This window comes from Medicago truncatula, chromosome 7 (genome assembly GCF_003473485.1).
Source record: "Medicago truncatula cultivar Jemalong A17 chromosome 7, MtrunA17r5.0-ANR, whole genome shotgun sequence".
In the NCBI taxonomy this organism is placed as follows: domain Eukaryota; kingdom Viridiplantae; phylum Streptophyta; class Magnoliopsida; order Fabales; family Fabaceae; genus Medicago; species Medicago truncatula.
In genome coordinates, this window is record NC_053048.1 from 48,927,910 (window position 1) to 48,999,998 (window position 72,089).

Consider the following 72,089-nt stretch of genomic DNA (forward strand, 5'->3'; position numbering starts at 1 on the left):
CAACTGGAACCGATGCAACTGATCAGAACTCGTCAGTCGTCATCAATCAATTGCCCTTGTCTCTCTCTGAAAACAAAAACCAAACAGAAGAACTTCAACAAACAGTAGCGATCAGGCAACTTGAAATGAATTCTGAAATCAATAACTGCCAACCCATTATTGAAGAGCCAACGACTCCAGAGCCAGAGTGCTCCCATGTATCTGAAAATGATATAGAGGATTTTTTCTATGAGGAATCAAATGAAATTCCAACCATCAATCTAGACATAGAAGAGTTCACTTTGAATTTACAAAATTATATGCAAGAAAACATGGAACTTCAAGAAGGTGAAATGTCAAAGGCCTTGGTTGCTCTAAATCAAGAAGCTGCTTACATTCCTACAACGAAGCTGAAGAACGTGAGTCGGTTGCGCACAGAGCATTCTGTGTAAGTGAAAAAACCAACTCATATATGAATACTACAAAGGCAGGAAAAACAAGTAATATATGATTTGCAACACATTAAACTTGAATCGTGTTAAGGTGGAAATTATACCCCGAAGAAATAGATAATAATCTCATCCAACATAAGATCTAGTATTTGACGTAGAGCTCTTGATATCCATTATCATAAAATAGATAAAAGCTCTGACAATTTATGTTGATATTTGTTTACCTTCTTGCAGTTATGAACTCCCAGATTCTCATCCTCTTCTGGAAGGGGTTAGTGATTGTTGGATCTGTTACTTAAAATTGTGTTTATGCTATATGCCCAAATTATACCCAAATTTTATTATTTTTTTATGCAATACAGTGGGAAAAGCGAGAACCTGATGATCCAGGAAAATACCTTCTAGCTATATGGACGCCAGGTGGGACAAAAAGAAATTGATTTTTTTTTATCAATAAATAAATTGACTACAATGCCCCCTCTAAATATGAATTTAGTTAGATTGGGTTGTAAAGTTAGTGTCAATATTATATGACATAATAAGTTGGGAAGCTTTACAATATGATTTAGTTCTCTAGTGTTTTCTAATTATTTTCAAAATACATTGATATGTACATCAGGTGAGACTGCAAATTCTATACAGCCACCAGACAGAAGATGCAGCGCTCAAGATTGTGGCCAACTCTGTAATGAGGAGGAATGTTTTTCGTGCAACAGCTTCCGTGAAGCAAATTCACAGATAGTTCGAGGGACAATCCTGGTCTGAATGCTTAACCATGCAATGTTTATTAATTGTTACACATTATAGTATAAAAATAGAGGGTTGGGTGGGTGACTAATTTTCATATAAATAATTCTTACCCTGACTTGAAATAAATTATGAATAGATACCATGTCGAACAGCTATGAGAGGGAGCTTTCCGCTAAACGGAACCTATTTTCAAGTCAATGAGGTAAAGTGGTCTGAAATCTCTTATAATCACATTTCTCCCCCTTTAATATATGTATATCTCTCGAAGTCAAGAAATTAAAAAAAAATATGTCATTTTGAGGCAGGTTTTTGCAGACCATGAATCAAGTCTTAATCCGATTAGCGTTCCCAGAAGTTTGATATGGAACCTTGATAGGAGGACAGTGCATTTTGGAACCTCCGTAACAAGCATATTCAAAGGTAAACACTTGAAAGTTAAAGCATATCTCGGACAACTAAGTTGAATATGAGTTTTTTGTTAAATGCAGGTTTAGCAACACCAGAAATTCAACAGTGCTTCTGGAGAGGTAAGATATAGTTCCCATATTATCTTGTGTGATTGAATATCCTTATTTAAACTTACTTTTACAAGTATAATAACCATAAATAGTTTGCAGACGCGCTAAGTGACCAAAGAACTAAAACTGATAAACTAGTTCAACTACTGGTCATCGCATGCTAACAGCTATATGTTGCTCTTCGGTTAAACCATCTAATAATCTACAGAATAGTAGGGGAGTATAGAAGCATTTCACAATATGTGCTATACTGCCACATACTTATGTAAATGCTACTTAATTTGAATCTGCACCATAATTAAGTAACCTTGTACAAACAAGGTCAAAAACATCATCCAAGCCATATAGACTGCATTAACAAACAGACATTAACGTAACATGAACGTCGACATATAACCGTACCTGTCTTGACAAATTAGTAAAAATGTTTTGCAGGGTTTGTCTGTGTGCGGGGCTTTGAAAGGTCAACGAGAGCACCCCGTCCTTTAATGGCAAGACTGCATTTCCCAGCAAGCAGGCTGGCCAAGAACAAAAAAGACTCCGCTGCGGCTGCGGCCAACTCGCAGGGATCAAATTCAAACCCAAATGCAGAACAGCAACAGCCAGATTTTCTTGCCAGCATTCCCAACCTTCGACAGAATGGTGGAACCTGAAAGCACGTCATATTCATTCATCCTGTAATATGTGTATAACAACAACGGGGTCATTGCTGACAAAATTTCAGCCCGCCATGTCATGTTAAGAGACTGGGCAAATTTTTAAGACCAGGAACAAGAATGTATCATGGTAACAGGTAGGTAGGGTTTTAGCTTTCATGAAGAGGGAATGCGATACATAAGTACTCTTGTAATATTAATTTTATGCTCCTCAATTTACCGGTTCTGTTCGCACAATTCGTCCAAATTTTACTTATCCCCGTTTCTATGAAGATACATAAATTTTTTGGTTCCAACCTGTTTCATAATTTCTTTGAGTTGTGTGTTTGACAGTAATGATTTTGAATAAACTTGGTTTTGTAAAACTAACCTATCTTTTAACCTAACTATTTTTGTTACTGATTTCCATCAAATTTAAGTTCGGAACTAAAATCAATTTGATTAGAGAGTAAAAAAAAGTTGATAAAACTGCATTTGGAGCAAAGTAAAGTGAATTTGAGAAACGTACCTTTAAAGTTTTGGGTTTCGAAAACAAAATGCGAAAACCCGTGTTGTACAGAAACACGAAGTGGATAGGAGTATAACTGCAGTATAGAAATGGTGAAGTCGTTGTTCTTAGCCAACTTGGTAGCTAGGAAGTGAATTTCGCTATTTTGCCGCCACGGTGCCATTTTCATACTCTTTTTCCCTCTCTTTCTCTTCTTTTTGTCATCTACTAATTTGTTCACCGTGTTTGTTGTCCTTCACCGATTGGGGCATTTTCTTTTTTGACTTTTCAATGCATTAGTTTTGTGATAACTTCTTTTTTCTCTCCTTTCATTAGTCAAAAACAATTGAGATAAAAAGAAAGAGAAAATAAGAGAATAATGTGAGTATGAGAGAGAAAGTTGTCACAAATTGATTGTACAAATATCATTTCTCTTAGTTTTATGCCCCTTGCATGATAGCATTGTTGTTTTATGGTTTGGGTATAGTGGTAGGGCCACCCCGAGTAAGATGGGGAAAATTACTAGGATTTCCTACTGAAAATATTGCATGTTGTAGCTGTTCTGCACCGTTTGATCTGAAGTGAGCGGTCAAGATCTGACATTGTATGAAATTGTTGAAATCCGTGTTGTGAATTGGAACCGTCGGATCATGGATTGATGGCTGAGATTTGCTACTGCGACAAATTGTGTGAATTTGCTACGGCAGCAAATCCAGATCCTAGTATCATGTATGTACTCCAACACTTGGGATTTGGATTTGATACGGTTACTGCATGGACGCAATAATTACGGTTGATCGTCGGATAAAAAATGATGGGTAAGGATGATATACTTTGTAAACTGTCAAATCAGCGTTAGATAGATTTAAACCATCGGATCATAAATCTACGGTCGAGATTAACTACTGTAGAACTGCATAGAACCATTACAAGAGTCAAACCTAGTCCACTTCTATCTTCCCCTCTGCAAACCATAAAAACTTTCAATTTTATAATTTTGTCCTTTTAATTTAACCCACACAACGAAAATTTGCTCCTCGTCAAAGTCTAAGGTTTGATTCTCCCTAATATCAATTTTGGTAGACTAATTTAACTTTAAAAATAAAATAAAAAACTCAAAACTTTGAGTTTATTTTCCTATAGTCAAATTTGTAAATATGGATACACAAAGTTTTTTGGAAAAGGCTTATTCAATCACCCAGTCCCTTAACTTAATTGATTGTCTCAATTTGATCCCCTAACTATAATTTGTTTCAATTTGGTCCCATATGTTTTGCTTTGTTACTAATTTTAGTCCTTTCCGTTAGTTTCTCTCAAAAAAACGTTAGCATAAAGGACTAAAATTAGCAACGGAGCAAAACATAGGGGACCAAATTGGTACATAAGTTAACCTTTTTTTTTTTTATAGAAACTAACATAAAGGACTAAGACTAGTAACAAAGCAAAACATATAAGACCAAATTGGTACAAATTATAGTTAGGGGATCAAATTGAGACAAACAATTAAGTTAAGGAACCGGGTGATTGAATAAGCCTTTGGAAAACATATCAAAAAACTTATCTAGAGTTTTTTTTCAAACTTTTGCTATTGTTGGTTACTTGGAGATTTAGTGTATTATACAGAGTCTTGGTTCTGGATTTAGTGAAATGGTAGTGTCAGCATATGATGATAATATTAATTTGATGAAACCAAACAATTTTTTTTTTATTGAAATCAACAAATTGAAAAGGATCTTTGATGAATAGAGAGGGATCATAGATAAAAAAAATAGGGATATTTATTTTGTTAGTGCTAATAATGTATGGGTGTAATGTTAAAACGTTTATAAAAATTTAGGGATTTAATAAGAAATATTATAAGATGTGGTGGTGAAATCAGAGAATCGATTAAAGGAGAGTCGAAAAGATTTAAATGGGATGGAATTAGGTGTTGTGTTGCTAATGACTTGGAAAAAGTGCGGTGAATCTCCGGTTAAGAGAAGAAAAAAATTAGGGGTGTAAGTGGGTCGATTTGGGTTGGGTTTGACTAAACCCAAAACTCGAACCATATAGGATACTCTAGTTTGGGTTAGGTAAAATATCCGCCCGTTAAATTAATGGGTGGGTTTGGGCAAACCCACTAATTTTCGGTTTGGTTTGAGTTGGGTAGTGGGTTACCCAATTTTTTTTTTTGTTAATATGAAATGACTAAACGACGAGTCCTTGTATTTTTTCATAAAAATTTCTCAACTTTTTATTTTCTTAAAATAATTATGTAACCTATTTTCACTATATTTTAGCATCATAAAATAATAAATTTTAATATTAAATAAAAAATTTAATCATCGAATACTTGAAATAAATTAAAGTTGAATGACGTAAAATTGCTTTAGCATCAAAATAACTATAAATTGCAACATCATAATTTGTAACTCTAATTTTTTTTTTTCTTTCAATATAGAGGATGTGTTGTGTCAATTTTAGAAATTAAACTAAATTTATGATCAAAACATTTGTTATTCTTCTTCTTCCCTATGAAAATGAAATTAAAATTTGAAAATTATTGGGTAAGTTGGTTTATTGGGTATGGGTCCAGTTTTACCCAAAATCCATTATTTTTTATGGGTTTTTTATTTTTTAAAACCATATCCACCCAACCAACCCACTTTTTTTGGTTTTTTTTGTGGGTTTTTTGGGTTTACCCAACCCATGTACACCCCTAAAAAAAAATGCACACAGAAGTACAGTCTCTTTACGAAAACAAAACTTAGATGTGCATTTTTTACGTGATTTCCGTATGTTCTTCACGTAAAATTCACTTTTTATAATTATAACAAACTTTTGAGAAAACAATGGATTAAAAAAAATGGGTGGTTGTAAGTATTTTATGTGAATAACCATACATAAATCACGTAAGGAAATACACCTAGGCTTTTTCCTTCCAAAAAACTCGACCAAAGTTTTCTAGTGTGTTTTTAGGAAACATTTTTATGTGTTTTTGGGTTTACAAATTTAACTACCGAAAAATTCAAGGTTAAGTTAACTGAAAAATTTATTCAATTCCTATTTTTTTGGTACCCTAAACATTTTGTGGGGGTTGAGTCAAATGATAAAGTGGTACTGTTGAAAATTATTATGGTTTATAGGGATGAAGGTAAGGTATACATTATGATTTTCGTAAGACAGACTTGATCGGATTGATCAAAGGATTCACTCGTCTTTGGGGTGTGTTTGGTTGTGAGAAGAAAGTGAAAAGAGAGAAATAGGTGAGAGAGAGTATGAGAAGAGAGAAATAGATAAAAAATAGAGTAGATTTCACGGGTCGTTTGGTATAAGAGAAAAATGAGAGAAATAAAAGAGAAAGAGATATTATTGTTTTTTGAAAAAACAAAAATATCCATAAATAAAACAACATATAATTTATGATTAATTAATTTATTTTGGTACAAACTAACTTAATTTATTAGTTTGATAAAATTGAATTGTTATATATTTTAATTCAATTTAACAAACTTAATTAATTTATTTCCTACGAAAAACTTAGTTAATTTAATTGAATTTAATTTATTATATATTTTCCAAATCCAATTTTTGAGTTTACACTCGTTGTTGCTTAGCAGCTATCCAACCCATGTTTTTTTTAATAAAAGAATAGTATGTGTTGTAACTTGTAAATTGTATATAGCATAAGTACCATGTGAATCCCACTACCCCCAATGTGAAATTGCGGTGGGCATAACCATAAATTTGCTCTCTCCAGACACTTTCTCTCATGTTTCTTCGTATGATTGAGAAGATGTAAAAAGATGGTGGGGTCCATCTATTTTTATTCTCTCTTCACGAACTCTTTGTCATCCAAACAAGAGAAGTATAATACTCCTCTTCTATTTCTCTCTTCATTAACTCTTTCTTCTCTAATTCTCTCCAACCAAACAGAGTGTTACCCTATCTTCGATTTGAAAGGATGAATGTTTTATGAACCTCTTCATTTGCTTACAGAATACTCAAAATTTTCAAAGTATCTCTTTAGTTTCTTACTTGGTTCCCTCCACACGTCTCTAACAAACGCACAAATATTCTTTCCTGCAATATCTCATGATCGTTGAAAGAAACCCGCTGCAAATCTTCTTCTTAAGAAAAATATTGTTGCAAATCTATCAAGGTCGGCGCCTTCCAAGGGATCGTACTAAAAAGTGTTCTTTTGACTTCCTCGTTACTAATTGACAGCCCAAGTTTTTCTATTGCATATTTAAGAATAAGAGGCATTTGCTTGAAACCATTTACCTCATGTTCCATTATAAAAAAATAATAATAATAATGTCTTGCAGTATCCATTTACCAATCCTTGCAGGATAATTGGATCGTACATCCATTGTCTTGCACTATTACGGAGCATAACGACATTATTTCTTTTTCTTCTGTTCACAACCTTCAGGCGATAGTATTGTATATTACGATTTCGTCCTTGAACATTAAAACCACGTCAACTCTTTCCTTTTTCAAAATATTTTCTAATTCATTCAGCAACTTTTTCTCGAGTCGAATTAAACCACTAGAGCAGGACCATGACACCAAACTTTTTTTAATACCATCAATCCGCAACATAATATTCCTTTTGTGATATAAAAGGGTATCCAACGTGTTACATTTCCACCTCTCAACTTCTCTTTGAAAAATCACTAGATTTTGAGAAATATCACTTTGGAGTCCCAACAACCAGATATCATATATTTGCAGAAATTTTCCAATGACCAAACACTTTTAAGCTTAAATTGTTTGGGAGCAGCGTGTTGTATACCACCCTTCACACAAATAACAAGTGGGTGATGATATGGAAAATTCAATCTATCGGGAACACGTACATAAGCGTCAGCAAATCGAAGCCTATAATAATCATTACAGAGCGCTATACCCAAACATTAAAAAATGAGTTGTGTTATTTGAACATCCATATATGTGATAACTTTTGTGACAACCAAAATTTTACAAAAAAAAAATGAGGTAGTGGCACAAAAACCAAAGCAATAAAGAGAGAAAGTAAAAATATAATGTGAGTATGAGAGAGAAAGTTGTAAAAAATGGTTGTTAAAATATCATTTCTCTTAAAAAAATACGACAACCTTCATAACCGCAGATCAACCACACCCATATCTATCAATCGACACGCGCTAATTCTTTCAACAAATTTATTACATCTTCTATTACACGCAACTACACCTCCATTCTTTTTCACGAGAACCTGCAATATCATTGAAATCCCCTACCAACAACCAATCATGTTACTAATAAAACTTAGGACTTTATAATCACAATGTTTTATTGATAATCTTGAAAATCGAACCGAGACCGCCACTTGTTGAAATAACATTAATTTTCATATTAAAATTAAGACTCCACATTTCTTCTAATATTGCACGATCTTGATATTCTTTGTTGGAGAAAGTAACAAAATAATAATCATTGCTCAGATCAACAATGTTGATTTCTCCATTTCTCACCCACATTTGCTTCAATCTTGTCTTCAAGCTTTGCACGAATATTTTGCCTAACATCTTCATGATCACTCCTTTCTTCCAGGGCCGAAAAATTCTCTTATTTTCTTTATTCGATAACAAAAAATCAGGACATTTGTACTTGCCATTCATAGATTATTCAATATTGATATCTGCACCTTTCTCCTTCCTCCTTTCAACAATGACACCTCCTCCTCGTTAGACCAATCAAAATCATCCACAAAATTAATTTCAATTGTCGAAAACCGTCTCCTTAAAAAACCCACCCCCATATCTTATTTCCATCCATCTCCATGCTCTCATCCCCACCACCCGTCTTTGTCGATAGTGATACATGTTCAACAAATGGGTGTTCTCCATGCTACACTCTTTCAAATCTTCTTCATCTTTGTTGTTTCCACGTGCCTCACTTGTTTGTATAAATGTTAAAATATTTTTACTATCTTGGTATGCATATGAAGTAAAATTTTACTACAATTTCAATACTTAAACAAAACAATTATTGGACATAATTTGTTTACTTTTAGATCAAATATCGATCTTACCACAAAGTCAATTTACTCGTAAACAATTTTTGGATAAACTTTATTTACTTTCCGATCAACATTTTTCAAAAACAAAATGCAAACACAAAATAAAAATAAAAGGTGATAATTAGGTACCCATGGAAGAATGGTGAGTAATTTATCCAAACCAATACACATTAGCCACATAAGCACATTTTTAAGTGGTATCTATGAACTATCTTGACCCCACCAACAAATTGCTCATTTTCATTGGTTGGTGTGTAAATTATCCACCATTCTTCAAAGGTAATCTAAAAAAAATCTAAATAAAGATTACCCTTTGCATCTCTGTTCTTCTTTTTTGGTCAAGCCCTTTGCATCTCTTTTATTCACCCCTTATTACAAGCACACCAAATTTTAATTTTCAACTGAATATTACTGAGAAACAATGATTGTGTTTTTAATCCGGTGAAGTGATAAAATCTAATCTCGATCCCCAATAGTAATCCAGTGAGGAGAGTTTCACTCTACACTCGTGTGATTATAACACACACACTAATCGCCCATCGCAGCCTTTCTTCTACTCTCTCTCGATCCCTCTTTTCTCTTTCTCTCTCTTTTCTTTTTTTTCTTTCTTTTATTATTAATTTTTCCCCATTCATTCCTCAATATGAATTGGGGATTAGGGTTTATCTCAATCCTCATTGTACAATTTTGAATCAAATCTTAATTTTCAATTCATTCATTCACTCTCTCCACACTCTCAATAAAATCCGCACAACAATCAATAAGCGGAATGCAATTTTCAATTTTCAATTTCATGTTGTAAATCTAGTCTCCAAATTTTAGGGTTAGAATTAGGGTTTTAGATTCAATTTTTCATGAACATGGAAAACTCTCGTAGATCTTTAGATAGATCGAGAGAACCAGGTGCAAAGAAACCTCGATTGATCGATGAGCTACAACAAGGTTCCAATCAAACTTCACGAACGTTTCCTCAACGACAACAACCTACCTCTGGGGTTGCTACGATGTTGTCGTCTGGTAGGTTTCGAATGAACGATAGAGACTCTGAAAGTAGTGATGGTGGCGGTGGTTACCACCCGCAACCACCGCCGCATCAAGAGCTGGTGACTCAGTATAAGGCTGCTCTTGCCGAGCTTACTTTTAACTCGAAACCGATAATTACTAATTTGACTATAATTGCTGGAGAGAATCTTTCTGCGGCGAAATCGATTGCTGGTGCTGTTTGTGGTAACATTCTTGAGGTGAATTATGCCGAGAAATTGTTTTGTTTTGTCTGTATCATTTATGTTGATTAAATTGAATTGTATTGTAATTGATTTTGAATTTGGAATGAGAAAGTGTATTTTGATTTGATTTTCTGATGTGATTATATTATATGCTTGTGTTATTGATAAATTGGGTTAGTGTTGTTTTCGGGTAGAGGTTTTATCATGGAAAAATGGTGAATGTTAGTTAGAAAAGAAGGCGTTTGTGATTCATCCATTTTATAGTTGTTGGTATGATGTTGGCGTGGGACCTTGGATTGTGCTCCTCCTCCTCAAGGTCTCTGGTTTGATTCTCCCCGGTGCCAACTTGGGTAGGCTAGTTTAGTTTTTTCAAAAAGAACAAATGTCTAGGTTTTATGCGGTCCATGCACACGAGAAAAAAGAAAAACATATCTAGGTTTTCTGTGTCTTTATTATGAAAAGGGAAAAAAAGGACTTTGACGATGAATTAATATTAGATAGGTCAGTGTTAATTATGATGCAATGTAATGATTCTGTTAGGTACCAGGTTTGGGTACTGGTCCGGTATCCTAATGGTGTCCATATGCAATTTACAAGTGGCATTATTGAAACGTGGTGCTCTATCATTCTCCTGGTCTTTTGTAGAATTTGTACGCAATAGGGACTACGAATCTTTGGAAATGTGTGCGTGGGTGTTCGTGTGTATGATGTGGGGAAATAACTGTCAGTTTACTTTCTCAAATAGGGCTGATGTCAACTTTTGGTGAAATTTGATGCCAAGTTATAACATAGGGATATGCTATTATTGATTTAAATTGTTTTCCTTAATCCTTGTTTACATTTGTTGGGGTTTTCCTTAATCCTTGTTTACATTTGTTGGGGCAATTTTACTTTTAGCCCATTGCTTGTTTGTCGATTTTTTATAAGAAAGGGCGCGCTTAATTGAATTATGTTATGTTAACGACTTTCCAGGTTCCAAGTGACCAAAAGCTGCCATCGCTTTATCTCTTAGACAGTATTGTTAAGAATATTGGGCGTGATTACATAAAATACTTCGCTGTCAGACTACCCGAGGTCAGATATCTATCTATTATCTTTCCTTCCATTGGCATTACTTCCTTTATTTAATTATAATAATATACTTATAATCATTTATGATGAAGCATTCGGATTGTGAAATGAAATCGTAGAAATTTACACTAAACTGTTTAGATTTGATTTGGTTACATGTATGATAATGCAATAGTTCCGGCATTGCCACAAAAAATGAATTATCTAACCGTCAATAAATGGAATTTTTCACTTAGCATTCTCCTTCGAGTATTTTCTAATTTTATACACGCATTTTTAACTAGGTACTTGCCAATTACTCCTTTACATTTTAGGTATTCTGCAATACATACAGACAGGTTGATACTCCTGTCCATTCAAGTATGAGGCATCTTTTTGGAACTTGGAGAGGAGTCTTTCCTCCTCAGACTCTTCAGATAATTGAGAAGGAACTCAACTTCAATCCCGCGGTCAATGGTTCAGCTTCTGCATCTGCTACCCTTAGAAGTGATTCTCAGTCTCAACGCCCATCTCATAGCATCCATGTGAATCCCAAATATTTAGAAAGGCAACGTCTTCAGCAGTCCAGCAGGGTAGGTGAAATGATTTCAAATAAACCAATCCTTTAATGCAATAGATTAGATAGTACTAGTATTGCAAAATATTTATTTGATGAAATTGGAATTGCAGTCATGTGTGTTCCTTGAATAATGAAACGGTTCTGGAAAATACATCACTGCCATCAACTTTTGAGCTTGGTTATCACTTATTGAAACAAAATAAAGTTCTCTTGCAATTATTGTATTTAAGTATTTTGAAACTTACAAACAAAATGCGTGAACTGTTCTAATTTTTGGCCTGCTATATCGTGGGTTTTGGGGCTTTTGTTCATAGTATGACATATGGTACACACACCTAACAATCTTTACAGACTTAACTTAAAATTAGTATTTTGAAATTTGAATACTTCACAATATTTTTATTTACACATTTTAGATATCAAAAAAGGCCTTCCGGTTCACGGTAATTATCACGAATCGACAGCTATTTCATACCCTCTATGCGTTTAAAATTTGACAAGTTATAGCACTAGATATCTTATCTTACATTCCTTTTCTACACCCTATCTCTGGTACTTAATTCTTTTGCTATGTATATTTTTTTTTGTTTCATGCAGACTAAAGGAGTATTTGATGATATGGCTGGAGTTATTTCAAATGCAAATGAAGGCGCAGAGAGGCCAGATCGAGCTTTGGGTGCTGCACGTCCATGGCTGGATCCTAGGCTTAACATGCATGTATGTGAAGTGTTTTTTCTTTTCCTCTTCATACTATTCAATCTGTCAGTTGTCATATTTTAATAGAATGGTGTATATTACAGAATAATCAGCATACTCATAGAGGTGCACTTAATGACTCTGTTCCTGAAAAGAGCATCGGCGGAGCCTATGGAGATGATGAGTATAATTCTAGTGTTTCAAATAGTTTGGGTTCAGGTGTTGGAAGAACCGGAAGTAGGCTCATTGGTGGTGTTGCAGAGACCTTATCCGGGCAAAGAAATGGTTTCAGCCTCAAACATAGTTTTTCAAATCATGAAGCACCGAAGTCTGTGAATTTGGATGCACATAACATAAGGAGCAGTGCAATGTCAAAGAACTGGAAAAATTCGGAGGAAGAGGAGTTCATGTGGGATGAGGTGAACCCTGGTTTGTCTGATAATGTACCTAATGTCTCTAACAACTTGAGCTCAGACCAATGGATGGCCGATGATGACAATTTGGTAAGCTTGCTACAATAAAGGGTCAATTCTACTTTGCTACCCAATTTGTTTGTCCAATTCAGTTTTTTCCCAATTTATGAAAGTGCTTTCCAATTTGATCTACCTTGTTTTGTTTTTGGAATGTGGCCCTTGTCCTTCAAGTTAGAAATTTACAAATTTGAGAAGCATCCTGTACTGCAAGTAATTTTATGGCAATAATAATCAAGAAGACCCATTCACCCTGGCTGGTTTTGATAAAAATGCTCCACAAGAAATTGACTTGTCGCTTTTGGCACAGTTAGAACATCATTTAGAATCTGTTTCTTGTCTTGAAAATTCATTTGTGTGTAAGTTCCAATCAATTGGAAGAATCAATCCCCAACTTGAAATATGATGACATCGTAGTAAAGCAAACTAAAGAAGAGGGTAACATGACAAAATGCTTGATTGGAAAGTAAAATGTCTATCACAACAGGGTGGGAAAGGATAATTGGCACCAACAAATTTTTTGTATCAGGTTGAAGTAAGACAGAACTGTGACCGAGGAACGATGCATAGAAACGAAAGAAATTGCAAATCACATCTATGCATGACTCTTTCCCTGGGATAGTTAAATATGCCTAATTTTGTTGACTTAAAAAAAATACTAATTTAAAAACATCATAATAAACCTAAGACATAATTTCCTAATTCAACATGGCATAAGATACCCTAGGACTCTACAATTAACACCAATTAATGAGATTACGAATAATTAATAAACCTGTAACTAAATCATAATTATCAAATAGTATAGTTGTATAGATGCATTGTAAATTGATGCAATGATATTTTAATATTATATAAATATTTCATCTGATCTTCGTGACCAGTTTTGTTTTTTGCATGCAGGAAAGTGAAGATCACCTCCAATTCACACACCCAATTGGAACAAAGGTTAATAAAGGAATATCCACTGTTAAGAAACAACTACCATCATCTGGGGGGCATTCATCATTATCATGGGAGTTGCAGAAGCAGGTCCCAAGTGCCAAATTGAATATGAAGCCAGGTCACTCAGAAATATTTGTTTCTGCTCCTAGTGGCTTACCCAAGAATCCAAATTCTTCGGCTGCGAGGATAAGAAATCAGTCTTCTATGCCGCATACAACAATAGGAATGTCCAAAATTACAGGACAGCAGCAATTTGATTCTGAGGGGACTGAGTCCCCTTCGGAACAGTCTTCACCTTTGCGACAACAGTCTCCAAAAGTGCCAGTAACAATACGAAACCCTCCTTCAATGCGAAATTTGGCTGAGCAAGATTGTCCAACAACTCTTAAAACATCTCAACATTTGGGTGGTCTGCAAAGTCAATATATTAGAGATCCCGTGCCTGCCATTCGTTCCAATGTTCAGGTTGGTAACTTGCGAAAATCACAAGAGAAGGACATGCGGGGTCCGTTATCTTCAGCAACTTCTTTTCAGCCAAAACCTCAGCAACAGCAGCTGGGTTCTTCACAGGCTGAAGTTACTCTTAAAGCTAAGCAGCCACTCAAATCTAAAGCTCCTTTAGTCAAAGCCAAAGTAACTTCAGAAAAGTCAACCACAAAGTGTCTTCCAGCTCCATCTGTGAAGAGTGGAATCATTCCCAATAAATCAATTACCAGAAATCTGGATGCAAGCAATCGTCCATCTCAAATAGGGGTTAAGCCTACTAGGTCAGGTGGTCCTTCCCCGGCCACATTAATTTCTTCGGGGTCTCCCGCCATGTCACTAGGTTCTCCAGATGATTATTCACCTACTCTGCCAAAACTACCGCAAGGGAAGGCTGGAAAGAAGCAAAATGATTCTACTCAACCATCTACTTCCTCCAACAATCGCGGTGCATCAGCTCCGAGCTCAAATACCGCCAATAAGAATACCTTGAATCCAATTTCAAATCTTTTAAGCTCATTAGTTGCGAAAGGTTTGATATCCGCAGGAACAGAGTCAGCAACTACAGTACGAAGTGAGACGGTGATGCGATCGAAAGACCAAACTGAAAGCATTGCTGTCAGTTCCTCTTTACCAGTTGCTTCAGTTCCTGTTTCTTCAGCTGTCCCAGTAAAATCTTCCAGAATTGAGGCAGATGATGCTGCAAAGGCCTCGCTTGCCTTGTCTCAATCAACTAGCACAGAAATTAGAAATCTCATTGGCTTTGATTTCAAACCTGATGTAATTCGAGAAATGCACCCACATGTAATCGAAGAATTATTGGATGAACTTCCACATCATTGCGGTGATTGTGGTATTAGGCTTAAACAACAAGAACAGTTTAATAGACACTTGGAATGGCATGCTACAAAAGAAAGAGAACAAAATGGTCTGACTGTAGCATCAAGAAGATGGTATGTAACGTCAGATGACTGGATTGCTAGCAAGGCAGAATGTCTGTCCGAGTCTGAGTTTACTGATTCTGTAGATGAATATGATGATAATAAAACAGACGGGAGTCAATTGGACACTATGGTTGTAGCAGATGAAAACCAATGCTTGTGTGTATTGTGTGGCGAGCTATTTGAAGATGTATACTGTCAGGAAAGGGACGAGTGGATGTTCAAGGGGGCTGTATACCTGAACAATCCAGATAGCGATAGCGAGATGGAAAGTAGAAATGTGGGGCCCATCATTCATGCTAGATGCTTGTCAGATAACTCAATACTTGGTGTGACTAATACAGTAAGACTCATAGTTAATTGAATGGATGTCTTCTAGTTGTTTTTAAAGCTTCAATTAGTCTATTTGAATTTTGAAGAAGTGTTCAAATTTTTGGTACTGATTGGACCTGCTCTTTATGCAGGAACATGATTGATTCATAACTTGTATTGCATTGGAGCCAAGGTTAAGCTAGAAGCTTATCAAGGGTATCCAGGTTCTCGTTGCATACTAAAACTAGATGGCCCTTTCACTTTTAAAACTATTGCCTTAGCTGCTTTCCAAAGCAGTCAAACAAATTTTGTGCCCTTTTTGTTTCTTTTTGTTGTACTTGAGGAAAAAAGAGAAATTAAGTAGTAGTCAAAATATATAAATGCGAGATAGTGTTTTTGCAGCTAAATTTGATCTTTGATAACTTTATTTTACGATGGTGATGAGGCGGATTTGCATATTTAACGCCTATGGGGATAATACCGGGGGGTAACACACCAAGGTCATCTTCATCCAAACGGCAGATAATATTATGCTTGTCATTCTAATAACAAAGATTTTGACCCCCCTCTCCTTTGATTTTCTTTTGTTAAATCTACACATTCTTTCGGAGGGAATTCAAAGTGCAATAATAATGATAATACTCGTTACATGTGTATTGATTTCCTTAATTTATCAGCTGCATAAAACGATAATGATATGCATTGTGTCATTTTTTGCCAACATTTGACCAAATTTTGTGTGTGCTACGCCTAAGATGTTTCGTGCCTTGTTTTGAATTTTGATATGTACTGCAGAAATGTGAGATTTATATCAAAGCACTTGTAAACGAAAACATAAATACTTACATGAAATCAAGTTGATTGAAAATTTTCAATTCTAGAATAGCTGTCTCTTCAGAGACTTCAAATCCTAGCTTTAAGTTGCAATTTATTGTTGTTCTAAAATGCAGCAAGGCTCTGTTTCAAATTGATTTCTTATATCTTATAAGTTATAATAGATAAGCTAGTATCGTAAAAACGAACAGTTTAGTAGCAGTATTCTCTATTCTCTCATGAGATTAAAGCTTAAGCTTATAACGTTTTTTGATATTCTACTTCAAGTAACGTTTTAGTTTATAGGTAACATAGTTTATATTTAACAGTAATATTTTCTAAAATATTAACCAAAAATAACTTTATCTTTTAAATTTATCCATTAGTTCAACCGCAAACTTTATTAAACACTTCAAATTTAATCTACTAGTTTTTCTATCCGTTATTTGTTAGAAATTTATCCATTAGTTCCCCTCATGTCGTTGCACTTCCGGACAACCTTGTTGCCACCTTTTTCTCTCCTTGAAGCGACCTCTGCCAACCTTTGTCACACTCAGGCAACCTCCTCACCGACGTTTTATCCAAACCTCTATAACATCTATACTCATAAGTTTCCGCCACTCATCTTCCATCCGTCATCGATGCCACCTCCGCTATTGTTCCAACATTCAACGCAACCTAAACAACACTCTTGTTGTCAAGCTTCCCCTCTTGTCGTTGCACTCTCGGACAACCTCCCTGACGCTGTTTTCCCAACCTTCTCAACCACCATACTCTCAGTCTCCGCCTCAACTCCCTCTCGAATCGTCTTCCCTTCAACCTCGTTGCCTACACATCCCTTTGCATCTTCGACTTCCGGTAAAATCTTATGTTCGGTGGCTGGGCGTGTGTATGTGAGAGAGAGGCTGCAAGGAAGAAGAGTGAGTTGGGAGCGAGATAGTTTATGCGAGATGAAAAAATTATCCATGATGTTTGAGTCATGTTAACCCGTGCCTCCGAGCAGTAGTTAAACAACTAAAAATGAAAAGAAATGAAAAAGTTAACATTAAAATCAACACTTTTTCAAAGTTCAAGAAGTAAAATACACAACAATTTTAAAGAAAATATTTCTGTTTATAATTCCTTAATCAGTCTCTAAGGGACACTAGTTAACATTTTTCTAAATGAAAATGCAGTGAATGTATCCTTAGTTACTATTATTAGCAACTATCCGTATTAGTCAACAAATAAATTTATGTAGCACCCACCCTATCTGGAATTAACCAAGAGAGCAAGCAATGACTCCGCTTCATTTTTGAAACGTGAGTTCATAAATACACAAAATCCACTCTCTAGCAATTAATTGTACGTACAAAGTCTTCTTGTGGCTACTATAAAGTGAAACAGCTTTTCAGTTTGTCAACCCTTTCTTATTTGTCAACGCATATCTGGACCCCAAGTGGGGCTATAAAGGGAATGGCAGATACGTTCCATAATGGAACAACGTTACCCGAACTGTTTCGTTTTCTGAAATCATCTCGAGTATGGATAAGAACCCGATAAAAGATCATGCAAGTGCCCCGATGGGAACATTGAGCAGGAAGAAGTTGATGAAATTAAATAGTTCAATCAATTCTAAGACTTTTGCAACAAAAGAAAAATTACAATTGACCTGCCTTCCATTTTTTAACTGGAAAATACTAGCAAGCTAGCCATATAAGAAGGAACTATATCGTCCACCCGTGCGGTAAAATGTTAAAACATATGAAATTGTTCGTAAAATATCTATAATTTATTTGGTAAGGAACGTTGGATGCCTATAATACGATAGAATGGTTATATAATTTATAGGGTCTGTTTAGAAGTATAATAGCATCGGCCAGAAAACTACAATACACACATAAAATTGATCAAATTGTCTGTCAATGTTGATGTAGATAAGTTTAACATGCCTCAAGAAGCTTAAATATTCATACAATTTTAGTTGAATAAAATAGGAAACTTCAAATGTATCAGAAACTACTACACATTTCACATAATGATAAAAAGAGTTGATTCTATTGACCCAAAAAAGGTTCACTCCAAAAAAAGGAAAGAAGATGCAGTAGATAGTTGATGCTGCCAGAAAAGTGCACCAGACAAATGCAGAGGTTCGCTGTGCAACAACCTGAAACAAATAATTCGCGTTTGACATTCAAGATATATGTGCTAGTATAGCTTCAGACGCAAATAGTTCAGCATAGGAAACTTGGTTTATCTATGTAAACATACCAGGTGGGATGACTTCATTTTCAAACCAGCAACAGAATGTAGCTGCTATTAATGTATGGTAATAATGCAAAATGTAACTTGGAAAGTTGGATCAGATTCAGTACAAAAAAATCAGCTTAACTTTATGTTAGAGATATTCAAAATCTGTATTATGTTGAATATGATATAAACACAAACTTGACAGTCCTCTAATGCTACTATTTGGGAATCAGTACCATGGTAAAACATGGTGTTTTGACAGATCACAAGTTGCGGAACACTTCATGGAACACGACATTTGATGTAGTGCTGATGCAATTGCTGTCTTCATCTGTTAATAGCAATTTCAATCCTTTCCTTGATGTTACTCTTGAGACCGCAACATATAATTGGCCGTGTGAAAACACAGGTTGCAGAAGGTATATCCCAACTTTTTGTAAAGACTGTCCTTGGCTCTTGTTTATAGTCATAGCGAACGAAACTGAAATTGGGAATTGCTTGCGTTGAAACTTGAATGGAATCCTTGTATCAGAAGGTGTCAATGACAATCTAGGGATGTATACTATATCCCCAATATTACTTCCTGTAATAACCTTGGCCTCAAGCATGTATCTGCCCATCTTAGTAACTATCAAACGCGTTCCATTGCATAGACCTGTCGACGGGTCTAAATTCCTTAACAACATAATAGGGACTCCAATTTTCAACTTAATTTTATGGTTTGGAATGCCAGATGCAGTTATTGTGTTTAAAAGTTCAGGTGTGTGAATGTCATCGGGCCTAGTTGCTGATGAATTGGTTGAAAGTGGAGAATCACAACTCAGATAAGTTTTTTCCTCCCCAGGAATCAAAGACATAACATACTCATTAATTTCTTCGACGGTGGAATTTTTTGGAGTTAATATGGCTCTATCTCGGAAAAAAAGATGGAACGTGCATTTCATCTAGAAGTGATGGATAAATCTCATTAACAATAGCAGCGATATGATCACCTGAGCTTCGAATAAGAAGGTCCTCTGTAATTTCTATATCAATATCTTCATCATTGGCAACACCAACAGTACCATCTCCGATACCCAACACCCATTCACTAAACTGCTTTCTTTCGTTAATATCAGAACTTGAAGAACCATGTAAAAGGCGCATGTTAGTTGACAATGTTAATACCTCGCAGAACTGCCATAAATATGAAGAGTTGATGCTTGTATTTACAACCTCTTGTCTATTTGCTTTAGGCATGACTGGGAGTACTTGATGGAAATCACCACCAAGTACCACAACCTTCCCTTCAAAAGGGATATCTGTCCGGCCGTTATTATGGACACGAAGAATATCTCTCAAACTGAGGTCCAGCGCCTCAAAACAGTGTTTATGCATCATAGGTGCTTCATCCCATATAATAAGTTTTGCCTTACAAACCAACTCAGCTAATGGGCTTTTTGGATGTATCCCACATGTTGATATTTCATCGACAATTATAGGTATACCAAACCTTGAATGTGCCGTTCTTCCACCAGGTATAAGCAAGGCAACGATTCCGCTAGACGCAACCGTTAATACGATTTCCTTCCTATAGCGTATTACAGAAGACAATGCTCTCCAAATAAATGTCTTGCATGTCCCACCGTAACCATAAAGAAAGAAAATACCAGGAAGGTTAGCATCTACTCGGGCAATAATTTTGTCATACACACCTCTTCGTTCCGCCGTCATAGTAGACATTAGTTGATTATGTTCAATCTCAAGCATATTCTGGTTGTAGTTCATCTCATCATATATCAACCTGTTGCGGGACTCATGTATAAGGGATATGTTCGTCTGAGGCATGGTTAGGTAGTCTTCTTTCAATCTCTTTCCATGGCTGTGCAACAATCTTTATATTTCAGCCAGTGTGTAACTTTTAAGTTGATCATCAATCAACACCAAATTTGGACGCAAGAATTAAAAAATAAGTAAAAAATAGAACGTGCATTTTGTTGAACAATTGTGTTTATTATATACAACACAGTGGATCAAATGTATATGCATCAAAACATAAACTACCAAAAAGTATGGTATCTTACACAGGATGAATAAACAAAAATATTGGCTAAATCTATATTGGCATTCATCAAACGTTATAATGCACTATAACATGATAAAAACAAACACAAACAAATTAGGAGTATTACAGAATGCTAATCTAATCATCAAAGCTAAAAATTGCTTGAAACATAACTACCTGGAACACGCATTGCCCTTCTCTGTCGATGTAGCATATCATCACTCAAATTCTGCCATGTCTTGTTCCACACGACCTCTGGTTGAGAAAATTGGTTTGATACCAACAATTAGACAAATAAACGGCGCATGTAACTGGCAGTTCCCCAAATAGAACTTGGTTAATTGCGTCTATAAACTCTTTATCATCATCTATTAAGCCTAATGCAAAACATGCCTCCTTAAATGTGTTATACTTTTTTCCACTGACCGTGTAAATGTCATTATAGAAAGATGGACCCTTCACAAAGTTAAGTAAAAGCCGGAGATAAAATTTTTTGCCACTTCCTGGAGGGACAAAATGTATTCGTCCAACTGAAATTCCCCTTTGTCGCGGTGACCATCTACGCTCTGAAGCCTTCCAAGCAAATTTCATCGGAAACTCACCATAGGTCAAATCCTTGGCTTCAGGATACTTTTTGTTTGCCTCAAACCATGCCAGGAATTTAGTGTCACGAATATGGGGTTTCTGTATGACATCTTCAAGATTTTCATGGTCTTCGAAAACAACAGGCTCTTCACCTTCAAGATGGAAACTAAGGCGCTCAACGGAAGGCTCTCTATAATTATTATCAAATGAAAAAATCCTCCATGCAGTTTAACATGCGGAAAGGTATTTGCAATCATAATACATTTTGATTTCGTCGTAGGAATCGACTCCTCCTTAAAAAAAAAATGGTTAAAAAATGTGTGTCAAAGTTTAAGGGACTCAACTTGTTTTTTCTTTCTAAATTCACTAATTATCGGCAATTTTTATCCTAAATACAGTACGTAATACACTATATTCCCCACTCTCAAATTCTAATTACATTTAAAGTCAGAACTCTAAAAATTAATGAGGGTTTACAATTCTCAAGTCTTTCACTCTTTGAAGTTTAGAGGTTTTAGTAGATTTGATTGTTTGGTTTGAATTGTTCTCTTATGGTTAATGGAATTAGCAAAAGTTTGTGAAAAATAATGTGTATATGAAATTTTTCTATTATGTGCATACATATTCTGAAATTACAATTTAATTAGATAATGACAGATGCGGCTCAAGGGTAAGGCTACTAAAGCCGTTGCTTTAGTTCTCCCAACAAAAAAATAATTATTATATTTTATAAATAAAAATCCCACATATGCAAACTAAAAAGATCATATATTAAAATTTACTTTAGGCATCGCCTACAAATAAAAATTATTGGGTCGACCTTGGATAATGGTAAAAATAATAATAAATAAACTACAAGTATTATTATAAAATATAATCAATATACTTATTGATTTAAAAATACACCATGTTTAGAAAATTCTTTTAAATGAAATTTAAAATGTTTGTTTAATATAATTACAATTTTTTTTTGTTTTAATTATGGTTTTAGTGTAAATTGTTCTTTTTAGAAAATAAAGTCTATTAAATAATTTTCATGCTGAAAATGAAAAGTTGTTTTTGATTAGCTTTTCAAAAAAAAATTATAGTTTTTAATGGAAGATAGAGAGATGAAAAATATCCTTTTATAATTTGAAACAAACACACTTTCTTAAAAAATTCTAAAGATATCACTTTGTAGGTAAATCATACATATTATTGATTTTGTTTTTATGAGAATGATATTTTGACAACTATTTTAGAATAACATAATCTTAAACTCCTTATGCAATGTCATTTAGTATTTCTTTTAATAATTTTTTTTGTCTATCTTAGTTTTAGTGTCAATACCTATATTGTCTTGTTTCATATTAATCTGGATCCTCTTATCCCCTTTACGTCTCTAATACCTACATTGTCTTGTATATATTTGGTTGTTTCATATAAATTTGGATCCTCTGATCCCCTTTACATCTCTATCTCTTTTATCATTTGTCTCTCATCATAATCTCTTTATTTTAGTAATTTTCACTTATCACACGAACGATATTCATATAACCAAAAATGATCCAATTCTGTTCTATTGTCAAAATATAGTTGTTCAAATAATTTTTTTTTTTATCTAAAAATGACACAGTTAAAACAGATTCTTGTACTATTCCTCATTTAACATAGTTTTTGAAGATACTCAGAATTTATCATCCCTTGTAATCCCCCCTAAATCTCTAACCATGTAAGATGATAATTCAACGAATAAAATAAGATTTATTTATCTATATTTGCAGTGGCGGAACTGGGGGTGGTAAGGGGGAGCCACTGCCACCCACCCCATCTTTAAAAAAAAAACTTTTTTATACACTGGAAATTACTATAATGTTCTTTTTTAAGTATTATTTTGTTTAAATTTTTTATGAACAACACCGAAATGGGTCGTATTGTATATTACATGATTTATATATTTTAGTTTATTTTTATAGCAGCCATCCCAAAATTTTAGGTCTGGCTCCGCCGCTATATATTTGTGGACCCACTTTGCTTTCTTTTGCAATCCGCCATTTTTACATTTCTTTTTTGACAAAATCCGCCATTTGTACATGAAACATATTCTTCAACAACTAAGTGATATTTTTAAGTTGGGTAAAGTTTCACCTAACTAATTAACACAGTCGACATGTTAGTTCATCACTTATTAACGCAGACCCATTTAGTCAAAATTCATATGAAACAAATAAAATACGTACGAATGCTTATTTTTGTTTTCTAACCTTTTTCATTTTCTCACTATCGATCTCTTTTCATCACCAACATATACCACATTCACAGCACTATTTTTTTTTATCACTTAATGTATTTAAATGCCAAATTAAATTACACACCATCGATTTTTTATGTATTAGTGTGTGGTCGTTGAATTGATATGTATCAAGTAGGGATGATAATAGGGCGGGGTGGGGACGGGTTTTATCTTCTCCATCCCCATACCTGATTCTCATATATTTACCCGTTACTCTATCCATATCCAACGGCGATGAGAAATCGAACCCCATCCCTGTCTCCGACGGGTTCGGGGATCTCATCCCCATGCCCGTAGTGAATTATTTTTTATTAAAAAAGTTATTTTTTCCAACCCCAATGACAATTTCGTAAAGCATTATGTTCCCTTTAACATTTCCTTAACATAATGATTTGGTTGCTCCTTTAAAAATCAAAGGCAATTTTATAACATGGGAATTATTAAACCAAATAACATAACATGATTTGTGTTTAGATTTATATAAAAAGGGGTAAAAAAATAATTTTTTACATTTGGGACGGGAATGGTTATGGTTTGGGGTGAGTACATATAACCCCGTAACCCGTCCCATACACGTGTTTTGAAATTGAGGAAAACCCAAACTCAATCAAAGCGGAAAAAATCCGTCAAATCGGGGTGTTGGGGGGTACCCATGGAGACGGGTATTGTTGCCATGTCTAGTATCAAAGATTGAGACAATACAATTTTATTTTATTTTAAAAAACACCAAATTTAAAATCTGAACGGTTAGATATGGATGCAAGCAACGATCACGGTTGTCCCAATGCCATATAAATCTGACGGCAATCATGATCCGTATATAACATTTTTCATATTCTAATTATAGTAAACGCACCAACACCAATTGATCCGTTTTTGTATTTTTTTTAATTTTATTTAGAGTATCTTTAATGGAGATATTAGTGTGAGAGTTAACTTAAAATCAGGTTTTGGAGAAATCGTCTCACGTTGGAGAAGTAACGTGCCACGATTATTGAAACAAGATCCTGAAGCAAGTCACTGAAAAAATCGTGGCACGATGGAATCGTAACGTGGCACGATGGTACGTTGAAGGAAATAACATAAACGTATTTTCAGTGAAGATTTGTTCCATATTTTAAGGGTTACTTTTACTATAAATATAAACCGTGTATAAGATGAAAAATGTGTAGAAAAACAGGGTTTAGAAGCCAACAAACAAACTATGGTTTATAGAAAATTTCTCTTGGCAAGAACACTAGGGTTGGGATTGTTTTGATTCACCTTGAACAAAACACTATTAGGATTGAGTCTCTTGGTCACGGGAAGAGGCTGGGACTTGGGTAGAATTAGGTTTGAAGACTGATTTTTGTAACTCAATATCTCTTTGTAAAGAAACTCATATCATTATAGTGGAACGAAGAGCTGCTCTCTCTCCCAGACTAGGTCATCATTAGACCGAACTGCGTAAACAAATTCATGTATTCTCCTTCTTCCTTTTATTTCTTACTGTTTACTTTTGTTTGAATTATTTGATACTCGCTTGATTTGATTACTTTGTATTAATTTGCTTCACGCATCAAGTTTATTATTTGTATGGTTTTCACTACGAATTCACAACAATTAGTATAGTAGTATATTATTCTACTCCCAACCACATAGTATATTATTCTACTTGTATATTATTGTATGAGCCTTAACCTTATAAATAACATAGAGTCCACTCTCATATCTATCCAGTTGCTTCCACAATATTCAACATGTATGCAACACATAAGCTTCATTTCACAAATATTATTCTCGTTCTAGTCTTTTCTACCACCTTAACATCTTTAGCAACAACCACCACCACTTCCATCCCACAAGAGCTTCTCAAAGGCTTTTCCTCATCTCCACTCTCAACATCCACCTCCTTTCAACCCATCCTCACCGATCCTACCGGAAACTTCTCTCTCGGGTTCCTCCGCCACAACCAAAACGACCTAAAACTCGCCGTCGTTCACACCCTTTCCCTTGAACCACTATGGACAGCCAACCCAACCCACACAGTATCTTGGTCCCACACCACGCGCCTCTTCTTCAATGGCAGTCTTGTTTTGTGGGACCCACAAAGAACCCTATCATGGTCAACAACCACCAACGGTGAGCGCGTGGTTCTTCTCAATACCTCAAACTTACAAGTACAATCAAAAACACCACTTTGGGAAAGTTTCCATTTTCCTACAAACACCCTCGTTCAAGATCAAAACTTCACTTCAAACATGTCTCTAGTATCAACCAACAATCTCTACTCGTTACGTTTAGGTGACACATTCATGGGTTTATACGAAAATCACGACAAAGAAAAAGGTAGTTTGTTAACAAAACGGTTAGTTTTGTTATATTGGAAACGTTCTGCACTACAAGCAAAATCTACAATCATAGAAGGTGATGGACCTATTTACGCAAGAGTAAGCACCGAAGGTTATATTGGAATGTACCAAACAAGTTATAAACCTGCTGATGTTCAGAAATTCAACAGTTTTCAAGAAACTTCGTCGTTTCTTTTGGTTAGGTTAGAACAAGACGGGAATCTCAAAGGGTATTATTGGGATTCAACAAAGTCTAGTTGGATACTTAACTTCCAAGCTATTAGTGAAACTTGCGAGCTTCCAAATCCATGTGGTTCGTATGGTTTGTGTACTCCGGGTGGGTCTAGTTGTTCTTGTTTAGATAACAAAGCTAGGTTTGAACCGGGTGGGTGTTTTAATGATGATGATGGTGATGGAGGTGGAGACTTATGCAGTGGAGGGATTGGTGAAGAGAATAGTTACAAGATTCTGAGAAAGGTTGGAGTGGAGCCACCGCATAAAGAGTTACTAGAGGAAGTAACAACGTTATCTTTAACAGAATGTGAGGGTTTGTGTGAGAAAAATTGTAAATGTTGGGGAGCTTTGTATAATAACCAAACCGGGTTTTGTTATGTTTTGGATTATACAATAGGAACAATGTTAGGAACAGGGGATGAGTCAAAGGTGGGTTATTTTAAAGTGAGGAAAGGTGCACGGAGAAGGAATAGGGTAGGGGTTATTGTTGGAATCGTGGTTTCTGTTTTGGTTGGGATAGTTGTTGTTGGTGTTGTGATTTGTGTAGTGAGGTGGAAAAAGAGAAAAGGGGGTATGAAAGAGGAGGATGAGAATTGGGCTTTGCCTGGCCCGTATAGGAATCTTGGATCCGAAAGTTTTAGATCCGTTGAGATGTCGAGTACGAGTAGTGCGCATTAAAGAAATATTTATTGGTGTGACGGAAGGGGTGACGTTTTTTTGATGGTTGACATTGAGATTTTCAATTGATTATGATTTATCATCATTTTGGATTTTGGGTATGTAGTGGGGTGGGGTCCTTTTACTCTAATATTTCCACTCAGCATGTGACGTGACCTTCCTCCACTTCCACTTGAGTTGCTTTGACTATTCATTTTTCAAAGATTTGGTCACAATGGATGAAAGTGCATGTAGATTTGGTTAAATGTTGGACCAAATTTGACTATGGTGAGTTTAATTTGTTGTATATTCTCTCACCAACTGGGGAAACAAGTTTGAAGTGGTTTGGGCACGGTGGAATCAATTTTAAATTCAACGACCGAACTCAAATTTTAAACAAGTACTATAGTAGTTGTCTGATTTTGATGTCGGGCGTACTATTTTATTTTGCAATTTGCACTGAATTGTAGTTGTTGACTAGAAAACTGCGGCCACTAATTCATTTTCTTTGCAAGTGGCGGAAAAGAAAGTTAGGAGATGGAAAATGTTAAATTTCTCAACAGAATTTATCCCGAATACATCACCAAGAATGTTGATTAGTCGGTTTCACGTTAAATTTGCGTGCAAAAGTCAAGAAATCAAGTAGTTTCTTTTAATGTGTAACACTTCGTGATGTTCTCGCGAAATAATTTTTTTCTACATATATGAATGCTGTGAAGAAATTTGTGAAAATATTGTTGTTTATGTTTTTTTAAGAATTTTTGTTAATTTTACTTGTTAATAGGAAGAAAACATATTCTCAAGGCTTGCAATACTTTAGCATTTTCGAAAATAATGAAAATGACACAAGAAAATGGTTCTATTAATTTTAATAAATACATCATACTTTTGATATAAAAAAAAGAAAGAAATACATTATACTTTTAAGCAAATAGTGGATCTTGTTTCTAAGAAAACACTCCTACGTTCAATTTTATGATTGGATGTATATTACTTTTTATAAAATATTTCATAATATTAATTGGATAAGAAGTTAACTCACGCGTATAATTGTAATTTTAATTTCCGTTTTAATAGGAGAATCTTTTTTAGTGGATGATCTAAGCGCTCATTGAGTCTTGAGATGATTTTGATGAGTCTTTTGAGATTATGTGTAACAGATAGTTGATTTAGTATTGTATGTTTATCAAATCATATAATCTCAGATTATATGTTTGTTATCCTTAGCTCTCTAAAGTTGATGTACGCTCCCTCTATTGTAGGGACAACCTAGCCTATTAGTGTGAGCGTTATCATGAATATCTTAAGTTTAACAAAACCATTTCCATGGTCTCTATACTTTATAGGCTATACACGATATTAGCAGCTAGAGGGTAAGAGCGAAGCAACATATTTTCTAAAAATATCAGATAGATTACACAAAATGCTAAGGTTTAGCAAAACCAAGATGTATATGTATTTGGGATTGGACTTCAACTTTTTGAGAGTTTAGAGGGTAGGGCTATTTTCTAAATCTGATAAATTTGATTAATATATTTTTAATTTTAATAATATTATAATAATATAAATTGAATTTGAATAATTAATATAAACCCTCTAAAATCCTCTTTCATTACAATTTTATAGTTCTCTTAAATTTATGAGAATTTTATATTATGAAGAAAAGTCAGCTCCCAAAACCCTTTCACTCTCAAAATTATTTATTTCTTTCACTTGTTTCCTTCCAAAACATTCCTTTGATTTCCCCTCTAAACACGCAAACAAATCTTAAAAATCTTTTTGGTAGGAGGTTTTGGATGGGTGGGGATTTAGAGTATTTTTTGATTCCCCAAATTGAGAGATTTTGAGGGGAGGGGAGGGATGTTATTTTTTTTTTATCAATCCATTTCACAATGAGTGTCGTTTAAAATTTTGACATACATATCAATAAATAGAATAAGATAATCATTAGACATAATATTTTTACTAAACTGCCCTTATTTTATAAGAAAAAGACAAACTTAAAGTTACATTGAAAATTGTATGAGAGAAAAGTTGGAAGAAAAAAAATTAAAGTTGTATTAGAAATGTAGGTTCCTTATAAAATGAACCCATGAGAATATTGGTCCATGATGGACCAATTTTTTCAACGGTTAGAATAGATGAACCCCAAAATTTTATCATGATCTATAAACACTCAATCTAAAATATTACATATTGTTATGGTAATTTTTTTTTCTTGACAAATTTGTTACAGTAATTTTTTTTGTTGGTGTTTACACTTTTTTTTACGAATTTGTTACGGTAAATGTTGGACAGCTGCATATTATTATTTGATTTTATTTTTACGAAAACGTACAATTTTTTTTTAAGGAGATTTTTTTTTTTTCAAATAGGAGAAAGGGTACATGCTATTTTTTTTTAAATAAGAAAAGGTACGTGTTATTTTTATTTTTTTGAAAGAAAAAATACATGTTAATGTTACCTGAAATGTTTAATTTAGTTACCGTTATCAATTATTTATTTTTTTTATTGTTTTTTTAAAATAGTCATATTATCCTTTCCAAAAGACTAATAATAGCAGCAATAATAAATAATACATTCTCTAACTGTTCATTGGTATCTTTTATAAAATAAACTTTCTCGTTGCTATGTTTAAGTAAATGAAAATAAATTTTTGTGAGTAAATATTAATTTAATATTATAATATAAAAGATATGTTAAATTATTAAATTCTAAATATTGATCGAAAACGATGGGTTTTTATTGAAAATAATTGAAGATTGAATGTTGAAATTACAGAAAAAAAAAGAAGGCAGGAAAATAGTTTGGAAAGAGTAAAAGAAATAATTAGACGTGAGAGGTGCATTATGTTATTGTGCATACATATAATCCAATGGTTATAAATATTGGTCCATTATGGACCAATACTTATACAGGTCCAAGCTAAATGCCACCAGAAAAGTGACATTTATTTTGAAACAATTTAATTGGCTAAAGTGACATAATTATGAAAACGGAGGGAGTATTATATTGCCAAATTTACCCTAGGTATTTTTTTATTATATAAAAACAATCCAAAATTATCCTTTAAACCACAAATACAAAATTTCACTCAATATGTTTCTTCTTTTGCACTCTCATTCGCCTTCATTCTCATTCCACTTCAATCAAGATAAACCGGAAAAACTGATATGCACTAGTAGTAGTCTAAGCAACAATTTTCTAGCTAAACCATTGGAAGAAAACAGAAAAATAACAAAAGAGATTCTGAGTGAGGTATAATTCGGTTATCATCACATAATCTTCAAAATTTTAAAAGGAAATAGAGGAGACAAAACCAAACAAAGATGAACCAAATAAAGGTTGAAGATATGGTTACTAATCCTTTTTTTTTGGAGGGAATATGGTTACTAATCCTGTTACATGAGAAAGTTTATAAAACTGGAAATTGAAATATAAATAAATAAATGGGCCAAAGCCCAATCTTTTAATCTATTTTGTTTCTAATAAATTTCTGGCTTTTACTTTTTGCACCATATGCTATTCTCGTGCGTCCTATAATTTTTTCGAAAATACCCTTTGTTCGGATTCTAAAATTTGAACTTTAAAAGAGCTGAACTTGAGCTGAAAAAAAGTACGTGTCAAACTCGAACCAATCAAATTCTTAACGAGTCGAGTCGAGCTCAGACAAGTTCGATTCGACTCGACTCATTTCCAGCTCTAATAACTATAGTCAAAGGAAACATTTTCTATGGTCCAACTAACCAAAAATACATTAAACACGCCATAAACAATTCAAACCTTGGGTGCAACGCCACAATCCACCTAGTATGAGAGTTTTCAGATTATACAATTCAAACCTGTCAAAATATTTTCGGATTGTATAATCCGAATAGTTGTGATTCATTGCCCCAATTTTATATTTCAAGGAGAAAAAAAAAATCATTTTTAGACCAAAATTTAGGTTTTTTTCTACGTTACCCATCGATGAATTGGGAGTAATTTATCCCTTTCGGTGAAAAATCTTATTTTCTTCATTTCTTTTTTACAATCAGTTATGATCTTTATCTTAAAAACATCAAACTTCTTAATCTTTCATTTAAGATGTGATTTACATCTTTTTCGTTCCAAAATCGAATCATATATGTCATGAGGGATAAATTACCCCAATTAATCAAGGAAAAATGTAAGTTCATCAATATGGTTTTTTCTTAGAATCAGTTACCACTTTTATCACAAGAACATCAAACTTTTTCATCTATTTATTCAACATGTGATCTCCATTTACTTCGTTCAAGAATTAAATCTTATTTATCATTAGAAGTAAATTATCTCTTATTCATTAAAGGGTAACGTAGGCCTCACCCAAAATTCATAATTTTCAAGTCCAATAATCAACATATTTTTGATTTCCCTTTTATTATATTTTTTTTTTTTTTTTTGTGTGTGTGGAGATGAATCAATTACCGGTCCGCTGTTGGCGTCCTATTGCTTGTTAGACGACATATGCCATCTTTTGAAGCAATTTAAACCTACAAGTGATGTAAAGAATAAATGCTTTTATTCTCCTCTCAAATAAATAAATAAATGCTTTTTTTTTTCCGGTACAAAAATAAATAAGTGCTTTATTCCACCTGGACTAGCAGTATGATACATACTTGTATTTATCTTTTTAAAATCAAAGTGTGTAAAAATATTATTGTTCAAACTAGTGATCCCAACTAAGTCATTAGCTTAAAAAACAAAACCAAGCTACTAGATGAACATATAACCAAAACAATTAAACAAAAATATCATTTTCGCACTTCAATATTTACTTTGCCTGCAAAAAAACCCTTGCGTAAGCACGCCTATCATACTAGTTAGAATCACAAAGTGAATTCTTACATTGCATCAAGAGAGTTATGTGTGTAGACGTGAAGACGTATAGGAATGTCTAGTTTGAGGTCAACATGGTGTTTATACTTCTGGTCACGCAAAAAAATGTGTTAATTTATAGTAGAAAATTGCTTTTTTGACAATGAAATCTTCCTATTGACACAAGTAAAATACGTAAATGCCCTTACCGGTAGTTAACAATCGTCGAAAGAACCGCCGACAATTAACAGCCGCTGGTGCCAGCGGTAGTTAACTACCGTTGCATTCTGTATCTTAACATAACGCAGAAACCTCCAAATTCTCATTACATACATGCAAACTTCATTAAAAAATATAACCAACAATCATCCAAACTTCAATTTGTTCGAAAATCATCCAAATTTCATCACCGTGCTGCAAAACGCTCAGACGTGGTTCTTCACTGCTTGGGGAGATGCGTGTGAGAGACCATGGCATCATGCGCCTGGCTACATGGCTTGGTATGCCAAAGTCTCTCACCCTTGTATTCTCCCCCTGATGAAGGATCTACTCCCAGGCTGGCGAACGTGGAGCAGATCATAGAGGAGGAGCATGCCAGAGAGATGCCTGACACATTGACGATCATCCGAGATGTGGTGCATATAGCTGATGATATTGTGGCCAGGCAAGCCGAGATGACTAAAGAGAAGATTTTCCAGGAGGTGATGCGGGTAGCCGGTACTGGTCGCCCTACCCTTACGTATCAGATTGCTAGGCGGAGCAGGGGGCCGAGGCATGCTAGGCAGCAGAGTTGATTATGATTAGGGTTTTTTTTTATGTACTTTTTTACTGTTATGTATAATTATGACATATTCCGTACATTTTGGTATTTGTATGACATTTTCCGACATACCTTTTATATTATTTCTTGCGTTTTAATTTTATCTGTTAAATATTATTTTGTACGTACGTTTTAATTTCCCGATATATCATGGTTATTTACTTTAATTTGCAATTGGATGCAAAAACAGACCAAAGTTCCTGGAAAAACCAGTGCATAGTGCACTAGTTCTGTTAACTGGTGTGAACGACAGTTAACTGCCACTGGTGCCAACGGTTGTTAAATGTCGGCGTATCATTGAACAGTTGTTAACTGCCACTGGGGGCATTTACGTATTTTACTTGTGTCAATAGAAATTTTTCATTGTCAGAAAAGCAATTTTCTTTATAGTATGCGTGGCTTATGTATTGTAGTTATGGAAGGAAGAAAATTTCAAGCATTTAACATAGACATGGGCCTATATATTGGACTAGTATCTTCCCCACTACATTTACAAGTTTTTTTTAGTGAATTTCTTTTAAGCCCCCAATTTTTCGTGCGCTCCAAAAATAAAGGTATTTTTGTGAGCTTTAACCCATCAGATTGTATAATCCAAAATCAATGTGACATGGAAGAGAAGTTTAGGGGATACAGAACTATACCATTTTTATTTTATTTTTTTAAATATTTTACAGTCCTGCTGATAGATAACGCAAAAAGTGTATTCTATCCGTATTTTTCTATATCTGACTTTTTTATTCATCATCTCAAATTTTGAATTTTCTCAAAATGTTTTCTTATTCCCAAGAGCTTACGCAACTTACTTTTCTTATTCCCAAGAGCTTACGCAACTTACTTTTCTTATTCATGACTGTTTTTGAACTAATTGTCTTGTTTGAGATCTAAGTAATTTATTCTGGCCAATCAATGTAAGAAACCTAATTATGTTCAACTCAAATTCACGTAAAATAACCATGCCTTCATCTATGCAATTCTATTTATATGGCAATTTTTGTTGTTGTTGCTATTTCTGTATATTCCTTAAATTAGAAGCAAAATCACCTAACATACACAATTTTACTTTAATGATAACATGTGCGGGTGGCTGTGGCTGTTAGAATTTTTTTCTCATTTATTTTTACATTGTAATGTGTTTGGAGATGTCTGGCATTTGATTCATCGCTGGCTGGGTGTCTGTTCAGTTCTCCCTAGTGTGCCTGCAGATTACCTCATTCGGTTTGGTTTTGTTGGTGGTAATTGCTCTAAGGTGCAACAATCTATTATGCATCTGATTTACTACGCGGAAAATTTTGAAAGAAAGAAATAGCCTGTTATTCAATGGTAAAGAATGTTCAACATATCAGATTGTTGACAAGTGTCGCGTCATTTTTGGAGATCAATGCTATTTGATTAGCTTTTGACTCACTAATTATTTCACGACTGAACATTTAATTTTTAGTAAGTAAAGGGGAAAAAAGTTCAAACCACCCCATTTTGAAAAGATTTTGGGTTCGGGGGTTAGTTACATAAAGGGAAGGTGTTAGCACCCTTTATGTCCGTAGTACTCTACGGGAACCTCTTGGTTTTTATTTAATTTTTGTGCTATAACTTGCTTGCTTATTTTGAAAAGAAGGAATTAAAAGGGAAAATAAAGACCTAAATATCTACATTTTTTATTGTTTGGAAGGACATGGTCCTCTGCCTACGTACCCGTGAAGGATCAAAACCTCGTAGTTCGGGGTAGAAATTGACGTTTGATTGATTGTGTGTTTTTTATTAGTTTTGAAAAAGGTTTTAAAAATAAAAGCCAAGTGGCAAAATAAGCTTGTTTGTATTTTTTATATTAAAGAAAATGGACTCAAAGTATGATTAGATTGATTGAAGTTTGATCAAGAAAAGAAAATAAAAATGACGGTCACTTGATTTGGATCAAGGTTTATTGTAAAAAGGTTTTTTGTGACTTTTTGTTATTTGCATGTTTTTTTGAATATTGGACTAAAATTAAACTAACGGAGCAGAAAGTAAAGCGTAGGTACCTCATGGTGGCGTTGGACCACCACAGGGACCTTTGACCTAAACTACAAAGCAGATAAGAGTCATACACACACGCACGAACACATGCACCTACGACTATTACATAAAAGCCTATTTACATTCTAAGGTCTGCAATAAATGAATAAATTACATTAAACCTATATTTACATTCTAAGTTCTAGGCACAAAATAAAAATAAAAATAAATTTCATTAAAGCCTATTTTTTACATTCTAAGTTCTATGTAACGAAATAAATGACTAAAATAGAAATAGGTATGCAATGAATAAAAATGAATGATAATTAGAAAATGCAGTACGGAAAAAGAAAGAAATAAAATTACAGCAACAGGAGGTACAGGTAGCATCATGGGGGTGTACAGTAAGTAAAACAGAAATTGGGCTTTGAAAAGTAACAGAGGCGCGCTGTTGGGCCTCACGGGTTGGGGAATTGGGCTTAAACCGATTCGGTTCGAGTCTGGTTTGGTTCAGGAGAACCGAACCGGTTTGACATGTATATATAAGTTATGGACCGGTTTTTCATCATTTTTTACAAACATTTCTCTCTCTTCGCTCTAGAAACCAGCCGCTCTCTCTCTTCTCTTTTCCTGCATGTTCTTCGATTTCTGGGTTGAGACATGAAGATTCCGGCGAATCTTCATCTTCTCCGACGGAAGTAGGGCGGGTTCCGGCGGCGCACCACACCGGAACCCTACTTTTTTTAAATTCTTTTTTAGTTTTCAACTTCTTTTTCCCTCTCCTACCCGATCTGATCCTGAACTTAAAAATTTCAAAAGGTAAGCCAACAGACCTAGATTTACGAAAAAAGTAAATTACCACCCTTTTTACCTTTGGATGAACCCGGTTGCTTGCTGTTGTTTGTGACGGCAACAGATGTGTTGTTTGTTGTAGTTGTGGTTGGACTCCGGTTGCTTGATGCGCGATCCTGGCTTCTTCTGTGTGCGCCTCTGGCTTTCTTTTGGTCTCATTTTCTGCGTTCTGCTTCTTGTGCGCCTCTGCTCTTCCTCTGTATTTCCTCTCTCCTTCTGTGCGTTTCCCCGTCCGTTTTCTTTATGTGCTGCAGGTTGTATTTATAGTGCTGGGTTTGAGGCTAGGGTTTGTTGAGAAGAACAAAAAATCTGGGCCGATTGTGATGAGGAGCAATAGCTACGTTGGATTAAAACAAACGCGTAGAACTGATGGACGCGTGACAGACTGCTTTCTTGGATATGAACCAATTTTTTGTTGGGATTTTTATGGACATTATCAGATAAGAATAAAATAATAAATTAAAAATCAAAAATAAAAGAAATGCAGACTTTGACTTTTGGATTCATCTAAAAAAATAGTAATTTGAATTAAAGGAAATATTGAGTTATTAAAAGAAATAAAATTAAGATTAAATTAAAATAAAAGATGGAAATAATTTATTAACAAAACTGAGGAAAAAGGGGCCCGACTCGGATTTAAAAATGAGGTATTTTAAAATACATTCCTATTGGGGTATGACAACAAGATTAAGTCACTTTCATATATGTGGTTGAAGGCGAAACTTCCTAAGCTCTCTTTCAACTATCATGGATGGTGGCTTAGTCCGTTCACTATGTTGGGCATAGGCTAATACTATTTCTTTCTCTGTTCTTTGTAGTTGTTTTGGTGTATCCATCTTTCTATAAATAGTTTTGTGATTTTCGTTCTTTTTCTGATACACCTTGTGCTATGGAGAACATTTTGGTTGAGCAATATATTCTATTTTAGTCTCTTCATGTTTTTTTTTTTACTTTAACGATAATTGAATATATAGTTTCGACTAATTTCCTCTCTCTTTATAGGCTGTCAATGGTGGTTGCATTGTAATTAGATGCCTCACGAGACTTTAGTTACATTTCTTTCATTTTGGTCAACATATATATATGTTTTTCCAAGTACTCCTAATCCTGAGCTACTTTTTACGAATAATAATGGGTGATATATACAGAGAAAAGAGGATTATTGAAAAAGAAAGACAAAATTACCATGTGATCGTTTAATTTAACTTTAGATAATAATAATTTAGTTCTTTTCTTTCTCATTATTTTGGTTCCTTTGATATGGTTAGATATGAATTTTTAAGACTTAAACTTATAGTTTTATTTTCATATGGACTCTCAATCTTCAAATCTAAGATTAATCACCCCATAGTCATCTATATATTTTTGATTTGAAATTCAAAATTCTTATGCAAACAAATTAATAAACTAAAATCATGTGAAAATGACAAAGGATCAACTCGGTATATGAACTTAAATCAAAGGACTTCGAATTCATTTTGCCCAAAAAAAATGGAGAGAAAAGCTAAAATATGCAGTAAATGTTATGAGGAGTAAGAAGAAGAAAAAAACAGATTTTATCCTTTTTTTCTTAAAAAAAATCTTATCAACAAAACAAGGTGGCTTTAAGGTAAATTAAAAGTAACGTTAAAAATATATTTTTGTCCAATAGTTAATTCAATAGTATCTGTCCCCACGTAACTGGTAAGTGAAATCTGAAAAGAGAGGTACCAAATTAGGTAGACTTTAAATTTTCCCTAATTAGCAAGTTGAATTTGTGTTTCCCACGTAACTGAAAATACCACCTTTTTTTAACGATTATTTTTTTGGACAATAGTACAAAGGCAAGTATATGAAAAGTATCTCTCAGCAAAAAAAGAAAATGTATGAGAAGTTCAAATTAGCTATCCTAGCTCTATTTCCATTGTCTTTATTTTAATAAACGGAAAGGATAAGCTTTTTGTAACTTATATGAAAAGTAATAAAGAAAGTTTAAAGCATGCTTGAATAATATATATCTTAGTTTCAAGTAGGTGAATCTCCAGCCTGACTTTAATTCGTGGGTCCAACTATCACTTTCATCTTTGCATCTTCATCTCCATTTCTCACTCAGCTGCGTTATTATCTTTTACATTTTATTTTATGTCACATTCATCCCAACTCACATGTCAAGCAAATGAAAATACCCTCCTTAATTCAACCTATTTAAAACATCTTGCTTTTCATACAAACCCACCTTCCTAAACTTGCTCACTATTCAATATTCAATGCCTTTTTGCTTCTTCTTTTTCTATGAATTTTTTAATCTTCTCTGTATCCATATTTAATATACATTGATACACATAACTGACTGAAAATTTATATTACAACTATAAGGTCAAATCTTGATTAATTATATTTAATCACTTTAACTTATGCCAAAAGAAACGTAAGCAGTTGAGTATACATACAACCATCTCTTTAGTTTCTTCTATTCATAAGTCATTACGATTAATTTCTTTTAGCTTAAATATGTATTTCATCCTTGCAATTAAGGGTCGTTTAAAAATTGGTCCATGTATTCGCTAATCCTTGCAAACTAGCTTTGTAATCATTAATCATTTAAAATTTCGTTCTTTGACCAAATTAATCACTGCTACGTCACTAATTCGATGATGTGGCAATCACTACCACACATTAAATTCCAATTTTGCCCTTAAGAAGAGGACAAAATATTGAAGAAAGAATTGGAAACCCAGGGGTAAAATTGGAATTTCATGTATGACAGTGATTACCACGTCATCAAATTAGTGACATGGCAGTGATTAAGTGAGGAGAGAGACGAAATTTTAAATAATTAAACAATGCAAGAGTAAATTGCCAAGATTAGCGATTATAGGAACCAATTTTTAAACAACCCCTAATTGCAAGGATGAAATACATATTTAAACCATTTCTTTTGTGTAAATCACACAAGTCACATCTTTGTACAACTTTAGGTATAATATCCTACTAATAGTCTGAATTTGAATTTAAAACGAGTAGGCCTCCACTATAGTGGTCAAGAGTTTCTTAAAAAATAACATTAAAATAATAAGTGTTGCGTAGGTTTGAGACTCAAGTACAATGATCACAATTGTGGATGTTTTAAGAGTGTTTTAATAATACGATGATAATGATAGATCATCGCAACTCTGAATGATTTAAGAGTTTTTTAATATAGTACGATGATGATTCAAATGTCTTCTAGCTTAATTAGAAGTCACGTGTTTGAAACCAACCTTAACAACAAAACTAAAACTCTTGAGTAAAGTATTTTTACATTTCCGATTTAAAAAATATTAATATTATTATTATATAATAAAAAAATGACATTGAATTTATTAAAAAAAAAAATAATGACATTGAATGTATCATGGGTTTCGTTTTCTTACATCATATTTTGTCTTTACAGTGTTTCTCTAATTGTCTCTACAGTTAAGCAACAAAACAGAAAGGACAATATTGTTTCACACTGAAAAATCCTAGCCTTTGTCTTTGTCTTTTGTCACCTTCAATTAATCTCCTTCTCTCTTCTCTCTTTTTCTCTTCACATATTATTCTTACTTCCACCATATCCAAACACACAAGAATAACCTGCGACCTAAGCTTTTCCTATAATTATTCTTGTCACAACTCACACGTACGTACCACAAAATTGTCTTCATCCTTTTTCATATGTCGTTTTATTTCTGAACCACAAACTCACATATTTTATTTTTCTTTGTTCAAAAAATTATGAGAGGCATAACATCTTGTTACAATGAACATGCTATTAGAGTATCTGATTTATATTGTTCAAGACCTTCAAATTCAATCATTCCAAAACTCAATAACCTTTCAATTCAAAATTCAGTTACTTGCATATACAAACTCAACTTTATCTCAATTCAACAACAATTTCTCATCACACTAACTTGGACCAAGAAACTCATTGGACAAGGTTTCATCATAAACATCACTTCTGATTCTGATTATGTCAATGTTTTCTCAAAATTCAATGGAAATCCTCGTCTATTATTGAAACAGAACAAAGGTACTGATACGTTTCAATATCAAAATTTTGAAGTCAAAGTTTTATGGGATCTTTCTGATGCTAAGTATGATGAAGGACCTGAACCGGTTAATGGATTTTACGTCATGGTTTTGGTGAACTCTGAATTGGGTTTATTCCTCGGAGACAAAGAAGAAGATTCGTTGGAGAACTTGGAAGATAAGAAAAACCATGATGCAAAATTCTCAATGGTTTCAAGAAGTGAAAGATTTTATGGTACAAGTGTTTATGCAACAAAGGCAAAGTTTTCTGAAACAGGAATTTCACACGATATATTGATAAAGTGTGGAGTAGAAGAAGAAGGATCAACATCAAAGAGTCACATGTTATGTTTGTTTATGGATAAGAAGATTGTGTTTAAGGTGAAGAGATTGAAGTGGAATTTTCGTGGCAATCAAACAATTTTTGTGGATGGTTTGGTAGTGGATATGATGTGGGATTTGCATGATTGGATTTTCAATCCTAGTAATATTGATTCTGTTTCTGCTGTTTTTATGTTTAGGACAAGGAGTGGTTTGAATAGTAGATTATGGTTGGAAGAGAAGAATTTGCAGAAACAAAAGGAACAAGATAGAATTGGATTCTCTTTGTTGATATGTGGATGTAAGAACCCTGATTGATTCTATCTTTCTGTTTAATTTCTTGGGAGTTTGTTTGTTAAACTGGTTTTTTGAAGACTGAAACAAACTTTTTGTTTTTCATTTGTAATGTAATGGGATGCAGGCAGATTTTAAGGTAATTAATTGTAATGTAATTACATGTACTGTTACAATTAACCTATTTTTTATTTATTTTTATACAAAACAGTTTTACTCTAAGTTATGTGTATAAATTTATTGATTCTGTAGTTTATTTTTGTTTGAAATTATGCAGGGCCCTTCAATCTAAATCAACGATCTATTTATGAATGCGTTTTGGTTTTGTACTCCATGCTGCTTAATTAACTAGTTGAAATGAATATGAATCTTTTACGTACGTGATAACTACACTTCCTTCAAAAAAGATAACTACACTGTCAAATCAGATAATTTAGAACTTCTAACAAAGAATTTCAATTTATTGATACTCAAAAATAATTGGTCGAAAATGTTTTTTGTCATGAGACTCTATTTGCCTATCTACCCCACAATAAGTTGATAATGTAGCTGATGGTTGAATCGATTATAAACTTGGCTACTGCGTCTAGATGAGATTGGAAGTTGTTATTGGCGTTATTAGGTTCGTGGTAATGTTGAATAAGAGGCTAAGAGACTATATCATATAATAATTTACCGTGTCAAAAGTGTTATATAATCACTTTCCATAATATTGAGGATGACGTATGAGGTGGTTATGGACGGTGAAAAGAAGATAAAAACGATATCAAGGTCAATTTAGAACTTGGATCCTCTTATGCTTCTTGCATCATTCTCCAACAAAAATAATGTGAGTGAGACGAGGGAGAATAAGAGGGAAAATGAAAAGATGATTATGAAAGAGAGAATTTTTAAGAGGAAGTTAGAGCGAAAAAATATATAGATAAATCGTACGAGAGGATTCAAACCTAATCTTTTAAAATCTCGTAGGAGAGGATCTGTGTAATGATCTAAGATAGGTCCATTAGAATAGTATAAGTTCAAGTTATATTAGGTGATGAGTCATGCTCTCTAGAAGGATCTAGAGAGTTCCATTGTGATGAGTCATTAGAATATCAAAACTATAAATAAGTGATTGATCAAATGTAATGATTATGAAATGAATGAATGAAGAATTAGTTTGTTAGAATAGTTTAGTTTTAGTTTATTTATCTCTTTTAGAATATCATCTCTTTCATTTATGAACAACCCAAAAGTTGTCCATAACAATCTGAACCCCATCTCATAGAAGTAAAAATATGGATAACAACCGGTCCCTTAACAATAGGGATGTAGAGAACATTAATAGTTGATAATTGGCTAACTGACAGACAATGAGCCATCTCAAAAGTTTATTTTTGCCCTCAATTAGCATGCTTCCTTGATAATTGGGTTGTGGAAGGTTGGTTGCGATAAAAGTAAATAACTTAGCCAACAAACGGTTGAGGGTTTTAACACAACAACCATGGTAGTTACTTACATCAGTGTTGTACGACACGATCCTAAATGATATAATATGCGAGTTAGTGGGTCAAGAACACGAAAAACATGTTTAGTGCATATTTGGTAGTTATTCTAAGTTAATAAACATCTATTGTAAAGATTATTTTACACGTGTTCAATGAATTAAACGGCTATTTACTTTTTTTATCGCTTTCTTTTATATTTCACGCAACCTTAGATAGTTGTTCAACCTAGACGTTCTTTAGAGTAGTTCTGAAGCCCGCAACTGAAAAACATAACTCATTTGTCTGCATATTTGTTTGATAATTTTTCAGAAGTGCAACTCGACAGATGTATCAACTCATGAGTTAATAGGTTAAGCACCAAATTTCGCACATAAAAAACACACTTAATTTTTTAACAACCTTTAGAACACACGTAATTAATAGTTATTACCTACATAACTTGTTTACTTTAGAACATGCTTATGGAAGGATAACTATGTTTAACAACCTTATTATGCCTTTTTTATTTAATAAAAGTTTAGCCGAATTGAATTTTGTGGGTTCACTGAGGTTAGAACACGCTAAAGTTGATGAGTTTGTCGGAAGAAATGAAATTTTAATTGTGACCTTTTTTAAAATGTAAAATTCACTCAATAAAATTTATCTTAAACGGAGTTGTAAGTGAACCTTTCTCATAAAAAAGAAAGTTGGTAACTATCAAAATTTGCTTGATTTTAGTTTAATGAATAATGTGTTTTGTGTGATTGGTGTATAAAAATTTAGTAAAGAAGAATCACACAAGAAATTAGTGAACCTTGGGCTATGTCTAGTCCTCACATTTTATGAGCTTTTTCATTATTTTACCGAGATGAGAACGTGTACTCAACACTCACACTTACACTTACACTTGTCTTAGATCACCACTAAATCTATACTTTTTCGCATTATAACCTCAGCATGGTAACAAGTCAAGCTGACACAAGCATACGATCTGGCTTGAGAGGCTTTACATAAAATCCCTCAATCTATCTAAAAAATTGGCGATGACACATTTGATAAGGCGGAGAAATATTGGTAAAATATTAAAATATCCTATCTGTAGTTAACTATCGAGGAAAATTTCGGTAGTTAATTGCTGAGGAAACTTCAAATCTTAATTTTTTTTTTTACAAAAATCTTAAATTGTCATTATTAATATTTATTGATTTTAATACTATTTAATTTATTGTGGTTCTATGAGAAAATATAATCAACATATTTTAATGTTGTGGATTACATTAAAGAATTAAATAAGAAAGTTATGATTTTCTTTTTCTTTTTTTTAAAAAGAAGCAACAATAAAAACACTTTAATTGTGTAATGAAATCAAAATTTGACTCAAAGAAATAATATTCGATTTTATCGATCAAGGCTGTATATCTTTACTGATTTAAATCATTAATTAAAAAACAATTAAATCACATACAAATAAAAACATGAACCATATTTGACCATATTAAAAAATTTATTGCTTCCATTATAAGGCTGTCCAATCTGTATAATGTAAACATGGTTAAGCATACACAGTCAAAAAGAGGAACATATATAAACAAAATTTCAAATAAAAGAATCCTCTACAAAGCAAGCAAAACAAGAGAATGAAATTAAAGTGCTTTTATAGTTGCTTCTTTTTAAAAAGAAAAAGAAAATCATATTTTTCTTGTTTAATTCTTTAATGTAATCCAAAACATTAAAAGAGTGTTGATTATGTTTACTCATAGAATTACAATGAATTAAATAGTATTAAAATCAATAAATATTAATAATGATAATTTAAGGTTTTTGTAAAAATAAATAAATTAAGATTTGAAGTTTCCTCGACAGTTAACTACCGAAGTTTTTCTCTGTAGTTAACTGCAATCGGTTTATGAATTCCTCGGCAGTTAACTACAGAGGGGGTATTTTGGTATTTTATTAGTGTTTATCAGCCTTATCAAATGTGTCATAAGCAATTTTCGTCCATCTAAAAGGAAAGACACGAGACAAGGTTACAACATGCGAAGTTTGTGTTTGAGATCTTTAAGAAATACTTAAAGTAGACTTGAAGTATTATCATTGCATATGAAATGATTCATTATCTCAAAATGAAATTAGGCAGAACAATGTGGATGACTATTAAAATTGAACTACAGAAAACTTATTATTGTCTGAATTGGTGCTTTATTAATGGGACTCTTGAAGACATTTATTTTTCATTTGATTTCATATATCTTATTTTGAACTGTATATCTTCATTTAAAATATGCGTGCTCTAAAACAATGAAGCGCTTGAAGAATACCATCCAAATAGAGGTATTCGTTAATGTGAACCAATTTTTCATCTTCTTTTCATTTAGTGCCTCGAGTGTCGGAAAATAATTCTACCATAGATAATCGATAAATCCCAAAATGCTTTTGTTACAATGTTTTTAAAACCGGATCAGTGATCAAACCGGTATGACCTTCGGTTCATGGTTCAATCGGTTGAACCAGTTCAACCGATAGAACCGGAATAATAATAAATAAATAACTAAATATACTTTTAAAAATAAATAAATTACTACTCAGTACTTCTTTTTACTTTACAACCCAATAATTTCTTTATCTTCTTAGCAATTATTTTATAAGCCCAATATCTTTAAAGCCCCATACCTTGTATCATGTATAACCCTAAGAAAATTATTTTTTTGACGAGAATACTTCCTATTGAATACTGCCGCTACGTGTGTTCTAGATACACCGTCTTTTTCATCATTCATTCAACCTATTTTTTTAACATTCAACCTCTTTTTCCATCATTCATTCAACCTATTTTTTCAACATTCAACCTATTTTTTTTACATTTTTCCCTATAAAAACCTTCATATTCTCACATTTCCTCACATTCTCTCCTCCTTACTCTCATTTTGCTCACATTCTCTCCTCTTTAATCTCATTCTTCCTCTTTCTTCTACAAAATGTTGGTTTGTCATCATTCGTCTTTCATTCAAATAAGCCTCTTTGAAAATTTGAAAATTTCAAGAGGTTTCTTTGAATTGGTTTTACCCCAGGATTTAGGGTTTAGGGTTTATGGTTTGTGTTTTTTTTCTCTCTTTGTTTTAACCCAAGCGGTAGTTAAATGTATTATTAAACAACAAGAGTGCAAAGGTGAGGAACAACATTTTTTGGGTCATCTTGGTGTTGTCTTGTATGAGTATCTTGGAGAAGAGTATCCCGAAGTTCTAGGAATAAAGATGACTCCACCTATTAAGGAATAAATGTACGACGAGAGGAACAATTTTGGATCATCTTGGTGTTGTCTTGTATGAGTATCTTGGAGAAAAGTATCTAAAAGTTTTAGGAATAAAGATGACTCCATCTATTAAGGAATAAATGTACGATGAAGATGTTATTTTTAATGTTATTGGTATGACAAAGATGACTCCACCTATTAAGGAATAAATGTACGAAGAAGATGTTATTTTTAATGTTATTGGTACGACGAAGCAGATTTAGTTTTACCCCATTGTAAATGTATTATTATATTAATAAAATGTGATTTTATATCTATTGGTACGACGAAGATGACTCCACCTATTATGTATTATTTTAGTTTTTATTTGCATTTATTTATTTATATGAAATACAAAAATTCAAATAAAAAATGTGTATTAAAGAAAAGTCAGTTTTAAATCTAACGTGAATATATTACGAACACAACGACAGTTAACTGCCGTTGGAGCCAGCGGTTGTTAACAGCCGCCGCTTAACCCAACGATTGTTAACAACCGCTTAAAGCATTTAAATATTTTACTTGTGTCATTATGAAATTTCCTATGACAGAAAAACAATTTTCTAACCCTAATCCCATAACAGAACCAACACAGCCGCCACAACACTCTTTCTTCTTCATTCTTTTTCTTCTGCCACAACTATTCTAGTTTGCATTTGAAAATGGATCTATATGTACAAACATAACAAACAGTGCTTTCAATTTGAGATTATTGTAATTCTCCTTCATTTTCTTCCTAACCATTTTTCTAACCGTTTGGTTTGCGGGTTTTGAAGGGGAGGGGAGAGGATATTTTAAATTTTTTGAAGGGGAGGGGAGGGAGAGGAAGGGGAGCAAAATTTATCATAAGCTCATTTATTGCTCCCCCTCAAATTGAAGTTTTTTGGAGGGGAGGGGAGGGAAAGAAAGATGAGTTAATGCAATTTTAATTACATTGACATAATTATTTTCATATTTATTTTTAAATGACAAAATCGTCATTATTAAAAATTTAAGTGCTTTCAACATATTGCTTATTATCATCTTTTTTGTAACATGCCAATGTCATTTTTTTTTTCTTAACGAGAACCACATATTCATGTCTTCTAATTTTTTTTTACGAGAATTCACTTTTTTTACTAACATTGCTTTCATTTTTTTTTTATTTTGATATATTTATTTTATAATTTTTCGTTGTATTATATATTAAAATATTATTAATAAAATTTGTAGCAGATTTTTTTATAAATATATTTTATAAATAATTTCTGACTATAATTTTTTTATAAATCTTTTTATATTGTATTAGATTATTTTAGAAGTGCTCTAATATTTATGAATACCTAATATTTTTTTGTTAGAACTTTTGTGTTTGATTATTTATGGAGTTTTCGGTTACTAAGTTTTCATGTTTAATTTTTCATTTTTTTTTTTTTTGAAAGAATGTTTAATTTTTCATGACTATGAAGCTGGAACCAATGGGGAAACCACCACTCAAGGTTTGGACGGGCTTGGTCAGCGTTGCCAGAAGTACTATGAAGCTGGTGCCCGATTTGCCAAGTGGCGTGCTGTCATATGCCAAGAGAATGGCCTAGTTCCTATAGTGGAGCCCGAAATCCTAGTGGATGGATCTCATGACATCAACAAGTGTGCTGAGGTGACTGAACGTGTTCTGGCTGCGAAGAGAGATTTGGGCAAAATGCTATAAAATCTGATATGCTATGACTTTTTCGCTACCACTGCAACATCGCATGCAACTCTGTAGTGGGGATATAGGGCATGCAAAGATAGTGGAAGCATCATAATGTGAGCTGCACATGATCACTTTTAAAAGAAATTAGAAAAGAAAAGAGTTAATATGATTAACTCTTGTTTATTCATATACTAATTCCTTTGAAATTTAGTTGTTTTACATATATGAGCATATATGGTTAGCTTTACTACCTACACACGAGTAAATAGTCAATTTCCCCTCTGAAATTGTAAGTTTCATCAATTACCTTCCCTGAAATTAACAAAACTTCAATTATCCCCTTGAAATTTCACAACGTTAGTCAATTTACTCCCTCCGTCAAATTTTTCTGTTAGTGAACATGACGTATTGCAAATACCCCCCTGAAGTTTTGCACTTATGTGTAAAATGCCCCCCAAACTTAAAATTTTATATTATTTTTTTTCTTAAAAACAAACAATTAATAGTTAAATATTAAAACTAACTATTAATTTTGGAATTTGGGAAAACTACATGTATATATACATCAAAATAGGCTCCAAAATGGGAAAAAATATGTATTTTTTAAAGTGACAATAATGGGATGATTTGTGGATTAATATTGGGGGTTGTGTAGTTTAAATGGTTTGAGCAAATTTTTGAAGAAGTTGGAGGAGTTAAAAAACTAAGATGGTGAAGGAGAAAATATAAATATAAATTTGATTATTAATTTGTTTATAAACCTCTAAAAATAATAATTTGTCTATTAGAAATAATCATTATTGTCACTTTAAAAATACACATTTTTTCTTATTTTGATGTATATATGTATGTAGTTTTTCCAAACTTTAAAATTAATAGTTAGCTTTAATATTTAACTATTAATTGTTTGTTTTTAAGAAAAAAATAATATAAATTTTTAAGTTTGGGGGGCATTTTGCACATAAGTGCAAACTTCAGGGGGTATTTGCAAAACGTCATGTTCACTAACAAAAAAATTTGACGGAGGGGGTAAATTGACTAACGTTGTGAAATTTCAGGGGGTAATTGAAGTTTTGTTAATTTCAGAGGGGTAATTGATGAAACTTACAATTTTAAGGGGGAAATTGACTATTTACTCACCTACACACCTTATCACTGATTTGGCATCTTACAATTTCATGAACCTGATATTAAGATTAAAATTTAGTTTTTCTTTCCATCCAATTATTAGACTTTTAAGTAGTAATTTGATAAAACTAATCAAGTGACTAGATTCATAATCATATCTGCTTTCTCTTCTTTGTAAAAGGTGACCAGCTCTAGCAGTCTAGATTGCAACTGCTGCTTGATGAGTAGGTTGAACCCCATTGCACCTTCCAACAATCGGTGTTGAATTGGTGATGGGGTTAGCAGCTTTAGCAAGTGTTGGCTGAATAGTTGGGCCCTTTTTTTGTTTATACGAATCAAAAAACAGGGAGGAGAAACCAAAAGAGAAAAAGTTTAGGTTGGAATTGGATGGATGAGGTGTTCATCAATCTTTTGTCTAAAAATAAACGATTTGACTTTTTTGTTGAGGGAAGCAACTCAATGCATTTAAGTGGGACCAGCATTATATGGGACCAAATACATGAAGGTATATCATCATCAAACATTATATAGGACTAACCGTATCAATTCACGAGCGACCCCATTAATTTGCCTCATATTAAATTCAACATGAGAGTTTTTGAAACTATTATGGAACATCTGTCTATATGCAGAAATAATACAACCAAATGAGTCTACAACATTCTTAAAGTCGAGAGCAAAATCCAAATTATAAAGTTGAAGGTCTAATGTTCATTTCAAAGTCGTATGCAAACCAAATGCTTCCGTTATTTCATCATCACATACATAGAGGAGAAAACCAAGTATCTCAATTCCTACTATGTTAAGTGAAAAAGAAAATGACTTATAACGTCCGATTGCTGGCTTTTCTCATGACAACCAATGCATACATACCTATTGTCCACCAGAATGCAAACGATTTGAATTGATTTGATTTTGTAGGGTCTAAAATAAATTACACAGTACATAAAAATTGATCTCACGCCACTTAACCCAACCCCCTTGTTGTCCACGCGGACCACGCCAGATTACATATATGGTAACGCTCTTACCCCTTGTCCACGCCACCTTATATTACGCTCATAAACCCTTTGTCTGTCATCAATATCACAAAACCCTCTTCACTTTTCTTCTCTCACTATACATATACTAATACTACCCACAATGTCTGCCTTCAAGAGCAAATACCAAGGTATTCTCTCATTCTCTCTTGTTTCATTCATTATTATTTATGTCATTGATTTATGCTATCTACTTTCTCGTTTTCGCTTTGTCTGGATCGGTTATGGTTGAAAAATTATGCTTCTTATTATTTAGCCCTTTTACTATTATGCATCATACTTGTGATCTTTTCTATTGTGGATGGCTATTTTGTTAACCCTTCTCTATTGTTTTAAGAGTTTTTATGTAATGCAATACATTTAATTAATTCTGTTTGCAACTGAATGCTGGTGATTTTGTCCTTTCCTGACATTAAGTTGGTTCCATACTTTTTAATTTGGGATTATTAATGCAAAATATTTTAAAAATATTTTTAGATTGGTTGGCCGTTACATGCTAGTGCCACTATTCAGAATTGATAACTATAATTAGTTTACATCTATGTAATTCAATTCAATATCTCGATTAGTAAAAGTTAGTTCAGTTCATATGTCTTCCCCTCCTCCACAAAACAACTTTTAATTAGTTCTATTGTTGTAACAAGTTGTCATTCTTTTCCCTGATTAAGAAGGTAAATGCTGTCGGTTGTTTGTTTTCCTTCCCCTGTTTTTATTCATCTAAAACTGAAATGAGTTTATTATAGAGGTAAACTGCTATTACGGCAGGATTTAAAAGATATGTAATCTACTAGTTAATGTGCTGATGTATTGCAGATGAACTCATTGCCAATGCTGCTTACATCGGCAGCCCAGGGAAGGGTATCCTTGCCGCTGATGAATCAACTGGTACAATTGGGAAGCGTTTGGCCAGCATTAATGTTGAGAATGTTGAAACAAACAGGCGTGCTCTCCGTGAACTCCTTTTCACCACCCCTGGTGCTTTTGAGTGTCTCAGTGGTGTGATTTTGTTTGAGGAAACTCTTTATCAAAAGACAGCTGCAGGTACTTAAGCTCCTTATTTAGGATACTTGTAAGATGCATTTTGCAGTATATGCTAAGTATCTCCTTATTTATGAGGAATCAATGAGCAAAATTATACTTACACCGTTCTTATGTATTTATATACTCTTAATTATGTTTATTACCTTGTTTTTCAATTTATGTTTAAGAGCCTCTATGATTTGATATATTTGAACTTATCCACTGGTGTAAAAATTTGGAAACTGTTTTGAGAGAGTTTATGGTATGAGTTTGTGATATATCCATAAGCTTTCCAAAATTGATTACGAAAACAGCTAATAGTTTAAACGAAAACAGTTTTACTTTGTTTAATCTTTAGTTATAGAAATAACTTATATTCAAGCATTTATATGAACACTTATGCTATAAGTGTTAAATTAAGTTGTATTTCCAAACAATGCCTAAATCATGCCATATTTTCGGGCCCTCATTAGTTCCTAATCTTTGTTTTTTATCGCAGGAAAACCTTTCGTAGAGTTGTTGAAGGAAGGAGGAGTTCTTCCTGGCATTAAGGTTGACAAGGGCACTGTAGAGCTAGCTGGAACCAATGGGGAAACCACCACCCAAGGTTTGGATGGCCTTGGTCAGCGTTGCCAAAAGTACTATGAAGCTGGCGCCCGATTCGCGAAGTGGCGTGCTGTCCTCAAGATTGGTCCCAACGAGCCATCTGAGCTGGCTATCCACGAGAACGCCTATGGTCTAGCTCGCTACGCTGTCATATGCCAAGAAAATGGCTTAGTTCCTATAGTCGAGCCCGAAATCCTCGTAGATGGATCTCATGACATCAACAAGTGTGCCGAGGTGACTGAACGTGTTCTGGCTGCATGCTACAAAGCTTTAAACGATCATCATGTTCTGCTGGAAGGCACCCTTTTGAAGCCTAACATGGTCACCCCTGGTTCAGATTCTCCAAAGGTTTCCCCCGAAGTTATAGCCGAGTATACCGTTAAAGCTTTGCAGCGAACCGTTCCGGCTGCCGTTCCTGCTGTCCTGTTCTTATCTGGTGGACAGAGTGAGGAGGAGGCAACACTCAATCTCAATGCCATGAACAAGTTGAATGGAAAGAAGCCGTGGGGACTTTCTTTCTCTTTTGGAAGAGCACTTCAGCAGAGTACTCTCAAGGCATGGGCTGGGAAAGATGAAAACATTAAGAAGGCTCAGGATGCATTCATCTCCAGGTGCAGGGCTAACTCACATGCAACTTTGGGAACCTATAAAGGTGATGCTACCCTGGGTGAAGGTGCCTCTGAGTCTCTCCATGTCAAGGATTACAAATACTAAGGTACTAAAGGTAGTGAGCTTTTTTGGGAGAGATTTTTGTGCTATTGGCATCAACATTATAAGAGCTTTATTATGGATTGAAGAATAATCACTCCAAGCTATATTGGCTTGGTATCAGCCCTTTTCGGTTCTTTTTTATTTAATTTGCTTCTGTTTTTCTCTCTGATTGAGTTTTGCCCTTTAATATTATCAGGTGACACTTCTTAGTATTGATACCACTAATCGTAGTATTTTTTTTCCTTTGGCTGATTTAGTTGTTTTTTACATTGGATCATATATGGTTACGTTTTAGTACCTCATACACTCCTTTTTCACTAATTTGACATCTTTCAATTTCATGAATCTGATCTTAGGATTAAAACATAGTATTTCTTTCCATCCAATAATTATTGGACTTTTAAGGGTGTAATTGATAAAACAAATCAAGTGACTAGATTCATAATTGCATTTGGTTTCCTCTTCTTTGTAAGAGTTAGTAGGAAAAACCAACTCTAGCAGTTTCAATTGCAGTTGCTGCTTGTTGAGTGGGCTTGCCAACAAGTGGTGGTGGCTTAGCAGCTTGAGCAGTAGGATTTTTCGACTAAGTTGCTGCATCATGAAAGGTATCTTTCAGATTAATCAAGAGCCTAAAATCTATATTATTGGAGATCAAGTCTATTTTAAATAGTTGTGTTTATTAACACTTTAAAATCAAGAGTTAAGGAGCTTTCATTTTTCCCCTTCTTATTAAATCTGCGTTTAGTGAAATCGAATTGAATTCCATGTATAAAATATTGAAATGGAAAAGCTTAGGCATGGATTATGAGGTAGTAGTACTGTAGTGTCTATTAGGATAGGGTAGTTATTTTTGGCCTATCCCACTAACAGAGAACTTCATCCAGACATCAATGAAATGTTTAAGTACTGTTATTATGAATCCTTTTCTTCTTCTTTTCAAAAAAAATAAAAATGAATCCTTTTCTTTAGCTTTCGTACTCATATCATGTCTGATAATTTTTTTTTTACGAAATCTCATGTCAGAACCTGATTGCATTATTGTTGTCAGTTATGGATGAGATTAGATATATAATAATTGTTGCCTTCCACATCCCAAAATAATACTCCACCCATAATCCATTTCATTTTAATTGTCGCTTTAAGGTTGTGCGTGGTTTTTAAGAAAATGATCAGTTAGATTGAGTAGAATTCAATAAATAAATAATATATTAGTGGGGAAAAAAATAAATGTTTTATTAATATTCTAAAATAACAATTATTTGCTAAAAAAAACAATTAAAATTATAAGCAAGCTTTTTGAAGCCAGAATTTTCCATCTGTATTCTAAGGTACACAAGACCTCTATTGTTGCAATTTTGGTGGCCATCCAATAGTTGAGATGCATTGGTTCATTGCGTTTGCACACTCTTTTTCTTTTAAAATGAAAATCTTGAATTTTTAACGTTTAAAAACACATTAACTAATCTTTTGTAAGAAAAAAAAAATCCTAAACTGTAAGGAAACACTTTTTATAATTTGCTAAACATGCTAGAAAAAAAAACAAAAAACAAAATGGACATGGTCTCTTTAGAAGGACAAGAACATGCTCATATATTATTTTTTCATCAATCAAATATGGTAGAGAAGCTTTAACAATCACGTTCATGACATTGTAGCTGAATTGCAACAAGAAGCAACAACATTGTACATTAGAGTCATAAACGAGTTCATCCCTCATGGTTCTCTTAAACATAACATCATCATATTTTACTAGTGATGAAAGCTCAACTTGTAGTGGGTTGATTCGTGATCAACATCATAAAATTGTGTCTAATTTTATGTATAAAATTACCTCTCCATATACTCTTGCAACTGAACCATGTACAATTTTTTCCGCCCTTAAGCTTGTTCAAATACTTATTGCACATCAAATTCATTTTACTTCTTTTCAATTTAGTTGTGATAGGGTTTTCTTTTCCTTAATTAGACAATATCATATGTAGTGTTGATTTAGATTGTTAATGCAAATATTCTTTTATTAACAAAGGCTTAAATATGCAATCCGTCACTGGAAAATAAATGTTTGAAAAAAAAAATAAAAAATTATATAATCTCAAAATTTATAACTTTCGAAAATATAATTTTCAGTATTTTTAAAAAAAAATGAATTTTCCAAAATTTAATTTTCCGATTTTTTTTAATTTAAAAAAAAAAGAATTTTCAGAATTTTGAAAAAAAAATATTTTTAATTCAAAATCAAAAATTTAATTTTTCAGGTTTTTTTTTTAATTTTAAAAAAGAATTTTCAAAATTTTGAAAAAAAAAACAAAAAATAATTATGTGGCATACCACATGGCAAAAGTTGCACAATCAGCAACTGCCACGTGGCCAAAAACATGCCACTTCAACTGAATAGTGGGATCAGATACCTTTTTAAAACAAAAAAAAAATTGTAAGAATATTTTTAATTTTATTTTTTACAAAAACAAAAATCAAAACGCGGTCAAATTAGATAGAGAAATTGCATATTTAAGCCATTAACAAAACACACACAAAATTTTGAGGTAACCAAGCTGCAACTGGAACTGTGCAGGTAGTCACGTCACAGAAAAGCATAGTATTATGTAAGCACACCCTCTCTCTCCCCCCAACCCACAAACAAAGAGTGATCGATTTTGGCACCCATTGACTCTTTAATTACTTGAAGACAAATTAGCAAATAAAGAAGGAGGAAAAAGGTGAGGAAAAACTGCCAAAATGTCTCCCTTTAGTAGGAAAGTTCTTTACTTCCCAGGTACGGATACTGGCAGTCCATGACCATTAGCTAGTAGCGTAAGGTAAGGTGTAAAGTATGATGCAATGCATGTGTATATATCTGCACAGACTCAGCGTGTAGTAGCGGTTCTAGTGCCTGTGCCGTTACGTACTATTACTACTACCACACCACCCCTCCCTTAAAATGCAAAAACAACTGCACTAAACCCTCTCTCTGCCATGCTACTGTCCTTCTTAATTTGTCCCGTTGCTTGCAGAAAATTATTACTACTAATTTGTTTGCCAAACTTTAGGGTATTTCGCTTTCATCACTTCACATTAATGTACTATTGCAGATAGTGTAGTTATTCTATTCATCACTTATGTTATCAATTATGCACTTGTTAAAATCCTAATAATAATTACAGGTGCCTTTAAAATGGAGGAAAGAAAATTGTATTTTCAAAGAATAGTTTTGAGACTTTCTCATATATGGTCTAATTCAGTTATAATATTTACCCCATTATTTTTCACAGAAATATACAATAATTCATTATTTGACTAGCTAGTAGATTATAATTGTAAATGGTGACTAGTTAAACAATATTGCGAGGAACGGTCTTGCCAGAGAATTCGTGTACTGCAATTTTTACTCTGCTGGATCGCAATTAATGTTCCTACTATACAAAACACAACAAACAGTGTTGTCATTTTATAGTGACCTACCAAGCTGGACAGTGCAAGATATTCTAAAACAAGTTGGAATATATATTTCGATATCATAACTTCAACCAAATTTTAGCTCTTGGCCTTGAAAATAGAAAACTTCATTTACAACAGGCCACCGCCTGGGCGTACAGTAACAAGGCCAGATAGAGGGTTACTTACGATAAAGGAAAGTTGTGGACACTACTTTTAACCCTCTCTATCACATTTTTCTTATTGAATGAAATGTATGAGAATCATACGTTTTAAAAATGAATTTTACATAAAATAAAATAGAGAAACCGAATATGTTGCACTCAATAATAGAGTGGGTATTAGAGAGTGTTAAAAAAAAAAATAGTGTGTGTGACAAAAAACGATCATAATTTTTTTTTTTAATTTTTTTTTTTATAAAATACAGGAAGAAGTATTGGTTAATAATAAAGCAGTTAGCTTTTGTTAACAAAATAAAAGTAAAGTAGTTAGCTAAATTGAAGTTAGCTCATGAGGATATTATTGTTAATCAACCCTCTCATATGATCTACTTGATGTCGAAGAAACAACAACTTCTATCAAATATCTAGCCAACCAAGATGACAGGAGATAGAGTGAGGAACGACAAGTAAATAAAGGCCATGTTCAAAATCTTAAACACGAATGTTGCTCATAATATGCAAATATTGGAATAACTTTGGAGAAATAATAATCAAGCTTTTATTGAAGTTGTCTATAAATTCAGCAACAATCAAGGCTTATTTCATTAAGTGTGGTCGACTACATGGTACAAATTAGGTCATAATGTTTGATTATAAATCATATTTGAATCTAACTCATTAATCTCTATACTTTCGTAATAGTTTCTCTCATAGTGTTTCTAGATCGTCATCTGCATATAGTAATTTGCATATCCTCCATTCGATCTATCCTCTCTGCTATACAATCTACAAGTTTTCTCTCTACATGTACAAACCACCTAAGCCTATTTGCCACCATCTATCAGATGTTGTCATTTTTAATCCTGTTCAATACAACATCGCCGGCTTTACACCTGATCAATAAACTTTTTCCTTCAACTTGAGAGATACTTTCGTGTCACTTAAAACACTGCATGGTCTTCTCCATTTCGAAAACTCAACTTGAACTCGATGATTTAGGTCTACTTCTATTTCTTCGTTATCTTGTATTATGTACCTAAAATATTTAAATTGTGTAACCTGTGGTATGATATGATCTTCAACTTTTACGACTAAAGTAGAAATACTTCGTCTTTTCATAAAACTACATTAGAAGTCATATATGCTTCTAAGACTTGTCTCAAAGTTCAAACCTTCCGTTCAATTCTCGTGATTTAATTGATAAATGTCTTATATTTAGATACAAATGCATTTTACATAAAAATTTAGAGAATTGAATAATGGAGAGTTCATTACTTTATATTTCAAAAAATGGCCATCACATGGAATATTTTGTGTAATTTGGCTTTTATACAACTAAAATATTTGTAAAAGAATCATCAATTTAATTTGTTAAAAAAAAAACATTTAGTTTGAGAAATGGAGATGATTTCCCCTAAAAAATCTAAGAAACCATAAAACTATTTATCAATAATTAAAAAGTAAAATCTTGTTCAAAAAATAATAATTAAAAAGTAAAGTAATTTATTACGGCGAACACACAAACAATGATTCAATGAAGGCCCACACTATTTAAACATCCTAAAATTACACAAAAGAATGATAGATAGAGGAGTAATGAGAAAAAACCATACATGAATTACATCATTTGAAGATGCAATCAATATATCAAAGTACTACAATTCCAGATCCATTTGCAAAGCATAAATGATAATTAGGTACGTGAGACACTCACCTGAATTAGTGTCATACCCCCAACAACACTTGATGGAATATATTTGCCCATCATTAAACTAACTTTGTGTCTTCAATTTTTCTGTTGAGGTTTGACCAAATTTTTTTGTTTTGAGAAAATGGTTTGACCATATTTTTCTCTCTCCTAGATTGAGTAGATTCCCGTGACTATAATAATATTGATCATGCACCTTAATTACCTAATAATAAGTAATAATATCATCATGTCTCTATATATATAAAAACCCTCATTTCTTCAGTTAGTTCTTGCTTACATTATATTATGAGATCACCTCAGAAGAAGAAAAAAATTGTGAAATTTAAACTCACTGGTTTTGGTTTGCTTTGTTAACCTTCAAGTTGTAATTCTCCCACAAATTTCCTCCCTCAGTACTCATCAAGAACGGGAAACAATTTTCAGCCGCAACAACATTATTAGAATTTGAACCATCATTTGTTTGTACTCTCCCAAGTTCTTCTCTTTGATCATTAACATCACAATAAGAACCAGCTCCATCTCCATTGTTAACATTATATAAACAAGACCGATCAACATTGTTGTTATCATCAAAGTAAAAGCAACTCCTTGAGTTTTCCTTTCTCTTCTTATTTCCATCATGAGAAGAAGATTGAGTCTTTATTATCTCATCATTATTACCTGTTAATTTTTGCAAAGCTTCCATTAAAGCAGCATCCCTAGCTTCAATCCATGCTCTTTCTTTAGCCCAAAATTTATGCTCTTTTTCCAACCTTTCTTTCTCTTGTTTCCTCCACTCTTCTTCTCTTAGCACCCTCTCTTTTTCCTTTTGTTCCAATGTCTTTGTGAGTTTCTCCATCCATTCCTCTTGCTTCGCCACCAATTTCTTCAGCTGTGAATCAATGAAGTCTTTTATCTTTACCTTCCAGAAGCTTCTTCCACCAATCCTCTTTTTTCTCTTATCCATGGAGAACTCATTCTCTTTGATCCCCTCATGAGTACTATGATCATTGTCATCATCATCCGACGATGATGTGTCGAATTCAGTGGAGTTTGTGAGGCTGAGACTATCACAATGTTTGTTGATGTGGGAATGAAACATTTCTTCATTGTTGTTGGTACAAAAATTGTTTTGTGGGAGTGAAGATGAAGAAGGGTTATTGTTTTCTCCATATAAGGCTTCAAGTTGTCGAAAGAATCTGTAGTGCTTCCCATCTTGTCTTCCTGCTTTTCCTTCCTTGGTCTTTTTGTAGTATTTGTATAGATTCTCAAACTTCTCCCTGCATTTTTTCCCACTCCTTTGATAGCCATGTTCTTCACACATTATCCTTAACATCAATACAAGCAATGCTAAATCAGTATGAAAGAAAAACAACAAAAGCTTATTGGGGGGTTTTAATAGGAATATTGAACCCTAGTTGGAGCTATGAATATTGCTACTACCAAAGTAGCACATGCTACGTACGATGAGAATTTTTTTTGTTAAAAAATACTACTACCATGTATTGTCGTGTAATATGTTTTATGAAATGTCATTTAAATTGTCAATAGGAATGAGTTTTTGATGGAAGAGCTTGTGATTGATTGGTGTCATTCCATGTAAGATAGATAGAATTAGAAATGCAAAAGAATCCCTTGTACCCCATCAAAAATTTTGCTTACAAAAAAAAAAAAAAAAAAAAAAAGATGAAAAAGAATCCAAAAGTTGAGTGAATTTTAAATAAGGAGATAATAAAAGGGAAACAATTTGCACTTAAAAGAGGGTACACAATTTCAAAAGGGAAAAAAGGCAGTACTAATCTTGGAATATGAACTATAGTCTAAAATTGAGAGACTACAGAAATGTATAGTCATTTCCAGCTTAACAAAAATTCCACAAAAAGTAGGGACAAACAAGTGCAAGCATAAACTAATTAAAGATTGAATTTAATTTTTTGTAACACAAACATTTCTTAAGCTGAATTTGAAGGAAAAGGAGTGAAAAAGAAAATGTTAGACCTACCTAGAAAGTTGATCCCAAAGAGGACCTTTTTGAGTAGCTTCTTTGAATTGAGGATCAAGACGAGATCTAATCTCAAGAAGTGTAAGAGTCTCTTGTCTAGGCCATCTTCCAGTTGAAGCATCAACAGCAATGAAAGCAGTAGTTTCAGCTTCTAAATTACCACTAAATGAAGGAGTTGAAGCACTAGTGGTAGTGTTGGTAGGAGTGGCAGTAGTAGCAACAGCAGGTGAATCTGTTGAAACAAAATCATGAAGACAACGAGGAATTATATCTGCTACTTGTCTACCAAACATCATCATCTCATAGTGTTGTTGATGTGGGTTGCCGGCGGGGAATAGCTCCGCCGTAGGGAAATTGTTGGTAGTTGATCTTGGAACAATATTAATGAGTTGTCTAAGATCAGTGATACTATTACTATCATAGTGTTGATTATGGTCTTCCATTTCCATGAGATAGGAAGAATAGAAGAGTGAAACTGAAAGATATTGTTGTATATTACTATAAGATAAGAAAAAGGAATAAGAAGATAGATATTGATGAAGAAATAATAATAATAATAATAATAATAATGAAAATTGAAGATGTTAAGCGGCAGAGTCGGATCCTGTCGTCAATGAAAAGACTCAAATATTAAGACCAACAAGGGTAATGGTCCCCATGTCTGTGTGTGTGTGTGTAGTGTACAATTGTGTATGCGTGTGTTGTGGTGTATCATGTACGTACGTACCAACGATTTTATTATGTCTGTGTGTATACCACTGTTTACTGGTATTATTCTTTTATTTTATATTTTATGATGTTAACCATTCGCTTTAGGTAGAATTTCTTGATAATACGGACTTCAACCGCAAAATAAATTATTTTTTGATATAATAATGACATAACGCTAGGAAAAAAACTAATCCTGTAAGAACCTAGTCCTCGAGTAGAGCTAAACTTAACAAGGAAATATTCATATTATATGAATCAACAGGATATTCCATTCAAGCTTCAACAAATCTTGAATGCATGGAACGTCAGTAGCGAAAATATGAGATAGATTAAACGAGCTAAAAATTAGTTGTAGGACAACCAAGAAATTTGAGTAGCAAAAAAAATAAAATATTTATAACTTCTTGTCCCAAAAAGCCCTCCAAAGCCAACCTAACTTGTGAAGGATGTCAAGTGACTCTCTACAAGCCCTTTTTTAGTAGTAGCAGGACAAACCACCTATTTTCTGGTTTTCAGACACAACCTCAAAATCTTGAATAACTTCATTTCAATCGCACTTATTACTAGTATTGGTTAAAGTATTATTGGTATATATCATAAAAATGTAAACATTCATTTTAGTTTTTGAAGATATTCAAATTGCATACACGATCTTCGTCTTCAATGTCTTTAATTAATCATTTTGATTCTCAAAACTATTTTGGTCCTCAATTTTTTTTTTTTTTTTTGTAATCAATTAATCTATAAAATTATAAATAAAAGATACATTTATTTAACAATAAACAAATTATATTTATCTTATTCAAAGAAGAAATAAGTGCAAATGATACTAAACCCCACAAGAAATGAAGTACAAATAGTTCTCTACCTTTCAATCAACCTTCATACCATCAAAATCACCTATAAATACAATTTATACGATTTAACGTCTTTCATAAAAAATATAAGGAGATCATAACTTTTTTCTAAGAACCAATTTCAATTTAAATGCTTAATCACATCAACCAAAGAGAGAGTAATTAAGAGACACTTAAATTGTATTTGCAACTTTGATACATTTAAAAAAATATGATGACAACGACTCACAAATTGAATAACTTGTTTATTCTAAACCCTTGAGGGAAAAGAAACTTGTTTATTCTAAGAAGAGTATATCATTCTTTCAATTTTTCTACAAACAAAAAATGCTGCTTCGTTGTGTGTCGTTGTTCAGTACAGCTTAGGAAGGTGGGGTTGGACGGTTTTGAAGGAGGAGTGAACCAGCTGCATAAATAAGTGCCTATATGCCCTAACATAATATTACTATTAATAAATTTATAATATGATATGATTTTTTGTTGGCTAATTCATCGTCGACACGTGGCAAATAGCAAAATGAAAGAATGGAAGACAGCCGGTTTCACTTGCTGACGCGTGTATAGTGGATTTGATGCTAACTTTTTGACTTTTGATCATGATTCCATAGATAAATAGGATTTCATGTACACATTTTTCTCCATATAGACATCGTACCGCTTTATGTGAGAGACAATATATGTGAGTTTTTTTTGTGTAGGGAGATCACAAGGACACTTATTAAAATTGTGTGTTGGTGTACAAGTGGTACATGCTATCTAAGGTGGTCTATGTATCACTACTCATAAATAAACATTAACATCGTTATTTTTGTTTTACATAAGAAAATTCTTAGAGCTTGATTTCTAGTTTCCATGCCCATTTTTTTCATTGAAAAGGAAGTTTCCTAAGTTATCATTCTTCCGTTTTAGGTTTAGATACACATAATAAAAAAACAAGAAATTTAGGTAATCCTTTCCAAAAAAATTAAACAGGTAAGTACATATACTTATTATGTACCTTGTAAATTTATTCAGTTTAACATGCACCCATTTCATTTTCAAACTGATCGGGATAATATACATTAAGCCATATAAATAATCATACCGACTAAATATAAGGTACATCCTCACATTTTTAATTTATTTTCTTCCTCACTTTCTTAACTATAAACAAATGATGGATTCATATAGTGAATGTTGTTGAAGTTGAAAAATAGTTGAGAATTCAGCTAATAACTCAACAATGATTTTTTCCTCCATCAAAGGATCATATCAAAGATTGAGTTTTATTCTTCAATTGTGGGTTTCTTAACTTCTTTAAAGAATTTTTCCAAATCGATCATATTAAAATACTGAGTTTTATTCTTTGATTGTAGGTTCCTTTAAGTAGGGATTTTGTTTTAGCACTACTAAACTAATGGAAACATAAGTAAATGAAATGCAAGAAGATAAATAATAAATTGCGAGTAAAAACCATTGTTTGACCGATTGTGTTTTGTCGAAATAATTGTTACAATTTGTATTTATAGACACAAGAGACAAAGTACATAATCATATTAACCACACATCATGACCTACAAAATCTAGTTCTCATTGTCATTATTCGACTGAACTCGTAGGTAATGTGAGTGTTTGTGGCCTTGTTGGATGTACATGGTGCCTCACATTCGGCCTTGTTTGCCACTACTTCACGGCATTTCTAGGTGACTTGTCCACGGACCCTTTACCTTATTTCATGGAGCCAAAATCATGAAACGCGAGTCTTTGAAACATCAAATTCACGTGTCTTAATTTGACTAATTTTGACACCGCCATGTCCCCGTGAAACCTTTTGATGTGAAAAAGATTCACATTTCTCATATTCGACTGTGCTTAGTTCAACTAGTGATTCATTCGACTAATTAAACATCTGTTAAATCTTATCTCGACCGTAGACCCTTTCGGCTAACATCTTAGAATATTTTTATGTATAAACAAGAACTAAAACAATTCACTGCCAACATCATATGCAAGTAAGTGCAAGTTTTACTTCGAAAATTATGCTTCGATTCACATTTTAGAGATAATTCATTGCTACTTCATATCAATATTAATTATAAACAAAGCTTCAAAAGCAAAATTAAAAAATTCAAGTAAACTAATTCAAACACAGGCTAATTAAATTTTCCTTAATTCACTCGAATGGAATATGCAGTAGTAATTAAGTGGAAGTAATAATAACACTGATCATAACTGAAGAGTTGTGTCAGTATTATTTTCTTCTTTTGGAGAAAGTTGCGATCAGTGAACAGTGTTAGGACCCCCCCTGGGTCATGGTCTGCAATATATGTTTCATCGATCTTAAATTAATACCTATATATTATGCCCATGTGACCACAACCAGATGATGGTGATGTATGTAGTAGCTGATCAGTGCCAGTGCAATGCATCACTGCTCAGATATATGCATTACATGCCTCCTTTGGCATAAAATTAAATACCACTGCAGTACACTTCTCTTTATGCTCTTTTTTGTTTCTTTGCACTATTTCAAATTGTCAAACTAATTAAAGTTCTCAAACAAACTATTGGTATGTTTAGTTATACCGAAAATTGCAGAAGCCACATAAACAAATGAGCACACACATATTTTAGGATTTACGACATGCATGTTGATTGTCAAAGATTATAGGAATATCTATATCCATGGTGAAAGTATCTAAGCAGTAACAACAGTAATTCTGGAACTCATAGCAATCGAAAACTCTTTATGCTTTAGGCACTCTTCAAGTGCGTGGAAAAGACAATATGTATTGGGTATGGTATATTAGGGATGTTAGCCAATTTATAATGTGATGGCCTACTAAGATTTTTATTGTTCATATGTGTAAAATCATTTTGTGACAACTTTTAACCAATAAAAAAAGAAAAATATAAGAAGATTGTTACAAAAATTGTCATCAAATGGTTGCAATGGGTAAAAGTTACTTGACATGTCATATGTCTTGTTAGCGTTAGGGTGCGTTTGTTTCATCTTTAAAAAAAAAAATAGATTTTGAGTTAAAAGAATCTAAAGATTTTTTTTTAAATTTTTTTAAAAAAAATCTAAAGCTATATCTGTTTGTTTACTAACATAAAAATCTAAAGCTATTCCTTGTATTCAGAAAAAAAATAGATTTTTTTTTTAAAAGCAACTTAGAATAACTTTTCATTTTGAGGCTAAAAATAATTATTTTAACAAAATATATTTTTTAAAAAATATAATAGTTAAAAGACTTGATTACAATTTTTTTTTTAATATAGAGACCTACAAGTAATTAAACCAATTTTTTACTTTGGATTAAATTAGAAATTAGATAAATTTTTCATTACTAACTTAAAATTATTAGTCTACATTAATATTTTACATATTGTTTGCCAGTGTTTATGGCAAACAGATGTCGATTGGTATTGATTATAACAAGCAGGACCAAACCAGAGATCCTAGAATATGTTGTGTATTTTGTTGGTGTGTTCATCGAGTTTGTAGGTTGCTTAACGAACGGGACGAGATCGTGTGGCGTCTTTCGACAGGTTTAAATTTAAATTGCAAAGAAAGAGTGCAAATGCAAGTGCATTAAAAATAAAAGTGGTTTGACAAATGCTTTACATACATTCTCTCGCGCCGGTACTTCGAGTGTTTTAGAATTATGTATAGGCAATTTGCGACCCGTTTTCTCTATGAAAAACTACTATTTATACATAGCTAAATAAATGGAAAAAGCCAAACTCCACGATCATCACTCCTTCCATGTAGACAACCGCTTGTCTCCCACGTTCTCCTTTGAGGAAACCACTTCTCTTTTGAAATTCGAATCTTCCCGTTTTAAAGACAGTTGCTTGACTTTGACGGCTTCACTTCTTACTCCGTGTCTTGTCGAACTTCCAAGCTTTGAGACTTTTTACGCCAAGTCCAACACCTCGTCGAACCTCTCTAATTTGAGAAAAGATATCGATTCCTGCAAGAGTAAAAAGTCAACTAACAGTGATCACATTAAATGAGGCTAGTGAAAGAATTTAGGTCTTTCATATTATATGATTTAACAAAACTTATATATGTTTTTTCAGAGGAAAACTTATATATGTTATTGACGTATCGTGCCCGTATCATGTCCTCCAATATTAATAAAAAGAAAAATCCAAAACAAAAACTTTGGAAACAGAGGTGGCTTGCTTGTTTTCTTCCTTTCAGTCCTCTAGAAATACAACATTTACAACTCAACTTCAGTTAATCTTAAAAAAATCTAATGGTTATTGAAATATTAAGAAGATTGTTGGTTTCTCTCTCTCTATATATATATTGTGTTGTGTATCACAAATATAAAAAATTACTAGAATATTGTCGGTAAGAGCTTGTAAGAAGGAAATAATGGAAGACGGGCGAGTGATGGCAAATGGTAATAGTAGTTCTGACAAGCTGAGAAAAGGATAGCAAGAACAGAGGCAGAGTAGCATAACTGATAGCTTGCTTTTCAAGTATATATATCAGTTAGAGCAGAACGTTCCATCCATGCATACACATTACCCCAACGACAAAAAAAAAAAAAAAAAAAATCCCAAAATTGAAAACAAGTTCAAGAAAAAAATGGTTTAGCGTTTTCAAAATTCAAAATGGTATAGATCAAAAGAATCACTATAAGTCACTGTAATTTTGAAAAATATTATTATACTTTGAAGTTTCATAAAATCACGGTGCTGCAATTTTGCAGAACTTACCACAAGTTTTATAGAAGGTAAGCGGACAACAAACTGCGTTGCTATGATTTTTTAGATAGCAAAACAAATCCTCTTAAACAACATTCATGATCTTAAGAGTCATGACATTGTCTACGCTGCTAGGCCTTTTTAGTTAGCAAAACTAATCATCGTAAACACAACATTCATAAACTTAGGAGTCATGACATTGTTGTGCATGATCCTTCGAAAATGTAGAAGGTAATAAAAAAAAGTACCCTACTTCAAAAAAATAAAACAGAAGAAGCTTCAAATAGCAATAATGACATCCTCTCTAAGACCATTTACAATGGCAAAATATATTCAACAACCCTCAACACCCACTTTTTCAATTCTCAACACTCCACATCATTTTCTCTCTCTTAATTCAACATCCATTCAATTTTTACCTCTCCAATGGTTTTTTCATTCAACACCCTACCCCACCACATTTTATTTCTTATTCTTATTTAATTTTATATTTGTTTTTATAATTACATAAAATTACAATTATCGATTATAATTAAATTAAAATGAAGAAACACTTAACAATTTTTTTTTTTTGTAAAAACAAAATTTATTTAAATAATTTATTTATATTTTCTTAACATAAATAAAATGCAATACAACAAACTAAATAAACACTAAAACTTCAAAAAAAGGTTAATACAAAGCTAATAATAAGATTAAGAGAGTGAAAAATTTAATTAAAAAATTACGAATTTTGGTAAAAAAAAATAAAAATAAAAATTTATTTGCAATGAAATAATTGGATCCAAATTATTAAGAAGATAAAAATCCGAGCAGCCAATCAGCGCGCGCCAACACTTCCCTCCTCCAACTCACTTTTTCCTCATTTCAACACCCCCCACCTACAATGGTTCAACAAGGATTCAACATACCATTGTAAATGATATAACAGTATTTCAATATTTCTAGCATTTTGCGGCTGGGAAAATATTGATGAAGCCAGAAAGACAAAGTCTGGGTTTGGTGAGGCCGAGGCCCGATGCTGTTGTTGTCGGACTCGGAACAACAAATGGATGGTTGGTCATCACATTCACACCATCTTTTCTAATAATGCTACTATGATAGACGGACAGGATTGGACTGATGCATGCATCAGAAGTTGACATTTCACCTTTCTCAAAGAGAGTGGAAAAAAATGCAAAGGTGTATCCTCACTTTTGTCCATTAATATTCTTTCAAGGTTTGAACTTTGAAGGCTTGAAGCATCGTATCGTATATAACAATTTGAAAAGCGTGATCACTAAAGTGAGGGCAGCAAAAATGTCATGAATCCTTTAAAGAGTGAGTCATGTTGGTAGTTGGTACCACTAAAAAATAAAAATAGAATACCAACATTGTCCTTGCATTTTCTTAATTTATTCATTTTTTTTTTGTTATAAAAATATAATTTATTCTTATTTAATATATTATTCATTAAAAAAAATATTGTAACACAAATCTAATCATGTCTCTCACACTCATATACACAAATTAAGTTTATTTTGTATATATAAACTCTTATTTTTACTCAAATTATGCTCATTAAACTTGGTCCCCGGGATATAAAGTTGGCTAATGAATAATATAGTGTCAAGTTGCACATACATTCAGCCAAAAAAAAAAAAAGTTGCATATAAATTGTACTATTGACATGGGAGGTGCCATGTCCTTTGATTCAATCCCATCATTATATGGGGTCATAATGGGATACAATATATCAACTAAAAGCTTCTTGTCTAAAAATAATAAAGAGCAGCCCTTAAATTCAAAATTGCTGCGTACGGATGGTTGCCACTATAAGAGATAGTGATTCATCAAAGATCAAAATGTGGGGCCTTCATAAAAAAATTGTGAGTCTTCGTTTGTCTTAGAGTGTTTGAATAAGTTATTTATGATTTAATTTTTATATACTTCCATGAGCATGAAAGATGAATTGTCTTAAATAAATTATAGAAGAAAAATGTTTTATGGTACGAGAGCAAACCATGCACGACAACTTGCGAATGAATTGCTTCCCTTGAATTTTTATCTTTCATTTAATTAATTCATTTCTCTCTCCCCATGTTTTGCTATCCTACGCATGATTTCCACTATTTACTGTCGTTAGCTTTCGTCTCGCGCTATATAGCACTTCTGAATTATAGAAAGTGAATTGTTTTTCTTTGAAGTAGAAAGTGTATTGTTATATGGTACGAATGGCTGCAACCATGAATAGCACAATTGTGCTGCGCAATTTGTTCATATATACTTCATACCAAACCCATGATATGACTTATGATTTTTTTAATCTAAACAAAAGATATAAGTTCCTTGATATGATTCACAGCTTAATGTCATGATGACTAATAAGAAAGTTAGAGAACATTGATTTAAACGGTAGTAATTAAAGATTAAGAAAGTAACTTTTCAGAGGTAAAAGTATCTTTGCTTTAATCATTTATGATTCCAATCTAAATGCTCACACAGGGGTCGGTCATACAAAGCTGCTGGATCAAAATAATGTCTAGTTTCAAATGGTAATATCTAAATTATTGATAAATTTTTAAGTCAACGTCATTAGACAAATTTAAATATGTTTATCAAATTCTAAATTCTTTTTTCTGAGAGATCAAATTCTAAATTCTTAAGTACATATTCTCTTGTAAATCAAAGATTAATAAATAAAAAAATAAAGTTTATACATTAAACTATCATTTCTGAGACACAACCAATTTGTGATAATTAAATGTATAATAAAACTATAATGTAATAATAACTAAAAAAACATTTAAGTTGGTTTCATGGTATTGAGACTTTGAAGTATGATCATGCTTCTCCTCGATGTCTCAGTTCAATTTTTTTCGGTGTTAATTTGAGTGAGCTATTTAACTTCTTAAAAAAAACAATAAAAAAAATTATAATTGGTTGATTGAAATTTGTTTAAAACAAGGGTGGTGTAGCAGTGGCTTGGACGAAGCCGACACCCGGGAGATATAGGTGTAACATTGATGCCTCGTTCTCTTCATCAACGAATATGGTGGGTATAAGCATATGTTTGAGAGATCATGCTCCTCCTCAATGTCTCAGTTCGATTTTTTTTTCGGTGTTAATTTGAGTGAGCTATTTAACTTCTTAAAAAAACAATAAAAAAATTATAATTGGTAGATTGAAATTTGTTTAAAACAAGGGCGGTGTAGCAGTGGTTTGGACGAAGCCGACACCTGGGAGATATAGGTGTAACATTGATGCCTCGTTCTCTTCATCAACGAATATGGTAGGTATAAGCATATGTTTGAGAGATTCTGCAGTGAGTTCGTGATTGTAAAAACCGATTGTTTCTCCCCTCTTTATGATGTTGATATAGGAGATGTAACGACCCATAATTTTATATAAATTATTTTTAATATTTTTTTAGATTTATCATTTAATTATTAAACATTTATTTTATAAGATTTTTTTTTAAAAGGAATCACCACATCCTCTGTTTTGAATAAGAGCATTGCTATTTAGTAAGAATTATTTACTCAAGAAATAGAAGAATCCACATAAATAGGGAATTTGACCAATTAGGTTCGGGCTAACCATACATGGGATAGGGGGTGGTTATTATTTGAAAGAATTACACGGTGCCACGTATGATTCTTGTGTTTCTTGCATAGAATTTTGACAAAATCTATGGTACATCCAATATATTTGAGTGTACCGGTACACCCACTTTTTAAATTAATAGTTAAAAGAGTTGTTTTTTGAAAAAAAATATATTATTTTTTTTATCATTTATAATTATAATAACTAAATCTTATTCATCAAAAGTATCAACGAAATAAAATTAATTTTTTTGAATTTTATCACTCATAATTGAGAATATTGATTATTTTTTATGATAATATGTAAAAAAAATTACTATAATTCTTATAAACAATAAAATGATGTTTTTTCTAATAAAATGATGTTCTGTAAAATATAAATATCGACAAATAGCTATTTATTACATAAAAAATTATCGTTAATTTATAAAATTATGAAGTAGGAGTATATACCTCATTTTGTGAGTGTACAATAGAAGTTCCCTAGAATCTTCCCTCTATTTATTTATTTCTACTCAGTTCAATGTGATAAGATAAAACAATAATCTCTTAAAAATATCATAATATTACTCGTATTTGTTAAGTTACTAGTGTAACGCCCCGTGCCAAGCACGGGATACATTTTATTTAAAAAAATTTAATATGATTTAAATTTTAACATATTTTTTAAATATTATTGTTTTTGTTTCTTTTCATCCATAATTTTGGCGTTATGTGATATTTTATCTTCGTATTTAAAATTGAACAATAAATAATCATTTATTGAGATCAAAAAGTTAAATTTTATAGATGACTATTTTTGTGAGAGTGATAAAATAATCAACAAAAGTACAATTAAATCCAAAAGATAAAAACACTATAAATAATTAATATATTTCTAAAAAATTAACTAATTAGTAAGAGTTTGTATTAGCTTTGGTTTGTCAGTCATTCAATATATCAAATGGATATGATTACCTATGTTTTAATTTTTCACTCTTAATAAAAATATTAATTTTTTACTTAATCACAATGATCTCTATGATCGCAATTATAAATAAAAAAACCTAAATTCAAAATTTTAGTTACATCTATTATTTTTATTGGTTTCATAAATAATATTCATTGACATTATTTTTTTAATTTATGAAAATAAGCACATTTTTGAATAAAATTTACCTCATAAATGTATGTATATTTTGTACTTCATTAAAAAAAAAATGAATTTTTATGTAAAATTTTGAATATAAAAAAAGCATTAACAAATCATGTTTGGTTTTATATTTGAGAACAAAAAATAAGTATAAAACACAAAAACAATATTTTTAAAATAATAGGTTATTGCTAATTATTCACACTTAGTGAAACTTAATTTTTGTATTTACTTTAGAATTTGTGTAAAGTTTAAGACATAAGTAAATTGAAAATTGAAAATATGGAAACTGTTTTTATTTTTATTGAAGTGTCAATACATGCAACAAAAACGCTTTGTTTAATTGAAAATTGAAATTCCCAAGACAATAAAAGAGGTGCCCTGCATCACCATACAAAATAACATTATACCAAAAGGTGTGCAAACTTTACCAAAATAGACCTGTAATAAAAATAAAAAAAAAGCTTATTAACATTCTTCAACTCCTCAATAGTGGTCCTAGGAGTAAGTAAGAGAAACTCCTCATGTACAAATATGCAAGATGAATTTGGTAACTGGATCAATCCCGATGCAGGAGAATTTGTATTTGCACTAAGAAAGCTATAATAAAAAGTATCAATCAATAATATTATAACTTAAGAAAAAAAATGTTATATTAAAAAAAAATATATACCTTTTCCTTAGTTCCTTTGTTTCACCAATTTCAGGATTGAATGTGATTCTAGTGGAAGAAAATGCATTTTGCAATGCTGGTTTTCTATCATTAAGATTCAAAAGTATATGAATCAAGTATATATATTCGTATAAACAAACAATCATAATTGCTAGTCATAAATTATTACCTTGAAACAATTTAACTTTTGTCAACATAATGGCTACAACAGCATTTTGAGATTCACCAGAAGATAGGAAAGAGTTCAGCTCTTCAACATACTCTCCAAAAAGAGTACATTTAAAACGGTACGTACCTATTTAAAATTGTCAAAGATTATACAAATATTAATAAAAATATTATAATACAGGTCTTGAAAAATTACAATTACAAAAAAAAAAAAAAATCAAACCTACCCATTTGAATCCAATTCAATGACATTCATATTTTAGTTTTTACACCATCTCTTTCGTACTCTCTTTCAACTCCAACTTCAATCATGACTCCAATTACATCTGCATATATAACACACATTAAAATATCGATCAAATTACTATTTATTATTAAAAGAATATAACGTACAATTGAATCATATTAAACAAAACATTATTAATTCAATATATAAATTATTGTGTTATTTTTGTAAGCAAAAATAATATTTAAAAAAATCTACATGAAGAAAATTATAGTCACTTACCAACTAAGTAGTTGTTGTCGTAAAATTCATTGAAAACATCAGGTGCAGGTGTAAACGAATACACGTTTGTTGGGACCAAAACAGTTATAGATAGTTTGACTTTTGTGTTGATTGTGAAATTCAGTTTGTATTCTTTGCGTGATGGTCGATACAAATCACTGTTGCTAGCAACATTAAATGAGGAAATCGTGAACATCATTCCCTCTTGGAGTTGATTCTTGAACTTATAGATCAATGTTCTTCGTATAGACGCACCAAATTTGATCACCCTAGATAAAAAAAGATGAGAACACTATACTTTAAACAAAAAAATACTAAAAAAAAACAAAAAAGAAAAACAATATGAAAAAGGTACCTTTCAATCCATTAGAACCAACTCCATGGAAAATGGTGGTTTTTTATTTTTGTAGTCTTGACCAAACCAAGCACGAACAACCTTCACAACCAATGTCCACGATTGTTTTCTTGGCGAAACATTAGAGATGAAGTTGTATTTCGTTGACATTTTCCTTTGCAATAGAAAAATTATAGAAATAGTTTAGAATATAGATATCAGAGCACCAAAGAACAGAAAACGAAGAACTATATTTTGTGATTGTTGTGTACTCATACCCAAAATCTCTACTATTTATATAGAAAAATAGTATCATAACGGTTAATATAAATTAATTATCAATTTAACCGTTTTAAAATTAATATTATCAACGTCTTTAATATTATAAAACGTGCATTAAACGATTAAATTATATTTCATGTAACGTACAAAAAATTAACTTCATAACATTTGAAATTTAATTTAATATTTAATAATATCTTATAAATAATTATGTAATATAGTTTTGTAACAAACAAAAATTAATTATATAACCTTAAAAACTAATTAATACAATGAATTTTTTAATAGTAAGTTAATGCCTTAGTGTAACGTCCCAAAATTCAAAATATAATTTATTTAGTTTATTTATTATAATTTTGTAACCAACCAAATTTTGAATGTTACATATAAATGTTAATTGAATATTAATTAGATTAATAATTATTTGATTTGTAACGTTCAAATTTTTATTGTAAAATATAAATTTTAATCGAAACAGTAATTATATTAATCATTATCTGATTGTAACCAACTATTTACTTTATGTACAATTTAATGTTAAATAAAAAACGGTTTTTAATAATAATTAAAATTATTAAACTTGTATTAAAAATTAGGAGGAATTTTAGGAACATATGTCAAGTAGGCTTTTGATGAGGTGGACATCCTTAGAGGAAAGGAATTTGAATTAGGCTATTTCTAAGAACTCTAAATTGTTAGTATAAAGATTTCCTTTGCAATAGAAAAATTATAGAAATAGTTTAGAATATAGATATCAGAGCACCAAAGAACAGAAAACGAAGAACTATATTTTGTGATTGTTGTGTACTCATACCCAAAATCTCTACTATTTATATAGAAAAATAGTATCATAACGGTTAATATAAATTAATTATCAATTTAACCGTTTTAAAATTAATATTATCAACGTCTTTAATATTATAAAATGTGCATTAAACGATTAAATTATATTTCATGTAACGTACAAAAAATTAACTTCATAACATTTGAAATTTAATTTAATATTTAATAATATCTTATAAATAATTATGTAATATAGTT

General features: G+C 32.5%; 6 protein-coding genes and 1 pseudogene across 8 annotated transcripts in view; 6 read left to right on the plus strand and 1 right to left on the minus strand.

The window, feature by feature from the left end:
• Nucleotides 1-2,651, plus strand: part of LOC25499391 (transcriptional activator DEMETER) — a 10,210-nt gene extending 7,559 nt beyond the window's left edge. For both annotated transcript variants that reach the window (XM_039827458.1, XM_024770487.2), the window contains exons 13-20: nt 1-427; nt 666-702; nt 794-851; nt 1,051-1,190; nt 1,318-1,383; nt 1,487-1,601; nt 1,670-1,708; nt 2,135-2,651. The exon at nt 1-427 is cut by the window's left edge and continues 152 nt beyond it. In XM_039827458.1, the coding sequence (XP_039683392.1) occupies nt 1-427; nt 666-702; nt 794-851; nt 1,051-1,190; nt 1,318-1,383; nt 1,487-1,601; nt 1,670-1,708; nt 2,135-2,352 (1,100 nt within the window). In that variant the 3' untranslated portion in view covers nt 2,353-2,651. The remainder of the gene's footprint in view (nt 428-665; nt 703-793; nt 852-1,050; nt 1,191-1,317; nt 1,384-1,486; nt 1,602-1,669; nt 1,709-2,134) is intronic.
• A 6,642-nt stretch (nt 2,652-9,293) lies between these two features.
• Nucleotides 9,294-16,291, plus strand: LOC11435271 (uncharacterized). 2 transcript variants are annotated; one of them, XM_013594641.3, is made up of 7 exons: nt 9,294-10,108; nt 11,066-11,167; nt 11,479-11,736; nt 12,321-12,440; nt 12,524-12,922; nt 13,793-15,601; nt 15,723-16,291. In XM_013594641.3, exons 1-7 carry the CDS (start codon nt 9,722-9,724, stop codon nt 15,732-15,734), a joined length of 3,087 nt encoding a protein of 1,028 aa, XP_013450095.1. In that variant the 5' UTR covers nt 9,294-9,721; the 3' UTR covers nt 15,735-16,291. The 2 variants fall into 2 exon arrangements, with proteins under 2 accessions (XP_013450095.1, XP_024625845.1); XM_024770077.2 differs by having other exon boundaries at nt 10,092-10,108; nt 11,449-11,736.
• An 8,961-nt stretch (nt 16,292-25,252) lies between these two features.
• Nucleotides 25,253-26,755, plus strand: LOC11429910 (PAN domain-containing protein At5g03700). The gene has a single exon (XM_003625704.4). It carries the CDS (start codon nt 25,253-25,255, stop codon nt 26,753-26,755), a length of 1,503 nt encoding a protein of 500 aa, XP_003625752.1.
• An 11,899-nt stretch (nt 26,756-38,654) lies between these two features.
• Nucleotides 38,655-40,125, plus strand: LOC11432960 (uncharacterized). Its single transcript, XM_003625707.4, has one exon. The coding sequence runs from the start codon at nt 38,970-38,972 to the stop codon at nt 39,903-39,905; it is 936 nt and encodes a 311-aa protein (XP_003625755.1). The 5' UTR covers nt 38,655-38,969; the 3' UTR covers nt 39,906-40,125.
• An 8,090-nt stretch (nt 40,126-48,215) lies between these two features.
• Nucleotides 48,216-51,065, plus strand: LOC120576861 (fructose-bisphosphate aldolase 6, cytosolic). The gene is made up of 3 exons (XM_039827439.1): nt 48,216-48,607; nt 49,290-49,517; nt 49,996-51,065. Exons 1-3 carry the CDS (start codon nt 48,580-48,582, stop codon nt 50,814-50,816), a joined length of 1,077 nt encoding a protein of 358 aa, XP_039683373.1. The 5' UTR covers nt 48,216-48,579; the 3' UTR covers nt 50,817-51,065.
• Nucleotides 51,066-55,933: 4,868 nt separating this feature from the next.
• LOC120577181 (trihelix transcription factor PTL) lies at nt 55,934-58,636 on the minus strand. The gene is made up of 3 exons (XM_039828285.1): nt 58,099-58,636; nt 56,450-57,424; nt 55,934-56,319 (listed from the first exon to the last, which is right to left on the minus strand). The coding sequence occupies exons 1-3, from the start codon at nt 58,545-58,547 to the stop codon at nt 56,316-56,318; spliced, it is 1,428 nt and encodes a 475-aa protein (XP_039684219.1). The 5' UTR covers nt 58,548-58,636; the 3' UTR covers nt 55,934-56,315.
• A 4,741-nt stretch (nt 58,637-63,377) lies between these two features.
• Nucleotides 63,378-72,089, plus strand: part of LOC120577087 (serine racemase-like) — a 22,501-nt pseudogene continuing 13,789 nt past the window's right edge.

Excerpts from the sequence above, each read along its gene's own strand:
- LOC11435271 (XM_013594641.3), top strand. The coding sequence starts at position 9,722 with ATGAACATGGAAAACTCTCGTAGATCTTTAGATAGATCGAGAGAACCA. Across the intron at positions 10,109-11,065 it reads TTTGTGGTAACATTCTTGAG|GTTCCAAGTGACCAAAAGCT; the intron begins GTGAATTATGCC and ends ACGACTTTCCAG. Across the intron at positions 11,168-11,478 it reads TCGCTGTCAGACTACCCGAG|GTATTCTGCAATACATACAG; the intron begins GTCAGATATCTA and ends TTTACATTTTAG.
- LOC11429910 (XM_003625704.4), top strand. The coding sequence starts at position 25,253 with ATGTATGCAACACATAAGCTTCATTTCACAAATATTATTCTCGTTCTA.
- LOC11432960 (XM_003625707.4), top strand. The coding sequence starts at position 38,970 with ATGAGAGGCATAACATCTTGTTACAATGAACATGCTATTAGAGTATCT.
- LOC120576861 (XM_039827439.1), top strand. The coding sequence starts at position 48,580 with ATGTCTGCCTTCAAGAGCAAATACCAAG. Across the intron at positions 48,608-49,289 it reads CTTCAAGAGCAAATACCAAG|ATGAACTCATTGCCAATGCT; the intron begins GTATTCTCTCAT and ends GATGTATTGCAG. Across the intron at positions 49,518-49,995 it reads TTATCAAAAGACAGCTGCAG|GAAAACCTTTCGTAGAGTTG; the intron begins GTACTTAAGCTC and ends TTTTTATCGCAG.
- LOC120577181 (XM_039828285.1), bottom strand. The coding sequence starts at position 58,547 with ATGGAAATGGAAGACCATAATCAACACTATGATAGTAATAGTATCACT. Across the intron at positions 57,425-58,098 it reads CTTTGGGATCAACTTTCTAG|GATAATGTGTGAAGAACATG; the intron begins GTAGGTCTAACA and ends ATTGATGTTAAG.